Here is a 72,089-nt window from a genome sequence, read left to right as displayed (position 1 = left end):
TCTCTGAGATTTGAAGTCACTTAATGTGGGTTTTCTGGATCCAGGCAGAATCCATCTACCACTGGGTAAGCAGGCAAGTCCTGGGGCCATCATTCTATGAGGATCCCAAAGTCCCTGGCTTAGAACTGGGCTACTACCCAGGGAAACAAACCGTTTTTAACTGCTTATTTCATGTTACTGAAGTTAAAAGATATGCACAGATTCTGTGTTCCTCTTCTTTCTGAAACCCATGCCACAATCACTTCACAATGCATCTGAAGATATATAAAACAACGTGCAAGGTTCATTTACAGAAGACACTATAGTGTTCTTAGCCATTCTTTAATCTTAGATGTTATTTTATAGCTCTTTCTTGTTACAAATTAGTGCTGCCCTAAATTTTTTCTAAGTGGAGACTTTTTTCTCTTTAAATAATTTCTTGTACTGGGTTCCAAGACCTAGGCTCTCTGGGTTGCCAGGGGAGTATGAACATCACTATGGCTCTCAGACCATATGGCCTAAGTGCCCTTCACAGGGATTCTGCTCAATGATTGAGTTTGTCACTTTCCTGCCACTTCCTTAAAATTAAATTAACTCCATTTATTGAGCAGACAACCCTAAGGAAGATGCATATATGTGGCTGGTGTAAGCAGGAATTGAAGAGAGACAGCAGCCTTAGCTGCAAAAATGGTGGACGTAACGTACCAGGAGACAGTCTAAGCAAATAAAAACAAACCTGTACACTTTATGTATTATGTAAAAGCCAAACATAGTCATTCATTCTTACCAACAGTCACTCTAGGAATGTTTCTCTGTGCATGTCACTCAGACATTCCAGAATAGAGAGCACAACAGATGGGGATCTCTTACCACTTAGAGGGTAAAGAAACTCAAAAAGGAGCTTTGCTCATTTCTTAAAAAAATGACTCTCTCCTAACCAGGGGACCTTTTTATTTTATTTTCCCTTCTAGAGAACCACACAGAAAGCATTTTCATGGGAGTGACAACTTTGTCAAAAGTCACAACATAAACCAAGGATGTTGAAAAACTCTTTTTTTCATACATTTTCCTTTGTAGTTACATCTTCATATACCCTCATGATGCCAGTCTCTTTAATGTAAACTCTCAGAAGACGTCAAGCTGGGTAATTTTAGAAACTAAAAGTTAAAGTTCCCTTCAAGAACAACAGTTTTCACCTCCTTAGGCAGAATATTTAATCCACTGGCGGCTGGGAGCAGTGGCTCATGCCTGCAATCCCAACACTTTGGGAGGCCAAGGTGGTTGGATCACTTGAAGTCAGGAGTTCGAGACCAGCCTGGCCAACATGGTGAACGCCATCTCTACTAAAAATACAAAAATTGGCCGTGTTGGTGCTCGCTTGTAGTCCTAGCTACTCAGGAGACTGAAGTGGGAGACTTGCTTGAACCCAGGAGGCAGAGGTTGCAGTGAGCTGAGATCGCACGACTGCACTCCAACCTGGATGACAGAGCAAGACTCCGTCTCAAAAATAAATAAGTAAATAAATATTTAACCTACTGGTAATCTACACCTCAAATTCTTCTGACTATTGTATAGCTGTTGTCCCTTCTAAGTCTTACCGAAAGAGGCCATGATCATAAAAGACATGCATCAATGGAATGCTCTTCACTGGAGGAGATCAGAGGGAAGTGGATGTTTCTATTCAGGAACTGGTGCTTTCAATGTCCAGCTGGGGACATCTAAATCTAAGAAGGTTTTTTTTTTGTTTTTTCTTTTTAAGAGACAGCTCTTAGATAAACCTTGAACAGTGGGAAAGGGTAAGATACTGCAGAGTAAACAAAAGATATTTGGAGCAGGGGACTAGCTTGAATAAAGGCACGAGGAATGAGCAAGCGTAAAGGGCATATAAAGTGGAGTTGAACACCTGGAAACATCCAAAATGCCCATCAGTAGCAGAGATAGTTAATTTTATATGTCAGCTTGACTGGATCACAGGATGCCTAGATGTTCAGTGAAACATTCTGGATGTGTCTGTGAAGGTGCTTCTGGATGAGATTGACATTTTAATCAGCAGACTGAGTAAAGTGGAATGCTCTCCCGAATGTGGGTGGACCTCATTCAGTCAACTGAACACCTGAGTAGAGCAAAAAGGGCTAAATAGGAGGGAAACTTCTCCTGCCTCAGTCTTGAGCTGGGGCATCAGTCTTCCCAGGACCTTGGATTGGAACTTACACCATTGGCTTTCCTTGTTTGGCTTTCCTGTTTCCAGCTTGCTAACTGCAGATCTTGGGACTTTTCAACTTCCATAGTTACATGAGCCAATTCTTTATTATGAATCTATACATACCTACATCTATATCTTTATGATAATATAAATAAAGACATAGATGTAGGTATGTATAGATTTATAATAAAGAATTATCTTTCTTCTATTGCTTTTTTTTTTTTTTTTTTTGAGACAGAGTCTCGCTCTGTTGCCCAGGCTGGAGTGCAGTGGCGCAATCTCGGCTCACTGCAAGCTCCGCCTCCTGGGTTCATGCCATTCTCCTGCCTCAGCCTCCCGAGTAGCTGGGACTACAGGCACCCACCACTATGCCCAGCTAATTTTTTGTATTTTTTTTTTAGTAGATATGGGGTTTCATCATGTTGGTTGGGCTGGTCTTGAACTTCTGACCTCGTGATTTGCCTGCCTCAGCCTCCCAGAGTGCTGGGATTACAGGCATGAGCCACCATGCCCAGCCCCTTTTCTGTTTTTTGTATCAGGTTATGTTGATTGAAGAGTACAGATGTGTGCAGTGACAGGTTTGACTGGTACAGCAGTTATAGCTCGTGTTCCAGCTTTGCATCCTAGAATCAGTAAATAACATAAGACAAACATGAATATAATCAATATTATTCTTTTTCCAATCAAGGAGACTTGGCACCTCAGTCCAATGTGTGCCATTACTGAGGGACCCCACCTGGGGTATGTCAATCCCTGCCAGCCAATCAGTCACGTTATTAGAGGCTTGGAAGGGGATGTCTGCCCAAGTAACAGGGTGGAAAAAAAGGCAGATCTAGAAGATGGGCCAAACAGAGTATAGCAGGTACAGGTAGCAGGCAAAGTGAGAGAATGAAAAAGGTTAATACCTACAAGAGTTGCAATGTACAACAGAAAGCATAGCAAGGAACAAATTATCTCGAGTGAATGGCCTCTGCGTCTGGAGCAGGATTCACTTGGCCTCCTGAGTTGTCTTCTTCAGCATCCCCTAGGTGATGTCTGGGGCCTGTGTCACCTGAGAAAGCCACATCTTCCAGGGTTGCGGGTCCTGCAGGGTAATTTTCTTCATGAGCCAGTGGTTCTGGCAGTGAGTTGTGGGCCTGAATGTGTGTGATAAAAACAGGATGTGTTCAATGATCAAGCAATTGCAGAAGTTGAAGGAAAAGGGTGCACAGGGTGGGCTCAAGAGTGGACTTAATGAGAGCTGTTTCAAGGTTTCACAACAAATAAACAGAGTAAGCAGAGTCACTAACAATATTGATGGGCTGAACAGAAAAGGTTTCCAGGGCCAATATTAGGGCTCCAACCTCAGCTCTCTGAGTACTAGTAAATTCAGATCAAGTGAGGGAGTTACGCAGTTCCCACCAGATAGCTGCTTTTCCATTTTTTACCAAAGCCATCAGTGAAAAGCGTTAAAGTGTTAGATATGGTGGAGTGAACTACCTTTATAGGCATAACTGCAGGAGTATGAGATAAGAACTAAAGTAGTTTGTCAGCAGGAAGGGCATATATGGCCTGCATAATCAGAGAGTGCTATCTTTAGGTCTAGAGATAAAGGGAAGGCCTTTTTCAAATTGTTTTTTACTCAAAGGAATTCTCATGATAAAAGGATCATAACTTTGCAATTGATTGCATTGTTTTCAGCCTATATAGATAACTACCAATTAGCTCGACATAGGGGGATGGTGTTTTATTCCCAATATGTGAGCAAAAAACCCATTCTAGGAAGTGCAGCCCTTGGGCTATCTGTCCTATTAATCCTGTTGGGGAATGTTGAGTAGGAAATACAAATAATTGGACTGAATATAGTGGGTCTATGCGATCTAGTTGCCTCTGAGAAATAGCTTGCTCTATTTCCTCAATTTCCCTTTTTGCAGTGGGGGTTAAATACCTGGGGGAGTCCAGAGCTGCATTGCCCTTTAGGATAGAGAACACGTTCTGTAATTTATCAGTAGTTATGCCCAAGGTGGGGCAAAGCCAGTTAATATCATACAGTAATTTTTGATAGCCATTTAAGATGTGTAAGTTGTTAGTATTCAATTAAACCTTTTGAGATCTTACTGACCAGGAAGTTAGTATGTATCTAAGATATTTCCAAGTGGAGGACTTCCGTACCTTTTCAGGTGCTATGATTAAACCTTTTAACTGTGTATTCCTTTTGACAGAGGAATATGAACTCAAAAGTATTGGCTCCGTTGGGGCTGCCAGTAAGATGTTATTCACATAATGGATGATCTTGCAATTAGGAAATTCTTTTCTACTGGGGAGCAAAGACTGATTTACCTGATACTGACACATGGTAGGACTGTTCAGCATTCCTTGAGGAAGGACTTTCCAATGAAATTGGTGAGCTGGCCTTTCATTATTGATAACTGGTATTGTGAACACAAATTTTTCTCTGTCCTGTTCTGCAATGGGAATCGTATAAAAGCAGCCTTTTAAGTTAATAATGACTATAGGCCAACCTCAAAGAATCACTGCAGGAGAAGGGAACCCCTGTTGAGGGGGCCCCATAGGTTGCAAATTAGCATTCATAGCACGTAAGTCATGCAAAAGTCTCCAGTTACCAGACTTTTGGGGAATGACGAAAATCGGAGAATTCCAGGGGATATTTGATGGTTCTGTATGGCCGGCTTTTAACTGTTCTTCAACTAATTCATGGGCTCTTTGTAATTTATCTCCCTTTAAAGGCCACTGTTCTACCCAAATTGGATCTTGAGAGTGCCATGTCAGGGGTAGGGGAGGAATTACAACAGTGGCTATTATTAGAAAGGGGTATGCAGGGTGATCCCCCCTTGGGCTAATAGGTCCCATCCCCAAAGATTAACAGGAATGGGCATAATTACAGGTTGTATAACTGTTTTTCTTTCCTCTGAATCACGAAATGTTAGGCGTGCACGCTTGGCTTGGCTGCGTGTGTGCTTCCCTGATGCTGATAATTTTTCGTTTCAGAGTGACCCAATGTCAAGTTTCTGGCCAGTTTTGATCACTAATGATTGAAATGTCTGCCCCTGTGTCCAACAGGCCACTAAAATTTTTATTTTCAATTTTTGAGGTAATCATGGGTCTCTGATTAGTGATTAATTGGTTCCAATATACTCCTGTGGCTCCTGTGCTTCCAAAACCTCCTTGTCCCCTTTCCTTTCCCTGGGCATTGGGGATCCAGTATGGTAAAAGCAGTAACTGAGCTCTCTTTGATCCAGGGGGAAGAATATGCAGAAACTTACATTCCATCATAACTAATATCTCATCTTGATAATCACTATCAATTATCCCACTGAACACATTCATTCTCTTACTGGATAGGCTTGATTGCCCTAGGACCAGTCCCACTGTTCCGGGAGGCAGTGGGCTCCAGATCCCTGTTGCAACCTTTCTAGGGTCTTCTCCTTCTTTTAGCAGTAATTTGTTGGGGCAGAGTAAGTCCAGTCCTGTGCTTCCAGAGGAAGCTGCTCTGAGAGGGAGGACTGTGGGCTTTCCATATGACCAAGGAAAGCCACTGGCATTGCTCCAGTTTGGAATGGGGCCTGGGGCCGACCCCTCATGAAGTTTCCTGCCTGATTACTTAGGGGGTTGACATTTTTATCAAAATTGGACTTGCATTGATTTGCCCAATTTTTCCCCCTTTTTGTATCGGGCATATAAAGGGAATTCTTTTCCAGAGTTACTTTGGTGTTTACTATTGGGGCATTCCCACTTCATATGACCTGGCTGTCCACATAGAAAACAATTTGGGCTTTTCCCCTTTTTCACTTTAGGAGGCTTTAATGCCATAGCCAATATTCTGGCTTTGTGTGTTTCAGTCCCCACCAACGGACACGCTCGTATAGGCTGCCTTTCTTCTGATTGCCTGCTGGCAGTCTACGTTAGTATTTTCATAAGCCAACTGCAACAATAAGATACCAGCAGCCTGGAAATGACTAATTTGTCTCTTAATTGCCTGTGTTAACCAATTGATAAATTCAGCAAATGACTCCTGAGGCCCTTGTTGAACATTTACAAAAGATCCCTGTTGAACTTCACCTTCAGGAATTTGGTCACAAGCCCTGCAGGTGCATAAGGACACTTGTGCATAGGCTTGGGGGATAAAATTTAGTTGTTGTTGTACATTGACATAGGGACCCCTCCCCTGGAACATAACAGCTGTTATATTTTGCCCGGCCAATTGATTCTGGTTGGCTTGTTTTTTGTACAACTCATCATATTCTGCCCTCCAGAGAAGGTGTTAACTTGCCTCTAAAGTTGTTTTAGCTAGCACTGACCAGTGCCATGGGGTCATATGGAAGTTATCTGCTATGGCCTAAATTAATCTTTTTGTAAATGGGCTAACAGCTCCATTTTCTCTAATGCTTTTTCTTATTTCTTTGTAAGTGTTGAAAGTAATCGGTTCATGTACGTGATTGCCTCATCGATCTTGTATTACTGGGCAGGCCAAGAGCTCCCCTTCTAATTCCACTTGTCTAAGACACGGTCCCATAATTGTAGTGTATTCCTTGTCTTTTTTCCAATTCACTGGGGGAGGGGGCTCAGGGAAAATCTTTGTCTCCTCTGTGGCACCTTTACCTGGTAATGGCAGGGCTGAGGGAGGAGGAGGAGGTGGTAAGGTAGATGATGTTTCTTCCTCCCTTCCCTTTTTAGGCTTTTCTATGTAGAGTGGTTAAAGATGTTACTGGGACCCATTGCCCTTGTGCATGATGTTGTTTAAGATTTCTTCCCACTTGTTCTCGGAGCTCTGTCTAGTGTGCCTTCTTCTGGGAACCATGGGTTATGGAAAACAACAGTTTGAATTAGGTCCCTTAATTGAGCCTCCAAGTCCGAGGTTCCAGTAGCTTTAAGCAGCTGTTTCAATATTTTTATATGCTGTTGCTGTTGAGCTGATAACTGTTGTCCCATGATAGAACCCTAGCTTGAAAATCCCCTTGAACTTGGAAATCCCCAGGGGGCACCAATTACTTACTGCACAGTCACTTCACTTACATTTTTTAGGGTTCCATTGTGTCCATTGCAGTGTTCCTCACATGAGGCACCACTTGCTGGGTCTGTCCGGCATACCCTGGCCAACCGATGGATGAAATAAGTACTTAGACACAGGTATGCAATGTAAGAGCAGGTAGGTGACTGCCTGGCTCAAGTGGCCAGAGTGCAGCCCTGAGAAGCTGGAGCTGCTTGCTTGTATTCAGTGCAGGCACAATGCTGAAAGCCTGGAGCAAACACAGTCTGTAGGAGATTAACTTTTATTGTTCCCCTTTCACAGGAGTTCTAGACCAGACTGACCAACATGGTTAAATCTCATCTCTACTAAAAATACAAAAAATAGCTTGGGTGCAGTAGCACATGCCTGTAATCCCAGCTACCTGGGAGGCTGAAACAGGAGAATCGCTGGAACCTGAGAGATAGAAGCTGCAGTGAGCCAAGATCATGCCACTGCACTGCAGCCTGGGTGACAGCACAAAACTGTGTCTCAAAAAGAAAAAGAAAAAGAAAAAGAAAAATGTCCTAACCTGTTGCAACCTGAAAGATTATCTCTCCTGTTCCCCCTCAACAGACTCTTGTATGAGACAATTATCTAAACTTTATAGAGTTCAGGCATTCTGAAGTAATGCTATAATCGGAATGTTTGTGTTTCCTCCAAAATTCATGTTGAAACTTAATCCTCAATGCAACAGTATTAAGAGATAGAATCTTTAAGAAGTAATTAGGCCACAAGGACTTCCACCCTTATGGATGCGATTTGTGACTGAAGGAAAAAGGACTGGAGGAAATTAGCTGGGCTCCTTTTGGCTCTTCTGTCTTTCTGCCATGTGAGGACACAGTGCTCATCCCCTACAAAGAACACAGCAATAATATGCCACTTTGGAAGCAGGGACTGGATTCTCACCAGACACCAAATCTGCTGGCACCATGCTTTTAGACTTCCTGCCTCCAGAACTGTGATAAATAAATTTGTAATTATTTTATGATTATTTTAAATACATAATTTCAGACACTGTTATTTATAAATTACACAGTCTCAGGTATTTTGTTACAGCAGGAACAAACTAAGATTAGTAATGTGCTGAGGTTAATTGGACAAGCAGGTATTCATGCTGTCTTCTCTCCCTTCAACTCCTATCTCTCCTCAATAAACAATCACATCCCTGGGTCAAGGTGCTCCCACCTTCCCCTTTTCATACACTCATTCCTTTCATGCTCTTACCATGATGAACCACTTAGCTTGAACAAACACAATAAAAATTGTATACAATCAAACACAAAACTTTCTTTATTATTTAAGAGTTGTGGTGGGTTTCGGAAGCTCATCCTTAGAAATAACATTGGATCTTTTTTCCTATAATAGGAGCTGGGAGAGGATAGGATATCATCAGTTGGTATTTCTTCTAGTAACATTCCCTGCTATATCATGTATACTGTATTTAGCCTAATATCCCATATATATTTGTGTCTAGTATATTTAATGTACCTATAAAGTAGCAATAACAGGAGAGGATAATCTCTAAAGACCTATTAAGGAGAGTCCACTTGTTGATCACAAGGGAAAGACTTTAGAAAGGGAAAGAAATAAATCACAGTGCTCAGAAAATACTATTCACCTTTTCCTAGCTCCCAGAAAAACTGGCAAGGGTCTTGCAACTGAGGAACCAGGGATTCCAGGAGAAATAATTTGGAGCAATATGCATCTGATGAAGTGTCATAGAGGTCCTGGAAATGTGGGGAGCTAAATTGCATCGGTTAAATGTAAGAGGACCTGGGCCTCCTTCGCACTGAGAAACCTGTGAATGCAGGGACCATGGCAATCCTGTTGAACATCACACTGCTTCCCCAGAGCCCAAACAGTGCCCACTCCTTTACTGCTGATTACAATTTATTCTTTCTTTTTATCCACCATCCACTCCTCCAATTACATGCCCAGACCTGCCCAACACTGTCTTATGTTCAAGATTGGCATCACAGAGGCACACAGTTCCACTGGTTCCAGCTTCTGGGAATGGGAACATGTTGCAGTTGGTAACTCATTTTTTGCATAGCTTCATTGCTGTAGTCTACATGAGAATAGACAGGAAAGCCAAGTTTGGCCAAATTCTGGGCGTGGTGATAGATGACATAAGTCACAAGACCCTGGAACCGGTATTCAGGCAACGTGCCTGCCATTCTCATCTCTCCAGTGTGGTCCATTAGATTCCAGCACACAGGGGTTCCCTCAGGCCCCAAGAGACAGCTGGTGGGAAAGGTCTGAATGCAGCGCTCGATGAATCTCTGGCTCCTCTCATTACCACCAAAATACCAGAATTTATTCACCAAGTGAGCATAGTTAACATCCATGGATGAGAGTTTAAACATCTCTTGGTTGCTATAGAGGGTCCAAGAAGAAAACAAAATCCATTAGTATAAAGGTTTGTATTTGCTGTGACCTCTATTGTCTTGAGAGACAGAGTAGACAGAAGAAATAACAAATGTGAAGTCTTGGAATATAGATGAGCTTGTGATGAAAGAGGAACAGAGTGAAGGTCAGAGTTGTTGGAGAAAGAAAGCAGGAAGGGCAATAAATGTCCAAGTGGTAGCCAGAGACCTGATTTATTCTAGATGAGAAGGGAGATGGTGGAGTCTTTTAAGCAGGGGAGAAACATGTTCTGAGTTAAATTTTTTAAAAATATAATTCTGATTTCTTTGTACAACATTGATTGTAGGAAGGCCAGAGTGAATGCAGGGAGAGAAGTTGGGAGGTTGCTTGAGAGCTGTGAGTGGTATACAGTGGATTTTATCAAACTCACATGGCCTTGGGTTTGCCACCACTGGGAGATGATGTCTTTGATTCCAGCAGGAAAGGAGCCAGCTCCTTGGCTGTTTCGGATGCCATATAGAGAATGCATTGTGTGTGTTTGACTTTGAAGGACTTAATGGCTGCAAGATTTTGTATAGTCTCATTCAGGCTAGGCTGTGAACCTAGACGGTAGGATAAACAGAGATGTAATGGCTTAGGTATATTCTAGAGTGAAGTTCTGCAGTGGAGTAAGAAGTGTCTGGGATTTAGTATTATAAAATCTTGGTTCTGGGCTTGGTGCTACCACTATGACCCATGTCACATAGTAATGTAAAAAGTGAAGATTCCTCTTCAAAAAGACTTCCCTCCCCATCTAAGAATAAATAGTAACTTCTCTTAGAAGCAAACTTTATTCAAAGACCTGTGCTAGCATTCTTAGATATCTGCCAGAAGATAATAAAGAAATCAATGTACTTTGTGTTCTTAGCTCCCACAGTTTAGCCTAAATATTTACCCTGGCATGCTTATACTGGTCCAAGCAAGCATTAGGTCATAGCCTGTTCCTCTTCCTTATTTGGAGATGTTTTTACCTTTCTCAGCATTCCACAGGTTACTTTCTGCTTCCTTCGTTCTCCTCTACCTTTACCTCTTTTAAAAGGTTTTAAGTTGCTAGCCAATTGGGACAAATGCAGAATGTGAGGTCCCATTCCAGCCAATGGAAACCAGACACAGCAGTAGGGTGGACATGTCAGATTATAAATAACCCTGTCTCCTTTGTTCAGTGTACTCTCATGGCAAAATTGCTGGTGAGTGTACCCTTTCTGCAGAAAGTAAAAATGACCTTGCTGAGGAAATTAAATTTATGTTCAAGTGCTATTTATTTACAGCACCAGGGAACAAGCATTTCAAACAGTAAGGATTTGTGTAATTTTTTCTGTTTTACCTAAGTGAAAACATGCTTAGGGATGGATTCAATTACGATTGTGTTATTAACAGCAGTATCTGCACTGGAACCACATTTTTTGGGCTGTGTAATTGTGTAGTTTTGATAATCCTACTAGATAAATTTTAAAAATGGTAGCTAACATCTACTAAGCTACATTCCTAGTGTAATAATATGAGGCAATGACCCATGATTTGCCCATATCTCCTGATATCTATTCCCCAGGATAGTCCCCTCCTCCACTGCAACTTACCTTGGCCACATTGACTGACTTTCATCGATAGAAAGAGCAAATTTAATGCAAGGAGAGGCTTAAAAGTGCCTGCCCCATTGGGGCTTTCCCTTTGTTTTTGCTCCTGGTAAAGACCAATTACATTAAGACCAATACCATTAAGATAGGCCTGGGCCAGTCTGCTAAAGATACATGCTGCCATCATGCTATCACCACAGTCACCAGCTGTCATGAACTGACAACAGAACTCTCATTCAGGCATGTGAGTGAGGCCACGTAAGAGCAATCAGCCATGGTCCACCCATCGACTACAGCTACACAAGTAAACCCAGATGAGACCAGTGGAAGAACTGCCTTGCAAAGTTCAGCCCAATGGTTGATTCACAGAATTATTAGTTTTGCCATGCAGTAAACGTTACTAACATGTCCAAGTATTGTGCTAAGCATTTCCTAGTCACCTTCATTGAATCTTTTCAGTGCCTTGTGTGTTAGGTAACATTATTATCCTCATTTTTATATATGACGAACATAATCTCAGAGGGGTTAAATCACTTAACTAAGATTACACTGCAAGTAACAGTCAAATGCCATCCTAGGGAATGTCCAGAGAGCATAGTTGGAACCATGACAGTTGTTCTTGGTGACCTGGGAAGTATTCTATGGCCAAATAAGCTGTCATTCTTATTACCAGAATAGAAGGCCAGAGGGAAGGCTCTTCTTCAGCATCCAATCACCCTAAAAGGTCTGGATACAGCTGCAAAATATGTCATAAATCCTTGGTACCAAGGAATTATACTATGGTTCCCTTTATGAAGCCCATTCTTTGCAAATTTTAGGGTTTCCCACACTGTTCACCACCATTTACAGGTATAGTTACCACACAGTAACAAAATTGACAGCAGGCTGGGAGTCTGGAGCTTGGAGGAAGGAGGTATAAGTCACATGAAAACTTGCTCAGGACACATAGGTGAGTCAGCACACATCCCATTCCTCTTACTTACTTTGAATCTGTAAATGCTGTTTCCAATTGATGAGTTCTGGTGATCCAAGGAATTCCTGACAGTTTTGGAGGTCTTTGGAGTAGATTTGGTAAGTATTGGTATAGTGATCAAGGTCATCTGTCATATCCTGTTATCATTAGGAAAAAGGAAATAAAACACATCCTTATATTTTATGATTACATATAATTTTATACTGTGATATTTCTAAGTAATAAAATATTGGTAATTTTATTGGTGCATCACAATTATTTCTTTTTTATTGATACATAATATTTGTAAAAATGTATGGGGTATGTGTAATATTCTGTTATGTGAATAGAATGTTTAATGATCAAGTCACAGTTTTCATCACCCAGAATATTTATTATTTCCATGTGTTGAGAACATTTCAAGTCCTCCTTCAATCTACTTTGAAATATACAATACATTGCTGTTAACTATAGTCACCCTATGTCAAACATTAGAACTTATTTCCTTTATCTAACTATGGGTTTATATGCATATAATTATTTCTGAATTATTTAAATAATGAGATAAAGATCAAAGATTCAACTATTCAGTTTATATTGGAAAATTCCAGAACAATACTATTCATTATCCATATAACACGTTAAAATTTCAAATAAAAGACATAATCATTTAGAAAACATTCCTCTTACCACCATCATCCTCAACAGGAAGAAGAGAGAGGCAATTGACAAGGGAAAGCTTATGTTGAAAGAATAAATTTTACTACAGTTCAAATACTTGCAGAATACACAAACTATGACGATGGCAGTATGAATCTTGATATTGATACCAAAGAAGATTAAAAACCAATTCGAAATGCCTTCTTTGAAAAATATAACGGTTAAACCAATTGCAGTTCCAGAGAAACAAACAATCCACTTACTCAGAAAGAGCTCCTCAAATTAGTAAATGACAGATACAATTATTTACAGGAAGAAGGCAGATGAAAATATTACCACAACTAGTATGGAATTAAAAAACTTTTTTAAAAGTTGGAAAATGTTGCACAGAAAACATACTCACAAGTCAGCAGTGATACCACTGACACATTTTGTTGCTTAAGACTACATTTAAAATATCAAATAATTTTATTTTGGTTTAGTTTTCATACCATAAATTTATTCATTTCATATACTATTTATTTTTAAATTTTGATTGGCAAATAAAAGTATATATTTATGAACAATATGTTGTGTTGAAATATGTATACATTTTGAAATGGCTAAGTCAGGGTAATTAGCATATGTATTGCTTCACATATGTTGAAGCTGGAGGACATTATACTAAGTGAAATAAGCCAAACACAGAAAGGCAGGTACCTCAGATCTCCTTTGTATGTAGAATGTAAAAAAGTTGAACTCATAGAAGTAGAGAGTAGAATGGTAGTTATCAGCAGGTAAGGTGGGGGAAAGTAGAGGAATTGGGAAATTGTTAGTCAAAAGATATGAAATTTCAGTTATAATAGGAGGAATCAGTTCAAGAGATATATTGTACAACTCGGTAACTCTAGTTAATAACAATGTATTGTATTCTTTAAAATTGCTAAGAAAGTAGATTTTAAGTGTTCCCACAACAAAGTGATTTTTAAATAACTTTATTAGTATTAAAAGTATATTTGTGTTTTCTGATGTTTTGAAATAAGCTTATGCATTTTTATCTTGAAATGTGTTCAATTGTTTAGTTTCAATAATTTTTAAGTGTTTCCTCAAATGTGTATAGAAGTTCTAGCATTATAGTTTTGCTTTTTATAGTCGATAGGGTTTGGCTGTGTCCCCACCCAAACCTCAACTTTAATTATAGTTCTTATAATCCCCACATGTAATTGGAGGGACCAGATGGAGATAATTGAATCATGGGGGTGGTTTCCCCCATCCTGTCTTTGTGATAGTAAGTTTTCATGAGATCTGATGGTTTTATAAGGGGCTTCACCATTTTCTCAGCTGTCATTCTTTCTCCTGCCACCATGTGAAGAAGGTCGTGTTTGCTTCCCCTTCTGTCAGGACTGTAAGTTTCCTGAGGCCTTCCCAGACATGCTGTACCGTGAGTCAATTAAATCTCTTTCCTTTATAAATTACCCTGTCTCTGATATGCCTTTATTAGTAGCATGAGAACGGACTAATACAATAGTCACTCTAACTCACTGCCCTTTTTTACAACTTCATGTCTGTGCCCTTGCTGTTTTCTCTGGTTAGAATGTCCACTTTTCCTTGTAATCCTGACAAAAAACATATTTTTCCTACAAAATCCAGTTCAGATGACATCTCCACCAAGAAGTCTGTTGAACTTATCTGGTAGCCCCATCTTTGACTTCCATAATTTAATCAGGTTTTACTTGGCCTATTTCTGTATCCTGTTTATCTTCTGTTTTTGTATAGTTCACACTGAATTTTAATTTTTCTGTTGATCTATCTTGTCTTCCAGACTCTGAGCTTCTTGAGGATGGGGACTTGTTGACTATCACTATGATTTACTTCTGTATGCCCTGCCTTTACCATATTGCTAAGAATGTAATAGGCACACAGCTAATATAAATGTAGAAGAATATTCATACATGAAACCTTACCTGCTCCTGAGGGCAGACAACCACTGTATTAAAATCAGGCCACTTGTCCACCACAGCCTTCAGATTGAACGGATTTCCATGGTTTATGTGAAAGACGGTTCCATAAACCTGTGGGATCCCAAGAAATTGAGAGGGTTGGTTTATTAGAAAAAGACAGCAAAGTTTCTTGCTTGATTAGGACAATAATTATTTCTATAAAATCATGACATTTTATGATACAAAGTAGCCAAATGGAGAATCTAGGTCAAACAGTCTCTGTGTGCTATTTTTTAATCTGTACACACAGAGGGCAGACAACCACTGTATTAAAATCAGGACACTTGTCCACCAGAGCCTTTAGATTAAACATATTTTTGTTCAATAATAAAATTACTGATATTTGCTATTTTTCATCACTGAACATATTGCATACCTATTTCTCTATTCAGAAACATACTGTTTTCAACTTTTCACTTAAATAAATAATTCTTTATAGAATGTTCTTTCACAGGAATCTTTGCATGCATACCTAACATTTTCTTAAAATATCCAGAAGAGTAATTGCTGGTTTAAAGGCTATATACATGTTTAAAACTCTTTAGCATTGTTTCCATATAACTCTCTGGAGAGCTTAACTGAATTCTCATCAGTCAGCAGAGACTATAGCCTATTGCTCAAGAGAATAAGCTTGGGGAACCCTAGCCTGGATCCAGTCTTAGATCCCCACCCCTGCCCTGTTGGACAAACTAATGAGAGAGAGGGGTGCAAGAGAGGGTAGGATGTGAGAATGAGTGAGAGTAAACCCCACAGACAGTAAGTGTCCTTATGATTTTGGGGTTGTGGTATGCAGTAGTGGATGTCAGCATAGATCTCATGACCATTGTGAACATGAAGCTTCAGCTGATACCAGCATGGAAATACACCAAAAAGGTGCTGTGCACTTGAATGCTTTCCATCAAGGATAGATGATAGAACTATACCAGTATATTTCCCTCCTGCTGCCCCCTATCCCACATGAAATACTGATGTCAGACTAGAGAATGAAGGTGAAAACATTTCTAAATTGACTAAGTCTGAGTTTATCTGAATTAATTCTGTTTTCAGCTATGGGTGGAGGCTTAATATAGAAATTTAGTACAGTTTTGGCAAAATATAATGGTTACATTTTTACACATTTGTACCTGGGGCCTGTTAAAATGTATTTACACTACAATATTATCCATTGCAAAATATGAAAATATGTGAAACTGTTATTTTTTTCTTATTGTTGTGGCCTAATTTATTAAAACTCCTTTGTAGTCCTACTGAACCCCAATCCTAGTGTGAACCCAGACAATCTAAGACAAGTCTCAGTTAATTTAGAAAGTTTATTTTGCCAAGATTGAGTACACACCCGTGAAACAGCCTTGGGAAGTCCTGATGACACATGCCCAAGGTGACTGGGGCACAGCTTGGTTTTATACATTTTAGGGAGGTATGATACCTCCATCATTATATATAAGAAATACACTGGTTCAGTTTGGAAAAGTGGGACATCTTGAAGCAAGGACACGAATACTTGAAACAGGGAAGAAGCTTTCAGGTCACAGATAGGTGAGACACAAATGTTGCATTCTTTTGAGTTCCTGATTAGCCTTTCCAAAGGAGGCAATTAGATATGCATCTATCTTAGTAACTTTGAATAGAATGGGAGACAAGTTTGCCCTAAGCAGTTTCCAGGTTGGGTTTTCTTTAGGGGTTGGGGGGCCCAAGATATTTTCCTTTCATATCCCCCCACCCTTTTTTTGTAAAGTCTTTTGGAGAAAGCATTTTACAATAAAATGAGCCTCTGGTCTCAGCTTTCATTTAATGTCTTATGGCTAGGACAGTTTATTTCTAGATGGGTAGGTCCCAAAAGCTCATTTTTAGCAGATTGTGAAGTCTCATGTCCTGTGAAGAGAAAATAGCAGTGAAAGGGAGAAAAAACAACAACAAACAAAAGAACAATTCTGGAAAAATAGATATAGGCCACATTACTCTAAAATTCATACATTAATAGGCATCTTTGAAAGTGGCTTATGTATGTAAATAGGTTGCTGTTATTTTTTTCTGAAGTTTAAGTTGTTTGGCTTCAGTTTGCAGGGTTTTAAGAAAGCACAGCTTAGTTTTCAGTGACTTCAAATTAGTAGAAATGAAAAAAAAAAGAAGAAAAATAAATTTAAAACATTATTTTGAAGACTTGTAGCCAAGAAAAATAGAATTCATTTCAAATTGTAGAAAATAATAAAAATTGAAAAATAATATTAGGCAAAACTAGAATCTAACAACAGGTGTACTATAGTTTTGAAATATAGATTTTTTTCTGTCTCCAGTTTCCCGTTTTTACTTAAAAAAAATTATGGTAGGACTAGTTTGCTTTATTATAATTGGCCTAATTATTTGTGTACAGTGCAGCAAGAATAATTATTTTTATATAGGTTTTTAAATTGGCTTTGATGAAACTTTGTTCCATAGGAGGAATCTCAGATCAGACTTTTTTAAAGCAAAGCCTAGTCGTGAATTTGTGCCATCAAATACCTATGAGCTGAATGAATTTCCTCTCCTCTTGAGGTTCCACATTAAACCTAGGGCTTCTGTGCCTGTCAGAAAGTGACATTCTTTACTTACCACACTCAGAAACCCTGTATAGGGACTGCGTTCACAAAATATAAGGCCATTTTTTTCTCAAGGGCTTTATTAACTCCATAAGTCAAGTTTGATTTTTTAAAGGAAAGCAGTTAAAGCCTTCATAAAATAACCAATTTCTCCAATTGTTTCCTGTTAGAAATGAAAACAGATTTATTGCACTTATGCAAATAAATGTATTGCCATAAGTTAAGAATACTCACAATTTCCAAATTCTGGAGAAATCTGGTAGCGAGAAACAAATATGCTCCAAAGTTTGTTCATAGAAGTATACTAAATTGTTAAAAGCTGTCAATAGCTCAAAAGAAAAGTTTTAAGACTCTGATAAACAAAGGATCAGCAAACATTTTAAATAAAATGTTAAAAAGATTGGTTCAGTCCATGTAGTTAATTCCTATTTTGTTTGATACTCATTAACATTTTATCTCTCTATGAGTCCTGAAAGTTTTTTCTCTATTCTGATGTTGCAATCTCCAAAGTTATCAGAAACCTGCATTTAAGAGCACCTGTTGGAGTTTTATAGCTGATTATAAAACTACCTTCTAAAGAGCACCAAAACAAGATAACAGTTTTCCATGGATAAAAAAAGACATAGTCAAAAGACACAACTGACAAGAAAATTTGCTACCCCTGTGGCACACAATATGATTGTTACTGATAATGTATACTAAATTATATTATAATTACAGGAGTTTCCCATAATTTTGGAACACATACCAATAACATATTTGTACAAATACAACCCAAAGAAAACCAAACACCATTTCATATTTGGCAATGCCTTCTGTATAATTTTTAAACCAAATAAGCCAAATTGTGTCATTTTTGGACTTAGGGGAACCTACTATCTTAAAGAATTAGGTCAGAAAAAGACATAATTTATAATTCAATTTTGGAAAGTTTGTCAAATATAAGTTTAAAACACTTGAAATTACAAAATAGGATTACAGGTCATTGTAAAGTCATTTATTTAACCAAAGTGAAAGTCAAAGACTTCAAAAAACAGTGAAAACCTTCATGTTTTGAGATAAGAAATTTAATTTTCTTAATAAGACGCCCTAATGAAAACAGCATGAAGCCAATTACATTTGTTTTTCAAAATCTGTAAACAGTCTATAAAATTTAATCTGGATTATAAAATGTAACTTCCTTGAACCTCTTATAACCTTTATTAAGGAGTCAGTTAATGCTTCAAGAAAACCTTGTTAATCTGACACAGGGGTCCATATACTGGTTTTTCATCAATGTTCCTTTGACATTAATGATTAATTTATACAGAAACTAAACTTATATATAAACTTATTTTGTCTTTCAAAATCAGCCATTACACTCTTACATGCCCAACTCCTCCACAATAGTCCCTGGGCCTTGAGGAGTTGAATAGCTTTAATTTATTGCCCAGTGTCTCAGGAATGCAGTTTATTTTGATTGGCATTTTCTACAGGGCCTGAAGATGATGCTTTAATCGCTATCAGTGTTTAAAATTTAGCAGGACTTGGTATTCTTAATAGACACAGGAGTTAAAATTCTGTGATTCAATGTTACAAGGACTTTAAAAGCATATACAGGGAGATACGTGGATGTAATAATCTTAATTTAAAAAATTTTATCTCACTTTTTTTCTAAGCAAATGAAAACTTAATAATATGACAACTTGATTATATAAATTTTTTTTTTTTTTTTTTGAGACAGAGTCTCGCTCTGTCGCCCAGGCTGGAGTGCAGTGGCCGGATCTCAGCTCACTGCAAGCTCCGCCTCCCGGGTTCACACCATTCTCCTGCCTCAGCCTCCCGAGTAGCTGGGACTACAGGCGCCCACCACCTCGCCCGGCTAGTTTTTTGTATTGTTTAGTAGAGACGGGGTTTCACCGTGTTAGCCAGGATGGTCTCGATCTCCTGACCTCGTGATCCGCCCGTCTTGGCCTCCCAAAGTGCTGGGATTACAGGCTTGAGCCACCACGCCTGGCCTGATTATATAAACTTTTTAAATACATAAATCCGCTTATTGTGACTTACACCGATTGTTCATGACATGCTTGGACTTTCTGGTTTGTCCTGAACATCCCTCCTTTTTAAACAACTACTTATTTTATTTTAGGATTAAATTTACCACACAAGATTCTGTCTTACATAAAATTATCTCTCTTTAAGCTTTTTTTTTTTACCTAAAAAAAACCTTCTTTTAAAAATAGCTTTTTTATATCTTTTTTTAGTCCTAGTCCCTTTTACCTTGTTTTATATATAAACTTTAAATAACCTTTGAATTGGAAAAAACTTGTTCACCTCTTAAAAAAAAAAGGCACTTTTTTTTGTTTGATTTTAGCAAGAATATTTTCCTACAATATACTTTTATGGGAAGATGCCCAACTAAGGAAATGTCTATTATTTAATTTAATATAATTTCATATGCTAAATTATGACAGTTTGCTTACAAATATTTATCCCATTACATTACCCCAATTATTTTAATTATTTTCCTGGATTATTTATGAAAACTGTGATATTCATGATTTAAAGTTATAAAACTACCATTGCAAAATCATAACTGAGACAGTGAAAACAGATTTGACCTAATTGACTCCATCTTGCTTTTAACCTCCAAGCTGTCCTCATTCATTCCTGGACGTAGGCCTAATTAACTTTGGGAGAAACTTGGTTTATAGTTTAGCTTTGAAACAAAGAGAATAACAGTCTTTTCCCCAAACAAACCTCCTTATTGACTGTGGACCAGACTGCCTAAACCCACAGGATTAGAAGTTATGGTAATCTTACTAAATTAAAGATGCAGCTATTTTCATTAAACCCATATCAATGTCTTATTTATTAAAAATTATGCAAGCAATGATAATCCTGTTTGAGTCTGGGTTCATAGTTATGTAACCTCTATGCCAAACATTGACACCTTACAGTATTTGGCAGGGATAAGTATGAAATTTGCTTGATTAATAAATGTAAACAAAATTTATGCTGGGAATTCTTAAGACATTTCTACTATTACTTTACCAAAAATTTTAAAGCTAGCTTATTTATTAAAGATTTTTATTTAAGTTACATAAACTTGAAAAAGCATTTGACTAGTCTTTTCTCTTTTAGTATCTAATTTAAGCACTTTTATTTTTTCTTTAAGTTGATTAATTAGAGCTCTTTTATATATTTTCAGTAGTGAAATATTTTGTACACAACACATAAATACATATAAAGATGAATTAGACATGCTGATGGAAGTACATTTTATAGATTTATAAAGACCCCCACCCCCCCCTTTTTTTTTTTTTTTTGAATTTCAGATTCTTGGCAACCTGTTTCAAAACCCTAGGAAGCTGTCAGATAAACAGCCTTAAATTTGCACATTAAAGGAAACAACTCAGGTGAAAATCAAATAGTAAAATTTACATCATAAGGTTCAGAGAGAAAAAGTCTGGTGATGCTAGAAGAAGTTGTTTTTATTTTTCTTTTAGCTAAATTAAAAATAAAATTAAACTTCATTTTTTTTCTTTTTTTTTTTTTTTTTTTTTTTTTTTGAGACGGAGTCTCGCTCTGTCGCCCAGGCTGGAGTGCAGTGGCCGGATCTCAGCTCACTGCAAGCTCCACCTCCCAGGTTTACGCCATTCTCCTGCCTCAGCCTCCTGAGTAGCTGGGACTACAGGCGCCCGCCACCTCGCCCGGCTAGTTTTTTGTATTTTTAGTAGAGACGGGGTTTCACCGTGTTAGCCAGGATGGTCTCGATCTCCTGACCTCGTGATCCGCCCGTCTCGGCCTCCCAAAGTGCTGGGATTACAGGCTTGAGCCACCGCGCCCGGCCTCATTTTTTTTCTTAAATACCCAAGTAGCCTTTGTTGCAATAACTATTTTAGTTTAAAAAAATCAGGTGAAAACAGAATTCAGTCAACGGAGAAGAAAAAAAAAAAATCAGGTGAAAACAGAATTCAGTCAACTGAGAAGAAAAAAAAAAAACTTTTGCACAAAAATAGACAAGGTCTTAGGAGAGAAAAATAAACAAAAAATAAAAGCATGTGAAGGCCTTCCAAATACAAACATGCACACATGAACACATACACACATACATCTTGGATGTTAGCTTTTTAATTAAGCTGACTTTTAACAATTGAGCTCCTTAACTTTTTAAAAAAAATCTTATTACAATATTTCAGTTAAGACAAAATGCTGCTTTTTCAGAAGTATAGCCATTGCTCTTTCAGTTTGGTCTGGCTGGCAAAAAGGTGGCCTTATAATGTAAATAAAGCTGCTTTAATAGTTAAAATTCAAAATCTTTTTTTTTTCTTTTGCTAGCCATTTTCCTCCCACATCAGAGGTCTTATTCCTCATAATTTAGGGTTCTCCTTTCGATTTGACCAAGAAAAATACAAAGAACAAAAATGTTAAGCAAAACTAACAATGATCACACAAATTATATGATTTCTGAGCACTGTAAGTGTAAGCAGAAATTAACACTAGGTAGTTGTTAAATGCTAACTTTAGTTGTGTAAAAAGTAAAGTAGAGGTTCCTCTTCAAAGAGACCTTCCTCCCCATCTAATTAGGAATAAATAAACTTTATAATTTTACCAGATCAGGGGAGATAAGGGATTCTCTGGAGGGGGTGCTTGCAGACCTCAGCAAATTGGCCTATTAGTTTGAGCCATAAAGGTAGCCATACTGGTACCAAGGACCGATAGGAGATTTGTCAAAGGTCAGGGCATCTCCACTCAGAATCTTCCCCATGGTTACCAAAATCTGAACCCCGAAAACCAGTGACAGGTCTCAGTTAATTTGGAAAGTTTATTTTGCCAAGGTTGAGGATGTGCCCCTGACACAGCCTCAGGAAGTCCTGATGACATGTGCCCAAGGAGGTCAGGGCACAACTTGGTTTTATATATTTTAGGGAGATATGAGACCTCAATCAATACACGTAAGAAGTACATTGGTTCAGTTTGGAAAGGTGAGACATATTGAAACAAGGGACATTTTGAAGCAATGGCAGGAAGACTTGAACCAGGGAGGAAGCTTTCAGGTCACAGATAATATGAGGCACAAACAGTTCATTCTTTTGAGTTTCTGATTAGCCTTTCCAGAGAGGCAATCAGATATGCATCTATCTTAGCAACTTTGAATAAATAGAATGGGAGGCAAGTTTGCCCTAAGCAGTTTCCAGCTTGAGTTTTCTTTTGTGATTTTGGTGGCCCAAGATATTTTCCTTTCACACTAGTGAACAGAACATAGTGAGGCAGCTGTTATCAGTTGAATCAGTTGTAGTGGACATCTTTATGCATTTTATATCTAACACTCAGAAGAATGGATGGACATTTTCTTAACTAGGCCTCAATTAATTGTTGAGTAATAGTGAATTCTTGGTTATACACCCTCATCAAAAGCAAGGGGTATAAAAAATTTTAGAGTTCCATTAGGGGAAAGTGTATGTCTTTTAGTATGCAACCAAAGAGGAGGAATGCTATTTCCTCTGAGGGTTTCCTTATCTCACCACAGAGGGGCTCCAAGAAGGAATCACTGGGAAACATCTAGAGTTTTCTCAAAATGTTTAGGATCCACTTAACACAAGGAATAAGGAGAAATTTAAGGCGGAAAATTCTACATCACAGAGTATTGAAAAAAATGTTTAGCCTAGAGAATTTTTAAAAGTAGCCACTAATCATAAAAATACCTCAAGTAAGTATACATACAGTGTCTAACTAATATGCCTTCCAAGAAAAATGTTCTGTCTCTCTGGGAGTTGTTTGGATCGTAAAGATCGTTGTGTGAAGGCACTTAAATATTAGGTAATTTTGATTAATGTTAGTAGGAGCTGAAAGGTGGGTAACTTTAGATTTGGATTAGTTTACTTGAAGCCATATTGTGTTGTTAATAAATAAAGAATAAAGCTTGTTGTCTCATTAATTCATCTCTAATGAATGAAAATAAAACTATATAATCACAAATAAAAGAATGCTAATATTTTCTCCTTTATACTGAAAGAAGGGAATAGCAAATCATTTAGGGAATGGGTAATTTGAATGTATTTATCTGAAATGTATGCACTATATAGGAATGTCTTCCAAAACAATACAAATGTAAAAATAATTGTCCACTAAAGAGATACACACACACATACACATGAACAATTGTACTGGAGTTCCATTGGAGTGAGCCATATCCATTTGGTTGCTAAATATATATATATATACAGACAAGAATCTGACTCTGTCATTGGAACTGCTCTTGCATACTTCTGGATGTAGGCATTTACATATATATAAAAAATATATATATGTAAAACATAATATAAAACATATATAAGATATATATGTAAAGCATATATATATATAACATATATATGTGTGTTTTATTTAATTCTGAGACCTCTAATAATTATTATTATTATTTTTTTAAATTTATTTATTATTATTATACTTTAAGTTGTAGGGTACATGTGCATAACGTGCAGGTTTGTTACATATGTATACTTGTGCCATGTTGGTGTGCTGCACCCATCAACTCGTCATTTACATCAGGTATAACTCCCAATGCAATCCCTCCCCCCTCCCCCCTCCCCATGATAGGCCCCGGTGTGTGATGTTCCCCTTCCTGAGTCCAAGTGATCTCATTGTTCAGGAGACCTCTAATTATTAATACCAGTTAAGAGAGATACTGGGAGCTAGCCCTAAAGTAACTCGACATGCCTTAAATTCAGAGCAATTGGGAAATACATTAAAATATAAATTGATCTGTTATTAATTTCAAAGAAGACTCATTCTGGTTAACCTCTCACTGGCAAGTGTCCTTTTGTAATAAACAAGTTAAACATTAATATGCAGCCTCAGCCAACTTTGTAGAACTCTGGGCAAATTTCAAGTGTTATTATAAAATGCTTCTTGGAAAGGAGCAAGGAAGTAATTTTTTGAGTCAGCACAGAGCAAAAGGTAGTGTTTAGACTAAGGCATAACTATGTTCATATCATAGCATTGCAACTCAGTATTTGTGGTATACTGAGAAAATGAATTAACTGAGTCTTCATTTTCTTATCAGCAACATGGACATGATAGTAAACATCTTATAGAGAGGTAAGGCAAACTAAATGAGAGAAAACATGAAATGTGCCTGGCTCAAAATAGGTGCATCATAAATGTCAATCCCTTTCCCTCCTGTTTCACAGCAAGTTTGTCTTCTTTACTCAGAATTTTCCATTATCACCTTTAAGGATGCTGGGAGGCTCTTCCTCAAGGATTTCTCCAGCATCTGCAGCATCTGGGCACCTTGTAATGGTAACATCATGGAGGATACCTTAGCCTAGAAAGACAACCAAGAAACATACAGGAGTGAGAAGAGCTAGAGGAGATTCTGAAACAAGAGTAGCAAGTTCTGTATTAATGACCAGGTTTTCCTTTAGTGCCTTTTAACTGTGGTCCTCAGCAAATCCAAGAGAAGATGAGACTGGTGGAAAACTCAAGAATCTTTCTCTGAGTTATTCAGGTCTTTTTTCTTACCCTTTGATGAATTCTAGCCGTTAGTTTCATTTTAGGTTAAAAAGCACATTTTTAAATACACATAATATCTTTTGAATTGTAGTTGCTATCAGTGATTCTCCTGACTCCTCTGAGAATGTGTTGTGTAAACTTGGGAAAGTTATTTAGTCTCTCTGTACTTTGGTTTCCTCAAAGGTAGATGGGATAATAGCACTATATCAGAATTTTTGTGAGGATTAAAGGAATGAATACCTGCAATGTGCTTAGTAGAGTGTCGGTCTTACAGTAAGCACTGAACATTTGTTATTTATTCGATTACTACCACCACTCCTCTTTTCCTCCTCTTCCTTTTCTTCTTTCTCTCCACTTCAACCAAAGTCCTATATATTGCATGATGTTTTTATATGGGCATTTTAATAAAGGGCATTCTGACATGGTCTAAATATAAACAATGAACCTTTCAAAAATTATTACTGGGTCATATTCAAAACTTGTACTCTCACCAAGCCTCACACTTTGAAGCTAATTCCATCTCTAAGCCTTCAACTAGGATCTGTGGTACATTTTGTAGAAATTACTAGGTAATATAAAAATAGCATTTTTACATATTTGACTAGCTGCGTCAAATTGGGATTACCTAGATATTCCAGAACATCACAACTACCTGAAAAATGAAGAAAGATGCTGTGTCACTGTGTTCTGTTTTAGAACTGCGATATTTGGAAGAGAGCAAAGTAAATTCTAAGTGAAGGTAGGGCTATGAGAGGGTGTTGCATTAAAACTGGTCTGGTGCGAGATTCTATAATTAGGTAACCTCATGATTTTAGAACATCAGTGAAAAGACTGCTGCTGTTACTGGTGGTGCATCTGTATAGGTCTGCAGCAACCTCAATTCTTGTCTCCTCAACAGAAAGAATTTGACCGAGGGGCAGAAGGCAGAAAGAGAGACCAAGGCAAGTTTTGGAGCAGGAGTAAATGTTTATTAAAATGCATGAGAGCAGGAAGGAAAATAATTAAAGTGCATTTGGAAGGGGGCCAAGTGGATGACCTGAGAGATCAAGTGTGCAGTTGGACCTTTTGACTGGGTTTTATATGTAGGCATACTTCTGGAGTCTTGTGTCCATTCTCCCCTGATTCTTCCCATGGGGGTGGGCTATGCACATGTGCAGCGGCCTGCTAGCATGTGAAAGGTGAGCATGTGTAGTGTGAGCATGGAGTTGTATGCATACTAACTTGAGACATTCTCCCTTAGCAGTTGAATGTCCCTAGAAGGTCATATCATAGTAAAACTCTGCCATTTTGCCTCTGAGTGCACATGCTTAAGCCCACTTGCCCAACTCCTGAGGTCTTGTCAGGAAGCTGCTGATCACCATTTTCAGGTTTTTTCTATGTATATGGAGACTGACTTTGGCTGGCACTTGCTGTGACCAATTTTTATTTTAGAGAGACAGTTAACAACCACTGGACCATCACCTGATGGTTGCCTGACATATCTGGGTGTGGGGTGTGGAGCTTTCTCCTGCCCTATGTATGCCTGACTAGCTACCTTGTGTAACATTTCCCCCACCATGAGTTCAAGACCCCAATTCTTTGGGGAAAATAGACAAAAGTCAGTCTTCTGTAACTGCTTCCTGCTGACAGAGCGGTAGCAGTGGTTGTTCTGTGGATTTGGCCTCTTGCTAGCCGTCAGGGCAGTAGTATCCAGCCAGGTTCAAGAGGGACAGGGGCAGGATTTCGATTCTGTCATGTCTCACTGATGGGCAGCCTACGGGTCCCCTGTAGAAGGGTGAATCTTTGAATATTGAGAGGACAATATCCTTGCCTCTGGTCCCTGCATTTCTTCTTTTTCTTAGCCCTGTCCTCCTTATTCTATTCTTGGTTATAAAAGACTGAGAAGGCTAATTTGAGAATTTCCTGCATAAGGGCACTGGGTTCCAAGATCGACTTTTGTAATTTTCTCTCATTTCATTTTTAGGCCAAGTATTACAAAGAAAAACTAGTTTTTTTTGTTTTGTTTTGTTTTAAGGTTTTGGGGACTCAGACTTTTCCTAGTTTGGGGGTATATATCTGTGTGTCATAACCTGTTTTATGGAGATATGATTACCCATCTATGAAGAGAAAACAGAGGAGAAAAAGAAAAAGGAAAAGAATGTGTCCCTTCTTACTTTCCTGTCATCCTGAAAGGGGCATCCCCATCATCCTTAAGGTTCCAGATTAACTGGTCTTACCACGTACCCTTACCCTTTGTCCTATCTCATTACGATTGCCCACTTGAGAACACAGGAGATACTGGAGTGAACAGTAGGCCTCCTGTTCATCCTTGGGGTTCCGGAATAAACTGGTGTTACCCTGTACCTCTAACCTTATCTTTATCTCTGTTCTAATAGTAATCTGTTAGCCTGGGACCAACCTTCATCTCTGTCCTATGGGTCTCTTGCACCTGCTGGGCTGGCCTATATCCTTGTCTCCATGACTTTATAGTGATTCTTGCTCAAAGCATTCAAGCAAAAAATAAAAATGGTTATCTCTTTTCTCAGATTCTCATTTTGTATGTTCCTTAAGTAGAAGAGAAGCCTGCTTTTCAGTTAACTGCCATAAGAGGGCTGGACTTCCCTCCCTTTAAATATGACCTTGAAGGTCTTGATGCATATTGAGAAGGGAGTAGGAGTGATTAGAGAAATGGAGACTACAGGAGGAAGTAGGAGGAAGCAAGAAGAACACTCATGAAAAGCCTTCATAGGCTTACAGAAACAGCAACCCTTGGATTTGAGAGGGCAATATTTAGTTGCCCTCAACATAAAGGAAGAACCTCTGGAGGACTTGGGACTTAGGGCAAGAACTTGCAAATGATAAAGGAAGAATTTCCCCTCCCCTAAAGAGGCGCTGACTTAAAAAAAAAAAAAAAAAAAAGGAAATAGGTGAGATCCTTAAAGTGTCAGCCCTATGCAGGAGGGCAAACTGTTTCAAAACACCAGAAAAATTTAGCTCTGGGTTGTAACAGGAACAAAAAGCATATGTTAAGTCATAAGGCACTGGCAGAGCTGGGGTTTCAATTAGTGTCTTTTTTTTTGTGGCAATGTGCCAACAGATAGGGAGTGGGTTGGAGGTCATCTGAGCTCGTAGGATAAAAACGTATAAATTTCAGGGGAGATCTGCAAGAGAGCTCATACCTTTACTGCTGCACAAATGCAGTAAGAGCCATGGGTGCATGAATAACAGGAAGTGTGTGTTTAAGAAGTCATGTGGCATGTGAAGTAAAAGAAGAGGCAGACTTGTCTTCAAGCCAGACAGTTTGGTAGGTGTGCAAGATAATTTCAGATCACACAGAGAAAACAGGAGATAGAGGGTGCAGCTTCTTGTGAAAGAGTCATTTTTAGTTGAAAAAGCAGAGGAAATCCCAGGCATTGCACTTTTAGGCTTTAGCCCTATCACTCCCACAAACCTCCTGTTCAGGAGGTCCATTAGTTCCTTACTTCTACTAAGTGCAGGCCCAAAGGTCCTTCCCACTCCCACGAGCCACCTATCAGGGTGAACCGAGAGATCAATCACGGGGAGCAGAGCCACTTGTGGCTGACAGGAATTGTTCCTGGGATTGGTTGGTAAGCAGGAGAGTGAAAAGGGAGAAGACAATTACGTACAGGGGTTAAATGTCTCATTCCGAAGAAGGCGAGGTGTAGAGGTGTCTTACCACTGGTGAACATATCCAAGTCATGCAGCACCAAAGTATGTTAGCAGCATAATGTATCCAAGTCATGAGGGCTCCACTCACCCCAAGAAATGTCAGGCAACCATCAGATGATGATCAGGTGGTTGTTATTGACTTTCTAAACTAATAATTGGTTACAGCTAGTGCCAGCCAAAGGTAGTCTCTCAATAGACAGAGAACCTAAAACTGGTGATCAGCAGCTTCGATAAGATCTCAGGAGTTAGGCGAGTGGACTCAAGCATGTGCATTCAGGGATAAAATGGTGAAGTTTAATTTGTATGTGACCTTCTAGGGACATTTGATTGGTAAGGGAAGAACACCTTAAGTAAGCACGCATACAATTCCAGTAAACACACTGCACATGCTCACCTCGCAAGTGCTAGCAGGCCACTGCACATGTGGACAACCCACCACATGGGAAGAATCAGGGGAGAATGGACATAAGAGCCCAGAAATATGCCAACATATAAAACCCCAAGGCAAAAGTTGAAACTACTCAGCTGATCTGTCAGGTCACCCACTTTGCCCTCTTCCAAGTGCACTTTAGTTCTTTTCGTTCTTGCTCTAAAGCTTTTTTTTTTTTTTTTTTTTTGAGATGGAGTCTCACTCTGTCATGCATACTGGAGTGCAGTGGTGCAATCTTGGCTCACTGCAACCTCCACCTCCCAGGTTCAAGCAATTTTCCTGCCTCAGACTCCTGAGTAGCTGGGATTACAGGCACGCAACACCACACCCAGCTAATTTTTGTATTTTAGTAGAGATGGGGTGTCACCATGTTTGTCAGGCTGATCTCGAACCCCTGACCTCGCTATCCGCCCACCTTGGCCTCACAAAGTGCTGGGGTTATAGGCATGAGCCACCGCACCCGGCTAAAGCTTTTTAAAAAACGTTCACTCTGACTCTAAAACTTGCCTTAGTCTCTCCTTCCACCTTATGTGCCTCAGTTGAATTCTTTCTTCTAAGGAGAGAATTGAGGTTGCTGCAGACCCATAAGAATTCACTACCAGTAACATTGCTTCCAGCCAAGAGAGGACAACAGAACTTGAATTTACCTGTCCACCTAAAACAATAACAATTTTCATATGTTGAACATCAGGACATGCAGAAAGAACTATGATCTCTGAGAAAAGGAAAACAGAAAAGGTGATTGCTAGAATTGAACCAGCTTATTACCTGATGGCAGTTTTCAGGTTGAAGTTTAGGAGATGGAATCTAATCAGAGCACAAGGACTCTCACTGATTGAGCTTACTGAGGTTTTGGAGCTTAAGGAGGCCAATGTGGAGCTTCATTGAGAGAGTAAACAGATGAGAGAGACAAAGAGAGAGCAAGAAAGAAAAAGAAAAAAAGGAAAGAAAGAGAAAACAAGAAAGAAAAAGGAAGGAAGGAAGGAGAGAAGAAAAGAAAAGAAAGAAAAGAAAAGTCCCTGGAGTCTGGCTAATTACCAATCTGAGCATATATAGAAAGAAACGACCTTAATACCTTAGCCCATGGATTTTCCCTTTACCGTCTGACTCTAGTCTACCCTTCTAGCCTTTTCTGTTGCTACTGTCCACCACATAGGACCACAGTGCATTTCTTCAACACAGTGTCTGCTTAGCTCCTCTGGTCTTTCTACATTTATTCTCAGTTTGAAATTTCCTACTTCAGCTCTGCCTTCTACATTAAGCTTCCACTTACCCCTTCAAGTTTACCTGTACAGCCTATTATCCTTAGTGCTCTTTTCACTGTCTCTTATGTCTGGCTGAATAAGTCACTCCCTTTTCTGTACTCTCATAAGTGTTTATGCATATTTCAATTATATAACTTGTTATTTGGGTTAAAGTTGTCTTCTTTCAATCGACAAATATCGTATATATTTATGCTGTTCAATATGATATTTTAAAGTCAAATTTCATTTTCTTTTCTAGATGTTAAATTCTTCTGAGGCAGGAAGCTCATATTATTCTCTTATCAGTAATTCTTATCACAGTATTTGGCACATAGTAGGCCTTCAATATGTAAGTAACAAATGATTGAATACATGAAATGCTTGTATTAATTTGTCTGTCTAATCACTCCACTTTCCAAAAGTATAGAGACATTAATATATTCATTCAATAAACATATATGTATTAAATGCATAATATATCCTGGAAATGAGAAAAGTTTCCAACTATTTTGTACTACATTATATCTTGAAGAAAACTCCAGACCGTATCTCACATCTAAGGGTCTTAGGATGATAAAAGTATAACATTCCTAAAGGCTAATCTTGTCTTTTCTCTAGAGGCAACTCATAAGGAAGTTATAAAGTAGAGTTAAAATAGGGTTTAATGTCAAGTCTGTGGGGTGTGATATTACAGTATTTTCTGAAGAGTGAAGTTTGGAACCACTCTCTAAGGATGTACTTACAAACTACCAACCAAGTGTGGCTCTCATACTTGGTTGGGGTAAACTGAAGGCTACTGAGGCTGAGGTTCTTCCAGGAAATCTGACACAATCACTGCAGCTGGCAGCACTGGGCAATGAGTAGCATCCCTGGTTGTAAACTCCAGAACCTTTGATCCTGGTTCAATTATTACAGAAGTGGAAATTCATCCAAAGAAAACAATTTAAAAAGAAGAAAACAACTCTAGGCTGAGCATGGTGGCTTATACCTGTAATCCTAGCACTTTCAGAGGCCAAGGAGGGAGGATTAATTGAGGGCAAAAGTTTGAGTCCAGCCTGGTCAACACAGCAAGACCACAATCTCTACAAAAATAAAAATTAGTTGGGTATGGTGGCACACACCTGTAGCCCTTAGCTACTCAGGAGGCTAAGGTGGGAAGATTCTAACAGCTTTCATCACTCCATGGAAGTAATTTGCTGTTTTGTGTAAGTAGGAAAAAAAATGTGTTCTGCAAATCAGACCTCATTCAGATCTTTCCCACTACCTTGCTTTTACTGCAGGTACTTGAATGGGAAGGAGAGTAAGAGAGTATTGCCTACATAATCTGATTGCAGTCTCACAGGGTGAGTTTTGGTACAACTCTTCCAGAAATTTCTGAGTTGTAGCTTGTAATGCAGACTTTGTACTAAGTTGGCAAAAAATTCTGATGTCAGTTCCAGTGGAATCCAACCCTGGACTCAGTTGAGCCCACAGCAATTTCAATGTTACAATGAGTTATGTTCATACCACTGCACTCCAGTCTGGGTAACAGAGTGTCTCTAAATATAAAACAAAACAGAAACTCTAAACAGAATTTTATAAAGTCACACAAACATAAGCAAGTCCTGAACAAAATCTGTATCTGCCTCAATAGGGGAAGATAGCATAGAAGATGATCCAACAGAGTGATGCAACCCTAAGGCATTAACATAATGCATACAGACATAATATATAATACTTATAGATACATGGGAGAGTGTTCAAACAAAATGAGAAAATATAGGACACAAAACAGTTCACATACAACACATAAAGTTCAAATTTAAGAGAGAACAAAGGCAAATAGGAATAAATAAGTAAATGGTGGTAGTACGATTGTAGATTAAATCTTTAAAGTAAAATTTGTTTTCTGTATAATTTAAATAAACAATAAATCTTATCTGTATTCTTGTCTTATTGATCTACTTATTTCCTCTCTCACTTTCAGGGCAGCAACCTTCTTATCAGTAGTGTAAGGAAAACACTGCCTCCCTTATAATGTGACCAGGATTAAATACAGTAATGTTTCCAGTGTCTCCACACACTCAGTATTCTATTCATCCACCTGCTTCCAAGAAGCTCTCAAATCTTTCTTTATTCATTTAGTAGTTCAGAGCACAAACTTCTAAGGATTTTCATGGTAGCTAGCAAACTGCCGTATACAAAATAGGTGTCAGATATGTGTTTCTTAAATGGAAGTTACTCCTTTTCCTTGAGCATAGTTGCCTGCGTATTCTGAACATAGCACAATATGCGCACTTTAATTTGACTCACTTCAGTGAAAGAGGTGTCACAAAGCAATAATTACATTAAAAATAAATTTTACTGTGGATATTTAAGGTATGTAATATGATGTTATGAGAGCATATAGGTAGTGAAAATGTTACCATTGTGAAGCAAATTGATATATCTATTACCTCACATAGTTACTTATTTTTTGTTGTTGTTTTTGTGGCAAGAGCAGCTATAACTCCACTCATGTAGCCTGAATCCCATATACAATGCAGTTCTATTAACTATAGTTCTCATGCTGTACATTAGCTCTCTAGACTTGTTCATCCTATGTACCTGATACTTTGTAATGAGTCCTTACCTGAAAAGCAAGTCTCTGCAGATGTTTCCAGGAAGAAATGATGAGCCGCACGCACCCTTCTGGGAGATGAAATTTCTCCCTGATGCAGTCGGTTCAGCAGAGTCTCGCAGAGTAAGTTTTGATACACCTCCTCCAGAAATTTCTGAGCTTTGGTTTGTAATGTGGACCTTGTACTAGGCTGGCAAAAAAAATCTGGTGTCAATTCTAGTGGAATTCAGCCCTGCACCTCAAAGGCCCATGGTGAAGGAATTGGCTCTGCGTGGTTGAGAAGCTGGCTGTATGCCCCTGAGCTTCTCTTTTTAAAACATACAATGCTTTTTGTCCTCACAGGTCATGGAATTACTATGAAAACCAAAGCTGTGTGAAACCAAAAGGCCAGATACTGGAAGGAGGGTCAGATTATGTAGGCACTATCCTCACCTCTTTCCCATTCAAGTATCTGTAATTGAAGTAAGGCAGTGGGAAAGATATGAATGAGGTCTGATTTGCAGAATGCAATAAAACAGCAAATTACTTGCATGAAGTGATGAAAGCTGTTAGAATCTTCGTTTTGAAAGACAAGCTGTGTCCCCTCCCATGCCCATTTTGAAGCTGCAGCAAAACATTCTGACAATGATTCAATGTGGGCACTTCTTAGTCTTACAGAGAAGGACATTGAGCTCAGCATGGTTGAACTGGTTAGATGTTAAGCCCAGAGCTTTTTCACTCTGAAGTCCTCACTACTATACTTTCCACTTGCTCAGAAAACAAGGGAGGGTTCATAGCAAAGATAATTTGAGTATCAACTCCACTGTGTAAAACAGCCAACATGGGGAGTTTGACACTCTCCAGGTCCTTGTTCTCATCACCTCATTCCCAGGTTAGTCAATATCTTTATTGTAGAGGGAGGAACATACACGCTAATCAGAGGAGCAGGGACACAAGAGGCTAGGTTGAGATAGAGGGACGAAAATCGTGTGTGTTACTTCACTCAATGGATCAGCACAGAGCAAGTTTGCACGTATTTTTCTCTGTACTGTGTAGGAGCCCTGCCACTCTTAGAACATTAATTCTCCATCTTTTCTCCTGGGGTTGAAGTCATTATAGTCTTCCATTACTCTTTCTTCAAGGCCACTGAGATAGTTCTATCATTTATGAACCCAGTGGATCTCTTGACTCCAGTAGGGTTCATGTCTCACAAAGGATATATCTAACTGCAACAAAACACTCCTTTATCCCAAGCCCAGAAACCAGACCCCTCCTATTCTGTCTCCTTTAGCTCCTACACTCACCCAGTCAGGCAATAGACTAGGATTCAATGGTGTCTCTCACCCTCAAATCTTTGACCAGAGTCTCTTAACTTCCCTGGGCTGTTGCCCTAGCTGTAAAAAGTGTGTTGTACTAGGTAACCAAGGATTTTTCTTGCTTTTCTTTGACTCTGGGGTTCTTATTCTTACTATGTTATATGTGATAACAGACATAAACCTCACACACTTTGGGATCAGATACAAGGGAAAAAGTTCGGGAGCTCCAGCATCAGTCTTAGTATTCTAAGTGGTTTTCCTCCGGGGTCTGAATTGAAGTGCTAGCAATGATGACAGAGGTAGCATAGCAGAGTGGCTTGCAGCAAGGATGACTGCTCCAAACTAACAGGCTGACATCTTGACTGTATGATTTACCTATTGTGTGACCTTGATCAAATGATTTCACCTTTTCTTGCCTCCATTTCTATATCAATAAAGGTAATTAAATAATTCCCCTTAGGAATCTTCATAGGGTCTTGAAGAAAAATTAAGTCATCCTCCTGTGTCCTTTCTTACCTAAGCAGGGCCTATACTTAATTGGAATTCAGGATACTTGATTATCCATGCCCTCAGATCCCTAATGAATTTCAGAACATGAATGATTTTGTAGTTTATTCAGATTTTTCTCATCACTAGTGTGGGAGCAATGCTTTTTCCAGCTTTATAAATCCTAAGTAGAATCAGAACTAAGACTGTCTTTTCTTAATTTAGATATGTATAGTTATAATTGCTTAGACAACTTCCCAATACATGGTAAGCACATAGAAATGCTTTATTTAATAAAGAATTATCTAATGCAGTGCATTATGCATATACACATGTGTGCATGAAATACTTAGTAAATATTTTTTCCTTAAGGTTCTAGGTCAAGTCAGTTTTCATAAGACTCACGACACAATGGAGAGAAAAATTTCTATTGCAGAAATATATGTACACTGCCCCACTGCCCCTTGCAAAAAGACTCTTAATAACTCCCTTAATTCATTACATGCCAAAAATCAATTTTGGACTTTTTAGACTGGTTTATTCTATATATTAGTGCACACATACTTGCACCACAGTGTCGGATAAAGTTTGCCTCCATCTGGAACATCTGTCACTCAGAAATTATACCTGATAACACTATATTAAAATATAGTCAAATGAACCAGGCATGGTACGGTGGGACATGCCTGTTAGTCTCAGCTACTCAGTATAGTAGGCAGAAGGATTGCTTGAGCCTGGGAGTTTGAGACCAGGCTGGGCAACATAGCAAGACCCTGTCTGTAAAAATAAAAAATAAACATATAGCCACATAGCCAAATACTAACACATAACTTGATAACTGATCAAAGGAATTGAAGCATATCACCTCCATCTTCTCAGGAGCTGATTTTGGAGTGTAAAAAAGGAACTTCTGTTGTATGGGCCGATAATCAACGTGGAAGTTTCAAGAGATGAGAAAACCCCACCAGACTTACTTCAAAATGTTCAAAAGTTGTACCCCTCTTACACTGGAGAGAAAGAATTCTAAACTGTGAAAATAACAACAATCCCAAAACACATTATTTTTTGAAGACTTGTTGAAGGAAGTGACTACAACTTAGTAACTAAAAGAGAAGCATATTACTTAGTGCTTTTCAGGCTGGTGGTGTGAAAGAAGGGAAAATTCTCTCTTGTCCTGATTAAACAGGCCCTATATGCTTGAGGTGGGTCTTTCTAAGCATCCCTATTTCTCATCCCATTGAAAACCAATCTCAGCCTTGTCTCTATGGCAGATATCACATAATAGTGTGTTATTTACCCATTTACACAATGCTTGTATAACCATTGCCTCTTGAACTAAATAATTTGTTTTTTGTTTCAAAAGTTCACAAATGGAAATAGCTTGCTTTGAATCTCAGATAAGACTTTAGATCTTTAGACTTTAGAGTTGGTTCTGGAACAAGTTAGGACTTTTGGAAACTATTGGGATGGAATGATTATATTTTGCAATGTGAAAAGGACATTTGACTTGGGAGGCCAGAAGAGGAATACTATGGATTAGATACACTTTGTTTGTTCCCTCCAAATCTCACATTGAAATCTGATCCCCAGTGTTGGAGGTGGGGTCTGGTGGGAGGTGTTTGATCGTGGAGCTGATCCTTCATGAATGGCTTGGTGCCATTTTTGTGGTAACAGGTGAGTTCTCACTCTATTAGTTCCCACAGAACTGATTGTTGAAAAGAGCCTGGCACCTCCCCCCTCTCTCTCTTGCTTCCTCACTCCCATGTGATCTCTGCACACACCAGTTCCCTTTCACCTTATGCCATGTGTGGAAGTAGACTGATGCCCTCACCAGAAAAAAGGTGCTCACACCATACTTCTTGTACAGCCTGCATAACCATGAGACAAATAAATATCTTTTATTCCTAAATTATCCAGCCTCCAGCACTCCTTAATAGCAATGCAAATGGTCTAAGACACTACCATACCCCCAGCGGTAGCATACACTTACTAATGTTAGAATAGGATCCTGAGCTGAGGACAATTTCCTGCCCCTATAGAGGTAGAAAACCTTTATTTATTTTACCCATCTCTAACAATACTGGGTGTTTACTTGTGCCTTGAAAGTGGCAGGGTTTGTGGCCCATTCACCAGCAGATTAAGGGTTTTACTTTATAGGAGAAGAGAATCCAGGCAGGAGTTGGACTTCATGTCTTTTCCTCATGACATCCCCTCCAGAACCAAGGGAGGCACTTTCTGGTTTTCTGCTTGTCTCTAATATTTAACGTTGGCACCTGGGGGAAGGTCCATGCAAAAACACATGAGTAGGTGGAATTGCTCTTGTGTCTGAGGCTCCCAGAAGTTCTGTATTGTCATGGTAGCTAAGATTTGGCTTTCAGCAATTGAATAAAATTTTAACTAATTTTTTAAATTAAATTGCATGGAAGCCACCTTCTTCTTGTACTCTACCACAGTTGAGAAAGTACATGTATCTTTTCTTACCTCAGAAATTCCTGCCTTTTTTTTTTTAAATTTAGAAACTTGGTTACCCTGTACCTTCATATCCCTAAAGAGTTTCAGAATATGTGTGGTTTTTGTAGTTTGTCTAGCCTTGTCTTATCATTAGGGTGAAAACAATGCTTTTTCGAGCTTTTAAATCCTAGGAGGAAACAGTATTAAGGCTGTATTTTCTTAATTGAGATATGCATTCTTCCATCTTACTTGTGCCATTAATCCAGGTATGACATGAAGGGTTAGCAACGATTAGAAAATATTGTTCAATTACTCATAACTGGTTGGACTATATAATTTACACTGATTATTCTGATGGGTAAGATGGGTTATGGTCTCAGTTATTTATTTTGTGAACTCAATTAAAGGATAAAATTGCATGACCATCCTACATGGACGCTTTCTATGTGTAGGATCATTCTTTATCATGAATCCATTCTGCTAGGTATACTGCATACCTAAAGGTTTTTCACTTCCGGTTCTTTGTAAGGAGAAAAAAAATCTATTAAGGATATTGAACAGCCAAACCTCAGAATGGTCTGAGATGCTCAGAGGACAAGTAGTCATTATCCATGATTGGCACAGAAGAGCCAGAGTCCCATGATCGTAAAGAAGATCTCAGATGCTTCACAAGAGACTAATCAACTTCAGTGGAGCTGCAAGATCATGTTCTCTGGGTTTTGATATGACAAACACTCTGTTATATCCCAGGAATATTTGTATCTCATTTTCTAGCACAAGGACATTTCATGTACTTATATTGGTTACAAAAGGTACATTGTTGGTAAGGTTAGTGTAATATACTATTGTCATAGTCTGTTCAGGCTGCTATCACAAAAATACTATAAACTGGGTGGCTTAGACAGCAAACTTTTGTTTCTCATAGTTCTGGAAACTGAAAAGCTGAAAATCAAAAGGCCAAAATATTGAGTGTCTGGTAAGGGCTTGCTTCCTGGTTCATAGACTGCCATCCTCTTGATGTGTTCTCCCTTGGCAGAAAGAATGAGAGAGAGAGACCTCTGGGGTCTCTTTAATAAGTCCACTAATTCCATTCACAAGGACTCCACCTTCATGACCTAATTACCTCCTAGAAGTCCCACCTCCTTATACCAACTTATTGGGGTTTAGGATTACAACATATAAATTTTAAGAAAAACAAATATTCAGTCCATAACAGCCATTATTTCATTCTCAGGGTTTTTGTATGCTTAATATGTTTCACTTCTGTTTATTTTGTTAAAAATTATTAATGGTTCATATGTGTGAGTTTCTTCATTATTTGACTTACAGTATCTCTAAAAGAAAATATCATGAAAAACTGATAAAAGGAAAAATTTCTATTGAGGTTGAAGTGATTCATATGATGAGGTCGAGTCATGTAATTTGCATAAATAGAGTTGTAGCAAAATACCCTAGATGTTTATCTCTAGTTATATTAGGGCAATTTTTGATTAGAATATTCTTAATCAAAATTTATTTTAGAAACATTAATGGCAAGTATGGCCATTAATTGTTTTTTCCCATTGTTGTCCTATTGAATAATTTTCTAAATTGGCTGTATTTGCAATAGTTTGGAATGTCTAAATTATACTCTGGTCATATTGAGGTTATTAATATTAGTATGTGTAACATTGTACAAAAAATGAAAATTGTATGACTTCAAATCAGTAAAAAGTTTAAAAAACTCAAAAATTAAAAAAAAAGCAACAACAAAGTATACAAAGGAGAGTGTGACAATCAGTGGTTCTGCACAACTGGGATCATCTGGTTCTGGGTGAAATCTGTCAGTTTCAATGAAGGTGTCTTTCTGTTGTTGGAAATCTTGGGTCTACATAAATTTCTATGAACTATCCTCTTTCAGAGATTCTGTGGAGAACCTTATATTAAGATTTCTAGTTGATGTAACTTTCCAATTATTTTTCATTGAGGATAATGTCATTTTAGTTGAGAAACATGTATTTAGGGATTATTTAATTGCAGTTTAACAGCCATACTTACAGAAAAAATTACCCTGATAAGGCCACTTCCATCAAAGCTCAAGGGCAGTCTTTTTCTAATGCATTTTCCACCTGGTTTCAGGTGATGTCAGGGCTAAATAAATGGTTAACAAGAAAATCCATCTCATACCTGTTGATGTTGGGGCTGAGTATATTGGACTAGTTATCTTACATCAGTTTATGTCATGGGAATTAAGTATGGTTAAAGATATTTCTAGATAAATTGGTTTCTGGCGACTAACTAATAGGTTGATACTATGTGACTTTGTGAAAGAGAGTAATGAAGCGCCATAGAGCTAAAGGTAGTAGTTTAGGTCAAGGAAATTTACAAATGTCTGATAGTTTAATTCCTGTTCTAATATTCGAGAATTCTAAATAAAATAATAATAGACCCCTAGCAACACATGAAATTATTTAATTAATATCAACATACAGATCCCAAGATATCAACAAATCTTCATCAGAATAAACACAAACCTAGAAATATGCTTTAATTGGCATGTTTAATTATTTCTAAAAACCAGAGATAAAAGGAAAATCTTAGTAACAGTCAGAGTTAGCAAGATAGCAGAATAGGATGCCTGTGTCCCCAACCCCATGGGTACCCAATGTTATAACACCCAAATATGTGAAGTAAACACTGACAGAACTAAAGGGAGAAATAAATAGCTGAACAATAATAATGGGGGATTTCAATATCCCACTATCAATAATAAATAGAACATCCAGACAGAAGATTAATAAGAAAATGGAGAACTTCTGAAAACTCCTAGTTCCAAAATTGCAATGTAGAGGCAAGCTGACTTCTCTACCCTACACACACACGCACACACAAATATACAGCACCAGGAACTACACTAGCAACAACCTGGAGCTCAAGTATGAGGATGAGACCGTTCCTGGGGCAACAGAGAAGTAGAAAAACTTTGAGAAGATGCTAGGAGAATCAAACTTGCACATCTACAATGCCCGTCCCCACCGGTCTGCCAGGGATGCAGAAAATCTCCTACCAACTCATGGTTTCAACACTGGAAAGATTAAAACTGAGATGGTAAACCAGCTTCTTGGATTCCCTGGCAGCAGACATGTCCTTCTTGGATTCCCTGGCAGCAGACATGTCCTTGGTTTTAACCAACAAGTGGCACCATAACTTCCTTAAGGGAGAAATATCCATGAGGACAGGCAGAGATGAACAGGGGTTGTCTGGCCCTGGAAACTCTGACCTGTAACTCAGCCAAAGGAGGTGCCAAATCAGAGTGGCTGTAGGAGCTTTTTTCCACAAGTCTCCTGAGAGCGAAGGCCTAGCCAGCCTTCCCATACTGCCAGATAATCCCTTTGGAAGGTCTTCTATTTGGGACAGGCAGTGCTTGGGCCAGTTATTAATTTTAAGGCTGAGGTAAACCTGGACTTAAGGCACTATGTAGAGTTGAAAAGGAGGCAGAGACCTAGTAGTGGAGATTCTCTAAACAAATATATTCAATAAAAACCAAACCAAACTAGACAGAGAAAAACTAACAAATTACTAATCATTCAATGCAAAGACATAGACTTACAGCCACAATAAATGACAGCAAACAAGGAATCATGACTTTCCCAAAAGGGCAGAGCAAAAATCCAGTGACTGACTCTAAGAAAAACAGTGATTTGTGAACTCTTTGACCAAGAATTCAAAAGAGCAGTTTTAAAGAAACTCCGTGATCTCCAGGATAGTGATAGAGGCAGGAGGCAGACAAATGCCTAGGCAGATAAGGAGGGTTGCACAGAGAATCTCCAACCTGCCCCAGAAGTATTTACACAAGATGTTTTTGTGCAGATAAGAGAACCTGCACAGGGTCTTGCCTGAACATTCCCACAAAGGACAGGAGGTCCACATGCAGTGGGGGAATGGGGTGGAGCCATCAGAAATTCACACCTTATGCAGAGGAGGAACCTGGCTCCTTCAGCTGGTGTGTGGTAGCCTGGTATTCAATTTGTGAGGTGGAAACCTGCATACAGGACCCCTCTCTTTGCTGAGAGCTTTCCTTTCACTTAATAAATTCTACCCTCCTCACCTTTCAATGTGTCCACATGCCTAATTTTTCCTAGTCATGAGACAGGAACTTGATTTTAGCTGAACAAATGAGCAAAAATCCTGCAACATTTTTGTGGCCAGTACAGGAACACATCAGAAGGGTGAAAAAAATGCGAACCCAAAAATCTCTTTCACTTTGTTTTCTGAGCTTTCTTGTCATCAGACTTTTTCTGAGGGCAGGAGAAACTGCCCCCACCCCAACCCGTCACTCTCAGGGTTCAGGAATGTTGGCCTCAGTGCAACCTAGTCTTTTCTAGGCATTTTCTTTCTCTTTTTTTCAGGACTTTAATGGCATCTATCTTTTACAATATTGGGAGCGTTCTACCCCAACCCCAATGGCTGCAGATGCACATGGGAAGGACTGGTAAATGGCAGCTTCCTGTCCCACTTCCCTTCTAGCTGGGGCACATGGCCATGTCTGCTGAATGTGCATGCGACATCCATGCCTCATGAGAAAGATGCAGACAATATGGACTACCCCCAAGATATATAGGTAACCCTTCAACCCCAAATTGATATGAACTATTTACTGTGCCAGTGTCTAATTCAGGATCCTGGTTTTAAAAATGCTATGGCATCCAAGCAGTATCATTAGTAAATACTGGGACTTCTCTGTCTCCGCAGGCCACACCTTGATATAAGGGTGGAAAAGGAATATAAGCCCAGTATGTAAATTCTCCAGCTGTTACCTGACAATTTACTATGGCCAGCATAGCCAGGAATAAAGTCAGTGGGGTTTTGAGCTGCCCAGCTTGTTGAACAACCCCTTCAGCTTCTTGAGTTAACTTTTTCAGTTGTGCCCATGTCCGGGGCTCCGCACGTCAAGTTCCGAAGGTGAATGTTCTCTGAGCACTCAGATTTAGCTCCTGGAATTCCTTCAGGAACTCTTCAGATCAGCTCCTCTTCGCCATGTCACTGTTTCAACCGTGGAGGTGGAAACCACTCATCTCCAGCACCTGTATGGACAAGAGCATAGCCTCGGCCCCATTGTAAAACTTTTCCTTTTAAATATTTCCCTTGTAATGAAGGATAATACACCCACAGATTACTGTTTTGCGGCTTTTCTAAAGGCTGTTGAAAATGTTTCACCGCTGCAGACTGCTGTAATTGGCACTAATGGTTGAGAAAATTTAAAGTAAAAAGGGCTTTCAGAATTTGATGCTTCGGGGAATCTCGCCCATCTCCCCCTTTTTGTTTTAACGTAATTTTAAGGTAGCATTGGCTCAGGACTAAGAAACTCAATTAAAACCGCTCAACTACATGGAAACTGAACAACCTGCTCCTGAATGACTACTGGGTACATAACGAAATGAAGGCAGAAATAAAGATGTTCTTTGAAACCAATGAGAACAAAGATACAACATACCAGAATCTCTGGGACACATTTAAAGCAGTGTGTAGAGGGAAATTTATAGCACTAAATGCCCACAAGAGAAAGCAGGAAAGATCTAAAATTGACACTCTAACATCACAATTAAAAGAACTAGAGAAGCAAGAGCAAACACATTCAAAAGCTAGCAGAAGGCACGAAATAACTAAGATCAGAGCAGAACTGAAGGAGATAGAGACACAAAAAACCCTCCAAAAAATCAATGAATCCAGGAGTTGGTTTTTTGAAAAGATCAACAAAATAGATAGACTGCTAGCAAGACTAATAAAGAAGAAAAGAGAGAAGAATCAAATAGACGCAATAAAAAATGATAAAGGGGATATCACCACCGACCCCACAGAAATACAAACTACCATCGGAGAATACTATAAACACCTCTACACAAATAAACTAGAAAATCTAGAAGAAATGGATAATTTCCTGGACACTTACACTCTTCCAAGACTAAACCAGGAAGAAGTTGAATCCCTGAATAGACCAATAGCAGGCTCTGAAATTGAGGCAATAATTAATAGCCTACCAACCAAAAAAAGTCCAGGACCAGATGGATTCACAGCTGAATTCTACCAGAGGTACAAGGAGGAGCTGGTACCATTCCTTCTGAAACTATTCCAATCAATAGAAAAAGAGGGAATCCTCCCTAATTCATTTTATGAGGCCAACATCATCCTGATACCAAAGCCTGGCAGAGACACAGCAAAAAAGGAGAATTTTAGACCAATATCCCTGATGAACATCGATGCAAAAATCCTCAATAAAATACTGGCAAACCGGATTCAGCAGCACATCAAAAAGCTTATCCACCATGATCAAATGGGCTTCATCCCTGGGATGCAAGGCTGGTTCAACATTCGCAAATCAATAAACATAATCCAGCATATAAACAGAACCAAAGACAAGAACCACATGATTATCTCAATAGATGCAGAAAAGGCTTTTGACAAAATTCAACAGCCCTTCATGCTAAAAACGCTCAATAAATTCGGTATTGATGGAACGTACCTCAAAATAATAAGAGCTATTTATGACAAACCCACAGCCAATATCATACTGAATGGGCAAAAACTGGAAAAATTCCCTTTGAAAACTGGCACAAGACAGGGATGCCCTCTCTCACCACTCCTATTCAACATAGTGTTGGAAGTTCTGGCTAGGGCAATCAGGCAAGAGAAAGAAATCAAGGGTATTCAGTTAGGAAAAGAAGAAGTCAAATTGTCCCTGTTTGCAGATGACATGATTGTATATTTAGAAAACCCCATTGTCTCAGCCCAAAATCTCCTTAAGCTGATAAGCAACTTCAGCAAAGTCTCAGGATACAAAATTAATGTGCAAAAATCACAAGCATTCTTATACACCAGTAACAGACAAACAGAGAGCCAAATCATGAATGAACTTCCATTCACAATCGCTTCAAACAGAATAAAATATCTAGGAATCCAACTTACAAGGGATGTAAAGGACCTCTTCAAGGAGAACTACAAACCACTGCTCAGTGAAATAAAAGAGGACACAAACAAATGGAAGAACATACCATGCTCATGGATAGGAAGAATCAATATTGTGAAAATGGCCATACTGCCCAAGGTTATTTATAGATTCAATGCCATCCCCATCAAGCTACCAATGACTTTCTTCACAGAATTGGAAAAAACTGCTTTAAAGTTCATATGTAACCAAAAAAGAGCCTGCATCTCCAAGACAATCCTAAGTCAAAAGAACAAAGCTGGAGGCATCATGCTACCTGACTTCAAACTATACTACAAGGCTACAGTAACCAAAACAGCATGGTACTGGTACCAAAACAGAGATATAGACCAATGGAACAGAACAGAGTCCTCAGAAATAATACCACACATCTACAGCCATCTGATCTTTGACAAACCTGAGAGAAAAAAGAAATGGGGAAAGGATTCCCTATTTAATAAATGATGCTGGGAAAATTGGCTAGCCATAAGTAGAAAGCTGAAACTGGATCCTTTCCTTACTCCTTATACGAAAATTAATTCAAGATGGATTAGAGACTTAAATGTTAGACCTAATACCATAAAAATCCTAGAAGAAAACCTAGGTAGTACCATTCAGGACATAGGCATGGGCAAGGCCTTCATGTCTAAAACACCAAAAGCAATGGCAGCAAAAGCCAAAATTGACAAATGGGATCTAATTAAACTAAAGAGCTTCTGCACAGCAAAAGAAACTACCATCAGAGTGAACAGGCAACCTACAGAATGGGAGAAAATTTTTGCAATCTACTCATCTGACAAAGGGCTAATATCCAGAACCTACAAAGAACTCAAACAAATTTACAAGAAAAAAACAAACAACCCCAGCAAAAAGTGGGCAAAGGATATGAACAGACATTTCTCAAAAGAAGACATTCATACAGCCAACAGACACATGAAAAAATGCTCATCATCACTGGCCATCAGAGAAATGCAAATCAAAACCACAATGAGATACCATCTCACACCAGTTAGAATGGCGATCATTAAAAAGTCAGGAAACAACAGGTGCTGGAGAGGATGTGGAGAAATAGGAACACTTTTACACTGTTGGTGGGATTGTAAACTAGTTCAACCATTATGGAAAACAGTATGGCAATTCCTCAAAGATCTAGAACTCGATGTACCATATGACCCAGCCATCCCATTACTGGGTATATACCCAAAGGATTATAAATCATGCTGCTATAAAGACACATGCACACGTATGCTTATTGCGGCACTATTCACAATAGCAAAGACTTGGAGTCAACCCAAATGTCCATCAGTGACAGATTGGATTAAGAAAATGTGGCACATATACACCATGGAATACTATGCAGCCATCAAAAAGGATGAGTTTGTGTCCTTTGTAGGGACATGGATGCAGCTGGAAACCATCATTCTTAGCAAACTATCACAAGAACAGAAAACCAAACACCGCATGTTCTCACTCATAGGTGGGAACTGAACAATGAGATCACTTGGACTCGGGAAGGGGAACATCACACACCGGGGCCTATCATGGGGAGGGGGGAGGGGGGAGGGATTGCATTGGGAGTTATACCTGATGTAAATGACGAGTTGATGGGTGCTGACGAGTTGATGGGTGCAGCACACCAACATGGCACAAGTATACATATGTAACAAACCTGCACGTTATGCACATGTACCCTAGAACTTAAAGTATAATAATAATAATAATAAAAGATCGACCCCTGACATAACTGGTTATGTTATCTATAGATTCCAGACATTGTATGGGAAAGCACTGTGAAAATCCCTGTCCTGTTCTGTTCTGATCTGATTACCGGTGCATGCAGCCCCCAGTCACGTACCCCCTGCTTGCTCAATCATGACCCTCTCATGCAGACCCCCTTAGAGTTGTGAGCCCTTAAAAGGGACAGGAATTGCCCACTTGGGGAGCTCGGCTCTTGAGACAGGAGTCTTGCCGATGTTCTCGGTTGAATAAACCCCTTCCTTCTTTAACTTGGAGTCTGAGGAGTTTTGTCTGTGGCTCGTCCTGCTACACTTTCAGAAAAGATTTGTCTGTAGTATGTAATGCTGTTTGGTAGCATTTTACCCACAGTAAAACTTCATTCAAAATTTGAATCAGTCCCTTTAACCCTTGCTACTGCTTTATCAAATAGGTTTACATAACATTAGAAATCCCTTGTTATCATTTCAGCAATGTTCACAGAATATTCACCAGGAGTAGTTTCTATTTTAAGAGGTCACTTTCTTTGCTCATCCATAAGAAGTAATTTCTTATTCATTCAGGTTTTATCATGAGATTGTAGCAATTCAGCCAGGTCTTCAGGCTCTTCTTCTAATTTTAGTTCTTTTGTCATTTCCACCACATCTGCAGTTACTTCCTCCATTTAAATCTTGAATGCTTCAAAGTTACCCACAAGGATTGGAATCAAATTCTTCCAAATTCCTGTTGGTGTTGATAGCTTGATCTCCTCCCATGAATCATGAATGTTTTTAATGGTATATGGAATGGAAAATCCTTCCAAGAGATTTTCAATTTACTTTGCCCTGATCCATCAGAGAAATCACAATGTATTGCAGCTATAGCCTTAGAGAATGTATAAATAATAAGACTTGGAAAGTTGAAATTACTCCTTGATCTATGAGCTGCAGAGTGGATGTATGTGAGCAAGCATGAAAAAAAAATTAATGTCCTTGCCATCACAGCTCTTGAATGAATAGGTGTATTGTGAATGAGCAGTAATATTTTTATAAGAATATTTTTTTCCTGAGCAGTAAGTCTCAATTGTAGGCTTAAAATATTCAGTAAACAATTCTGTAAATAGATGGTGCTGTAATCTAGGCTTTGTTCTTCCATTTATAGAGAATAGGGAAAGTATATTTAGCATATTTCTTGAGGGCCCCAGGATTTTTGGAATGGTAAGTGAGCATTGGCTTCAACTTAAAGTCACCAGCTGCATAAACTCCTAATGAGAAAGTCAGCCTGTCCTTTGCAGTTTTGAAGTTAGGCGTTGACTTCCCCTTTCTAGCTGTGAAAGTCCTTGATGGCATCTTCTTCCAATAGAAACCTGTGTCATCTACATGGGGAATTTGTTGTTTGGTGTAGCCACCTTCATCAATTATCTTAGGTAGATCTTCTGGATAACCTGCTACAACTTCTACATCAGCACTTGCTGCTTTCCTTTGGACTTTTATGTTATAAAAATGGGCGGGGTGTGGTGGCTCATGCCTGTAATTCCAGCACTTTGGGAGGCTGAGGTTGGTGGATCATGTGAGATCAGGAGTTTGAGACCAGCCTGACCCATGTGGTAAAACCCCGTCTATACTAAAAATACAAAAGGAAGGAAGGAGGGAGGGAGGGAGGGAGGGATGGACGGACGGACGGACGGACGGACGGACGGACGGACGGACGGACGGAAGGAAGGAAGGAAGGAAGGAAAGGAAGGAAAGGAGGGAGGGAGGGAGGGAGGGAGAAAAGAAGGGAGAAGAGAAAAGAAAGAAATCAGCCAGGTGTGGTAGAGGGTGCCTGTAATCCCAGCTACTTAGGAGGCTGAGGAGGAGAATCGCTTGAGCCCAGGAAGCAGAGGTTGGAGTGAGCCCTGATCACCGCACGACTGCATTCCAGCCTGAGCAACAGAGTGAAACTCTGTCTAAAAGACAAAAAAAAAAAAAAAAAGAAAGAAAAAGAAAAAGAAAATGGCTTCTTTCCTTAAACCTCATGAACCAACCTCAGCTAGCTTCCAACTTTTTTTCTGCAGCTTCCTCACCTCTCTTAGCCTTCAAATAACTTAAAAGAGTTAGAGTCTTATTCAGGACTGAAGTTTGGTTTATGAATGTTGTGGCTAGTTTAATTTTCTATCCAGAGCACTAAAACTTGCTCCAAACAGCAGTAAGGCTATTTTGCTTTCTTATCATTTAAACGTTCACTGGATTAGCACTTTTAATTTCCTTCAAAGATTTTTCCTTGCATTCACAACCTGGCTAACTGTTTGGTGCAAAAGACCTAGCTTTTAGACTATCTTGGATTTTGACCTGCCTTCCTCACTATGCTTAATCATTTTTCACTTTTTGCTTAAAATGAAAGACTCATGACTCTTCCCTTCACATGAATACTTATAGATCATTATATGGTTTATAATTGGCATAATTTAAATGTTGTTGTGTCTCAGGGAATAGGAGGCTGGAGGAGAGGGAGAGAGACTGGGAACGGTCAGTCAGTGATACAGTCAGAACACACAACAGTTATCAATTAAGTCTGCTGTCTTGTATGGGTGCAGTTTGTGGTGCTCCAGAACAGCTAAAATAGCACCACCAAAAATCACTGATCACAGATCACCTTAACAGACACAATAATACAGAAAAAGTCCGAATATTGTGGGAATGACCAAATGGTAACACAGACAGGAAGGGAGCACATTTTTTGGAAAAATGGTGCCAGTAGACTTGCTTCATGCAGGGTTGACACAAACCTTTTGTATTTGTAAAACTACAGTACCTGTGAAGCACGATAAAGTGAAGTGCAATAAAATGAGGTGTGCCTGTACTGATTTCATTTCCTTTAAACATGTATGCAGTAGGGATAGCTGGATCATATGATAGCTCTATTTTTAACTTTTTGAGGAACCTCTGTATTGTTTTGCATAAGGCTGCACTAGTTTACATTCCCACCAACAGTACACAAGGATTCTCATTTCCTCACATCCTCTCTAACAGTTGTTATCTTTCATCTTCTTGATAATAGCAATTTTAAAAGGTGTGCGGTGATATTGTGTTTTTAATTTGCTTTTTCTTGATAATGAGTACTGTTGAGCATTAACAACAACAACAAAAACCCCATTAGTTATTTTTATGTCTTCTTTTGAGAAGTGTCTATTCATGATGGCGGTGGGGAGCTAGCGGCAGCCGGCTGGGGAGGTTCCCTGGGTGAATTCTGGGCCCTGGAACAGCCTCCTCCTCTTCCCACTGCCTAGACCTGGGGAAGCCTTTTCTCATCCTTCTCACTCATCCCCCTGTGGCCGGGCGAGTGGGCTGAGCTGCTCCATGCTTGCGGAGCCCAGAGCTGAAACCCTTACCAGGAGTGCTGCGGAGTGAACTTCACTTCCTTTCCAGGGCGCACGCGTGAGCCACTACCCCAGGTTGTGTTGATGTCTTATTGCTATTTCTCCAAACAGTAATAAGGCCATTTTGCTCTTTCATCATTCATGTTTTCACTGGACTAGCACTTCTAATTTCCTTCCAAGTTTTTTCCTTGCACTAAAATCTGTCTTTGTATTTACATCCTGACTCCAGACTCCCTTTTCCAAATCTAGATAAGCACAGTGACCATTCAGCATAACCAAGATCCCTTTCTCACTGTTGCCTCTCTCCTGACTTATCTGCTGCCCTTATTTAAAAAACAAAACAAAACAAAACAAAAAACAAAAAAACAAGCAAAACAAAAAATACCTTACTCGAGGAATTAGGTAGGAAAGGAATGACGGATCACTTTGGAGTTTGGGCTTAAAAACACACACAAAAAGAAAAAAGTTAAAATGCACTTGTTTTCTCTACAGCGGCTAAGAATATTGCTCTACAGTATAAATTTTAATGTCATGTGTCTGTGTGAATGTAGTTTGGGTTTGAATAGCATTGAATGTGAGTGACTCCACAAGTACCTTCAAGTGCAGCCCCTCAGTTTAAAGAAGAAAGCGGGGGAAAATATTCCACAAAGCTTTCAGTTCCTTGAGTGCTTCCTTTTCCTAATGAGCATGGTTCTAAGAGCTGGAGATGAGCCTGCTTTGGAAACAGCCCCTCTTTCCCCGTGTTGATTCTTAGGGCACCCCTTCATCCACTCCATACCCAATGGTCTCATTCCCAAGTGATGATAAGTTAGCTAGAATTTAACACTTTTCTGTAACTTTAAACTTAGATTAGGCTTTGTTATAAATTTTTACACCGTTCTTCTGTTAAAAATGCAGAATTGGGCTTTTTATAAAAAAATTATTGGATCAGATAAGCCCTTCCCTTTCCACTTGTCTCTGGGCAATGTGAGCTGATGGTTCTTAAGATGTTGAGTTTTGTTTAGTATCCACTGCTCTTTAGCCAGGAATTCTCTGGTAATCTGAAGCAATGTGGCTGAAGACCAATTTTTAAATTATGTGTTGACAAGTTGCCTTATATTTTAAAAGGAGAAAAATTACTTGATTTATATTATGCCAGGTGACAGCAACATGAAGTCCTAATTTATTGTTCTTGGTTCTTTTCCCACCTAATGTGAACTCCTGTGTACCTGAGCCCTCAGGAATGCCTACAGCTTCTGGTGCGATGTCTTCTCCCAAAGTGTTGGCCACCATTTCACCCAAGACCCTCTTTCAATCCTTGCTTTTCTGAATCAGATTTAGAGAGCACCACTGTCTCCCCTTATCCCTTACTTGATCTCCAAACCAGATATTCTTGCTATACTTTTCTTTTCAGTACCTCTGCCTGAATGGTGAGCTGCCATTTTAGGAAATTGGGTCAGATACCAATTTGGGAGCTTTTAAGTCAAAAACCTCTAACCCATTTCTTCCTGTGAAGGGGTGCAAGTCTCTGAAGCTCTCACTCACACCTGTAGTCTGTGTAGAAAATGTACTGTCATCCCCCTGGCCCCGAACTGCCATTGCCTTTGGTGTGAGATGTTCCCTATTTCCTAGTTCAACTTGAGTCCATCTCTCCTCTGCTAGCCAACCCCCATCCAGCAATAAGGATCCAAGCCACAGCCTCCTATTCACACTCCCTGCCTTCATTCCACACTACCCTAGGGAATACCGGGATTCCCCACTCTGTCCACATACTGTAGCATTCATTCCCTATCTCTCTTATCCTCTTACCTGTGGTGGTTTATGGGTGTGATAGAGTTTTTAAGATTATTATAAACTAGTAAAAAGAAAAAAAAAACAGAGAGAGAGAGAGAAAGATCTATTCAGGGTATCTGTACATTTGATAAATAGCAAAGTTATTCTAGTCTTTGTATACTGGCTTTGTCTGGAAAAACCCTTTCCCAGTCATCCAGCAATTCTTGGCAGGGTTTCTGTTGTGGTCTGCAGGTGAACTTATTGCTGAAGTCTTCAGGCAGCCTAGCCTGGTGATTGTGTCAGCAGGTGGTAGGCCTGGTTCCTGGGTCTGTAGAGTTGGGCCTAAATCCTGGATCCACTGGGGTGGATATTTTCACTGGGTATGCAGGCATGAACATAAAGCCCATGTCTACAAGGCAGGCATAGAGCCTGTACCAATAGGGGCTGGACTGAAGTGTGGGTCCACAGGGGCTGACATGGCTCTGATGTGGGCATTGAGCCTCTGTCTGCAGGCACTGGCTAGGTTCTGGAACGGGCCTAGTGTCTGGGTCTACTGGGATAAACATGGAATCTGAGTCCATGGGGACTGGCCTGGTACTGGTGCAGGATTAGAGCCTGAATATGGAGAAATGGACCTAGGATCTTAGTAGATGGAGGCTTACCTAGAGCCTGAGTCTTCAAAGATGGTCCTAGAGCCTTGGTCCATGATGTCCAGCCTAGCATCAGTGAGAGGTGACAATGTGCTAGCAGCCCTCACTCCCAGCGCCTCCTCAGCCTCCGGCCTCGGCGTCCACTCTGGCAGCGCTTGAGGAGCCCTTCAGCCCGCCAGAGCCCCTCTCTGGACTGGCTGAGGCCAGAGCCTCCTCCCTCTGCTTGCGGGGAAGTGTGGAAGGAGAGGGGCGGATGGGAACCGGGGCTGCACTCTGGGGCCAGCGTGAGTTCCGATGGGGGGCGACCTGGGGCTCGGTGGGCCCCGCACACGGAGTGGCCAGCCAGCGCTGCCGGCCCAGGGTAGTGAGGGGCTTAGCACCCAGGCCAGCAGCTGCGGAGGTTGCCCCGGCCCCAGCAGTGCCCACCAGCCGGGGCTGCACTCAAATTCTCACGGGGCCTTAGCTGCCTCCCCGCAGGGCACGGCTTGGGACCTGCAGCCCGCCATGTCCGAGCTCCCTGCCCTGTGGTGGGCTCCTGAGCAGCCTCAGCCTCCCGGACAGGGCGCCACCCCCTGCTCCATGGCGCCTGGTCCCATGGACAGCCCAAGGGCTGAGGAGTGCAGACACGGCTTGGGACTAGCAGGCAACTCTGCCTGCAGCCCCGCTGCAGGATCCACTGGGTGAAGGCAGCTGGGCTCCTGAACTGGATGGGGACTTGGAGAACTTTTATGTCTAGCTGGAGGATTGTATGTGCACCAATCAGCACTCTGTATCTAGCTAACCTAGTGGGTACTTGGAAAACTTTTATGTCTAGCTCAAGGATTGTAAATGCACCAATCAGCACTCTGTCAAAACAGACCAATAAGCTCTCTGTAAAGCGGACCAATCAGCTCTCTGTAAAATGGACCAATCAGCAGGATGTGGGTGGGACCAGATAAGGGAATAAAAGCAGACTGCCTGAACCAGCCAGCGGCAACCCTAGGGTCCGGTTACGCACCGTGGGAGTGTTGTTCTTTTGCTCTTTGCCGTAAATCTTGCTGCTGGTCATTATTTGGGTCCACGCTGCCTTTATGAGCTGTAACACTCACCAGGAAGATCTGCAGCTTCACTCCTGAAGCCAGCAAGACCACTAACCCACCGGGGAGAACAAACAACTCCAGACGCGCTGCCTTTAAGGGGTGTAACACTCACCATGAAGGTCTGCAGCTTCACTCCTGACAGCAAGACCACAAACGCACCAGAAGGAAGAAACTCCAGACACATCTGAACGTCTGAAGGAACAAACTCCAGACACACCATCTTTAAGAACTGTAACGCTCACTGTGAGAGTCCGTGGCTTCATTCTTGAAGTCGGTGAGACCAAGAGCCCAACAATTCCGGATACATCAGGATCTACTGAACTCAGCCTGTACACTGGGTTTGCACAGCTGGGCCCTGAGCTTATTGGATCCTGGGACACAAAAACCAGCTTGAAGCCTGAAGCTGGCCTAGGACTGGGGTAGGGTGGGGCCAGTGTAGAGCCTGAGACCACGATTTTGAACCACAGACTAGATACTTCAGAGAAGCGGACTTGGCGAATCCCCTGCTGGAGTCCTGCAGAGTAACCACTCTGTCAGATGGCATGTGTTTCTGGGAGGAAAGCATAGGGGTCTAGTTCCAGCCTTACCCCATTGCATCCCATAGGCACAGGCTGACTTTTAGAGACACTCCAGAGCTGGTCTGAAAGGCTGATGCAAAGAAGTCGCCTTGGGAACTGAAGTGGTCGAAGAAGCTCAACAAGCTCAGCAAACCCTACATATGGGAGAGGAGCCCACAGATGGTAGAGGAAGCTATTCTTCTGGCCAAAGTCCTGATACAGAGTTTGTCAGAAACATAGGCGGACTGGAGGCAGATTGCAGCTAGCACTGGCGCTGGAATTGAAACCTCCCATGTAGTCCCATAGATAGATTTTTGTATAAACATAGAAATTGGCCCTCTGGTCTTAAAGCTTGAAACTTTCATTTGTTTTATATTAATTTCATTCTTAGTAAAGGACCCCTAGGTACCTCAAAAAGTATCAAAGAACTGAAACTCACCAGATGAGCCCATCCACACAATGGACCCCAGGCTTCTCATAAATCATGATTGCTTCCTTAGGTCTACTGAGTTCCTGTTTTTCTACACATTGTTACATTTCTTCCCTGCTATGTAAACTCATAATTTAGTTGGTCAGGCAGATGGATTTGAGACTGAGCTTGCATCTCCTATGCTACAGCATCCAATTCGGCCTTCCTCCTTGGCAATAATTGATGATATTGATTGGTTTTCTGTGCAGTGAACAGCAGGACCTAGACCACACCCCTGGTGTTTAGTAATGGATTTTTGTTCCCCGACCCGGAACCCTTTGGATTGGCAGCCATGGGCCTGGAGTCCCAAAGCCCTCCTAAGCAGCTGCTTACCCAATTTTGACTGGAGATGAGTTCTCTCTCTTTGGGGCCAGCCGCAGCTGGCCTCAACCATGTTCTTGATTACCTTGGAAGAACTACTTTTGAAATTTGACATCTGCATCCAGATAGGTGACTGTCTTTTGTGGACCCAGAAAGAAGGATCTGCTCCTCTCAATTTGGGAAATTTTTAAAGGAATTTGCATTTGCAGGTTGAACAAGCCCAACTGATGAAAAGAGGGAAGTACCCTGATTATTCCAGTATGGACACTCCTGGGAGCTTGTTTGTCATTGTGTGTGTGTCCAGGCAATTGAGTATCTTTTGTGGTTACCAGAGAGTGGGATCAGCTCCTCTCCTTTGGAGAAATTCTGAAGGAATTTTCATTTGCAGATTGATTGAACCCAACCAATGGAGAGAGGAATCACCCCAACTCGTTCAGTTTGTAGACTTTTGGGGCTTGTTTGATCCTGCAGCAGTTGGATTGTTTTAGTGACTGTTTGCATGTGTCTGATGTAGTCATGGGAAATTAGAATTTAATAAACTGACACTCTTTTATAACACTGTTTGACCCCAGTATAGTTTGGAATCTGGTATTTGCTCTTGAGTGGGAAAGTGGGTTGGATTTCCATGTATCCAGGCTTTTGTGCTGCTGTTGGGCCAAGTTAATATGTGATGTTCTCCTGTGGTGCTGTTTGACCCCAGTGTTCTTTGGAGTCTGGAGAGGTTTGGACTTTAAAAATTAAACTGCCACGGAAACTGTTTTACCGAAAATTTTGGTTCACAGCCTTCACTGGATTATTGATCAAGGCTAACAAAGTTCAGCCATGTGAAGTTTGCAGACTGGTGAGTTTGTATTTCAATAGCTAGACTTCCAAGGTAAACGCTATTGGATCTTTTTGTGTATGTATGTCTAGATGTGTTTATGTGTAGGCATTTGTATTACTTTAAATGTTGTGACTATCCAATTGGCTTATAAATAAAAGAATGCTCATAGATAAAGTAAATAAGTCCAAAGTATTTTTCATGTTCATGTTAAGTAAATCTTTAGCAAGCTAGTATTAAAATCTTGTAAAATAAAAATAGAAATGTCATCATAATTGTCAGCATACATTTTCGTCTGGGTTTTACATTTGTCTCTGCTAGGTATTTTGAGGTATCAGAGTTTGACACAGAAGTTTATAAAATTGTAACCGGAGTTTGAGATGAACCTGGGAAACAAAGACCCGCTCCCCCCATCTCTATAAAATAAAAATAAAAAATTAACCAAGCACAGTGATTCATACTTGTAGTCCCAGCTATGCAAGAGACTGAGGTTGGAGGATTGCTTGAGCCTGAAAGATCAAGGCTGCAGTGCGTCTTGATCCTGCCACTGCACTCCAACCTAGGTGAAAGAGCGAGACCCTTCAAAAAAACAAATAGAGACAGAGAATAACAATGGGGCACATAAACATTGCAGAGTGACTAGGGGAGGAGTTGTAATTTTTAATAGGATGGCCAAAGGAGGCCTTATTGAGCAGGTGGCTTTTAGGTGGAGACTTAAAAAAGGTATTAGAGTCTTCTATACGTCTAGTGAGAAAACAGAATACAGGCAGAAGAAAAAGGACAGCCAAGTGCCTGAAGCAGAGAGGCCAAAAGAGTGAGGTCTAGGACCTGACTGGACAGATATCCGGGAGGTAACTGGACTCTAACTTAGAGAACTGTTATAAGCAATTTGTATCTCTTTCTCTAAATGAGATTGAGAGTTACTGCAGGAGTTGCACAAAGGAATGACAAAATCTGGCTTTTGTTTTAAAAGGGGCATCCAGGTTTGTTATTGATGGAAGACTAAAGACATTCTCCATCCAGAAAAGACTGCTAAGAACTGTGAAGCATATAAAAGTTAACCCTACTTGGGGCAAAGTTTCATGAATGCTGGCAGATGACACAAGCTTCTTAGGTCAAAGACAGGGTTTTATGACTCACTCAACAGGGAGAATGATTTTTGTGTTTGTGTCAGTCATCCTTGCTCCACAAGTCCTGCACAGGAAATACAGAAAGGCAGTTTAATGTTGCAAATGCAACAGATGTGTGTTGCGGCCAAGCAACCCTGAATTTAGGGAACCTGGATGTTTTATAATGAACTGCAAGCAAACCTGTCTGAACTTTGCTCCAGAGGGAGACATTATCTTTCTTATCCTCATCAGTAAGCAGACCTGCCCTCTGCTTCAGAAGAAAGCAATATATCTAGCTTCCAAGATGTCGTCTTTACAAACATCCTTGAAAAGATAGGAGTGAAGGCTATCGATGTCTCTGCTCATAAGACATACAGAAATGTGAGAGGTCATGAAGAATTTTCTCCCAACCAGAATTAGCAGGATGTCATAATGAATTGGATGTACAGTGGGAGCAGAAAAGATACTTAAGAATAACTCCAAAAAGTTTTATTTGAACAGGGGAAAAAATGGAGTTGCCATCAACTAAGTTGAGAAGGACTACAGGTGAAGTAGGCTGGGTGGAGAGGGTGGATAAGGAGTTCGATCTGAGACATAATGAGTCTGAGATGGCTATTGGATGGAATCCAAGAAATGTCAAACAGGCCATTAGATACATATGTCTTGAGTTTGGAAAAAAGTTTGAGTAATAATTTAAATGTATTAGTCATTGGCAGGTACATTTATTTTAAAGCCATGAGACCAGATGGGATCACCAGGAACTTTGAAGTGATCCAAAATTAAGAAATTGGGGAGAATATAAGGGTCCACCGAGGAGACTGAGAAGAAGTAACCTTTAGTAAAGTTAAAGGAAAACCGAGAGTGTGTTGTCTTGGAAACCAAGTGACAGAAGTTCATTAAAGGATGATCTATTAAGATGAGAAGCAATAATTGACCATTGGATTTAATAACATAGAGATCACTGACGGCATTAAAAAGTGTTTCAGTAGAATGGTAGCAGCAAAAACCCAATTACATAAGATTAGGAGGGGGATTAGAGATAGCATGTGTAGATAATCCTTTCAATAAATTTTGCCACAAAGTGTTAAAACAAACTAATTATGGCCTGAGAAGGACTCTGTACTTCTACATTTGAGTCCTGTGGGTGAACTGTTACTTACTTTAATAGTCAGACAAAATTGAAAACCTTATTTAGTAGTGTGCACCTGTAACAATACTTGAGTGTTGGCCAATCCCAGCAGCCATACTTCAATCACTCATAGACTGCTGAATGTTCAAACTGTGTTCAAATAAGGCAAACCCCCAGTTGTAACCAATCTCACTGTTTCTGTACCTCATTTCCGGTTCTTGTACTTCACTTTACCTTTTTTTGTCTATAAATTCGTTTTGACCACGAGGCACCCCCGGAGCCTCTGTGAATCTGTTGTGATTCTGAAGGCTACCGGATTCACAGATTGTTTATTGCTTAATTAAACTCCTTTAAATTTAATTCAGCTGAAGTTTTTATTTTATCAGATGGTGTCAGAAGCAGGATCTGAAGTGGAGCCTCTAGTATCCCCAGGAGCACTAAGTGAACACAGAAAGTACCTGCAGGATCCAATTGCGTCCACTGATCTCTCAGAGAGACTGAGGATAATACGTAAGCTCCCTCTTGCATTTTGGAGGTTCATGCATTTGTGTTTTGAGCTCTTTGAGTTGCTTGGAGCAAATTTCTGATCCAAACTGGGTTTGGAGTCATAACAGGAAATAGACTGGGTCTGGGAACAGATTTGATCTTGGAATTGATGGACTTGGATCCAGTTAGAGGCCTCTTACATCTCACTGCGTCAGAAAGGAACTGATATTAAGCAGTAACGTTGCAGGAGTTATAAAATTTGGCTTTTGAAAATTCACAGGGATATTTGTGTTCTACCCCTTTCTTTCTTTCTTTCTTTCTTTCTTTCTTTCTTTCTTTCTTTCTTTCTTTCTTTCTTTCTTTCTTTCTTTCTTTTGTGCGCCTAGGTAGGAAAAAATTCATTGGCTTATCAAGAGAACCAAAGAGTAAAGCCAATATTTTAGGTAAAAATTGGATCCTTAATTTCTGGAAAACTGAGTTCCTTCTGGCTTATACATTAGGACTGGGAGGCAGCTAAGTCTTACAGAAATGGCAAAATGTTACTAAAGATAACTTAGAGTGGAACATTCCAAATGAACGGCAATGCCAATGCATTTAAACAATGCCAAGTACATTTAAAAATGAGAGCTCTCAGGAAAGTACCTTTTGACTAAAAACAGTTTTGGCACTATGGGATGTCAACTGCTATTCTCTTTGGAATAATCTGCCTTGCACTCTTTGTTGACAGCTGTGGGTGACAGGATGAGGCATGTACAGAATCGTGGGACCTGGGGAGCTTTTTCCTTCTCCCTACAAAAAAAGACACTTGATAGCTGATGGGACTGTGGGGAAAAAAGACAAAAATATATAGCGTTTATTCTGTTTCCATAATTCTCATCTTTAACTATGGTTCAAGTGCCTTCCATGTTTTTTTCAATCTAGCCTAAAAATAAAAACATGTCAATGGTAGAAAATAAAATTCTTAAGTAAGAAATAAATCACACATACTTTCATCACCCAAAAACAATTTTCATGTTTATTTATTCCCTTCAAGTCCTTGTCCACATGCAAACATAATTTGGGTACATATGTAAAAGTTATATATTTTGATTTTTTTTACCCATTATTCATTATAATTGCTTTTTTATAGTCTTCACAGTGACCACTGACTGTGTGCTACTCATATTTACTAACTGTCATTCACAAATTTATAATTTCTCTTTAGTGGACATTAAACTTATTTTTGTATATTATGAAAAATTATTTTAGTTAAGGAATGAAATTCTGATACATAATACAACATAGGTGAACCTTGAAAACATTATGCTAAGTGAAATAAGCCAGACCCAGATGGACCAATATCATAGGATACATAGGAGCCAGGGACTAGGGAGACAGGGAATGAGTAATTGTGGTTTAATGGGTATAGTTGCCATTTAGGATGACAAAAACGTTCTGGAAATGGATAAGCATTATGAATGTACATAATGCTGCTGCATTCTATGCTTAAAAATGGTTAAATGGTTAAGTTCTGTGTTATGTGTACTTTACAACAATTTTTTAAAGAAGGTGGGGAGGGGTCTCTCCAGGTTTTTAGCAGCTTCCTGATTTAGAAAAGAAATGTTAATGGTAGGAATACAGGTAGAGAACACTTTTATTTGGGTAGATGTTAGAAGCTGAGGCCAGCTTGGGGTCATAAGAGCAATATTAAGTATGAGGTGGAGGAGGCCCTCAACTAAGGTCATTGCAAGGGGATGGAGCAGGGAATGGATAGGAGAGGTATTTTGGACAAAGATGTGGCAGCTGATAGGTGTGGGGATTGTTCTCATGTATCAGCCCAGGCTATAGTGTTCCCGGGGCAAACGGAACACAAGTTTTTTTTTTTTTTGCGGGGAGTGATACAGCATGGTAGATCTTGAGTTAAAACTTTAAAATCTTGACCAAAAGCTCAAAGGAGAACACAATAGTGAAACACATAGGTATGGGCAATTTTAGTTAAATCAGGTGAGAAACGGAGCAAAGAAATCGCTAGGAGATGGAAAAAAACACCAGTGTTTTTTGACAGCTACAAGAACAGCAGAGTCAGACAGGGGATAGGCTTATGCCAGAGATCCAGTTTTATTTACTAAAAGTTCCTTGAGTATTCAAACATTCCGAAATTCTGAGATCTTGCACAAGGATGCCTTTGTTTAAACATTGCTTCATCTAGCTACAGAACATAGTTTAACTTTGAGGCCTTTGACCCCAGACAAGACAAAATATGTTCCACCTTGCCTATTACTTAACACATATTTGTTAACTATTTAACCTTCATGGATAAAAAATTTCAAACATGTGTATTAACTAATTTGCAAATGATTGTTTCAAATATCTGATCCATGGGTTTCTTCTCTTACATTCATTAAGCTTGTCATAAGTTCTTTACATTTTTAATTATTGTTATATTATTTGATATAATTGCTGAATCTCTATGTGACATGTTGATTAATATAAAGTCAATTAAAAAAACCAACATGTTAAATATTGTTCTTACTTTATTCCAGGTATAATACTATGCATTTTATATGTATTGCATTGTGTAATCTCAATCCTCTGGAAAACATGCATTCTAATTTCCATTTCCAAAGTGTTGAGAAAACACATTGAGATTCTGATTGGTTAAGCAACTTAACAAAGAAGTAGGAGACAGAACTAAAATTTGAAAGCAGCCTAAGCTTTGAACGTATCAGTTGTGATGAGAACTTTCTCCAAGTTATTGGTAAATTACTGGCACATTTCTGAGAATTCTGAATGACCTTTCAACAGAAGTTTACAGATATGTGTCAAAATTTTTCTATCTTTTTTAAATTTTTGTAATGAAACTGGGACAAGTTCCAAAATGGCCATAGGTCTGAAATATTTGGCCCTGAGAAACTAAAGAAAATCTGTGCCAACTCCTGCTCGAAGTTTTTTAGTCATACTTGTTCTTAGAGGGCTGATATTTTCTATTCCAGATGAAAGAAGAATTCTCAGGCATCTGATGACCAAAATATGGGAAAAAAGTTGTGATGGTGGTGATGTGTCTGCTACATGCATTTGGGAAGCTCACAGAACTCTAAATATTCACTTTTAATTCATTCCACCAGGGAGGAAGGGCCTGGGTTTCAGAGCCATTCATATATGGTTTCAAAATCCGACTTTGGCATTTATCTCTGTAAGAACTTGAGAAATTTACTTAGTCTCTCTGAGCTTTGGTGTATTCAGAATGAAGATGATACTAACAGTACGTACATCATGAATGTTACTTGAATGGAGATGTATAAAGTGCATTTTAAATTCATTTGGTTTCTTAACATGTTCCGGTCACTTCTTATCTTTTCAGAGTTTCTTCTTGAAGGTCTCAAGGTCTGAAGCATCCTACAGAATGATCCTACTGAATAACTCCCATAAGCTACTGGCCCTATACAAATCCTTGGCCAGGAGCATCCCTGAGTCCCTGAAGGTGAGGGAACCGTGGGAGGTCAGGGTATGGGAGTAGGGGTGTTGAGGATGAGAAAATAGCAAGCTTGTGATTCTGGTCCTTCCTGACTTTTTGCAAAGGGTTCGAGCTGGGAAACAGGATGGGGTTGGGGGCACAAGAGGCATATCAAGAGCTGCTGCTTCTCTTCGGGAAGAGGCAGCTAGGCCCGCTCAGCAGGTTTTGTCGCTCATTGGAGAGGCGGTGGAGAATGGTTGCTACGAACATGGTTTGGAGCCAGTCCGAATGGATACGCATTCCAAGGCTGCCATTTTCAGTCGTATGGCTTTGTGGATGTTTCTTTCCCTTTCTCTGACTTTATGTTTGGTCTTTTCTTCAATGAAATAGGAATACGATTAGCACCTACCTCTTAAAGTTGCTGTGGGCACTGAATAAATCTGTACAATATAAGTGCTAAGAGCATTGCCAAGTGCCCAGCTAGTGCACAGTAGCTCTTTGGTATCACAAGGACACCTGCCTGTGAGTTCTGCCTGCTTGCTGGTATCTTCACATCCATCAATATGGTCCTGGAGATGCTGCTCATCTCACCATCACTGATGTGGTCCCAGTACCTTCTCTTAACCTCCATTTTTCTCTTCCTCTTCACATCCAGATCCCCATCTCTGGGGATCTCCACCTCGCCTAGTCCCTTTCATTCCTCCTTCAGGTTTACGGCTCTGTGTATCACATCAATCACGGGAACCCCTTCAACATGGAGGTGTTGGTGGACTCCTGGCCCGAATATCAGATGGTTATTATCCGACCTCAAAAACAGGTAGGCACACAGCCAGGGACTGGTGGATCCAGGCAGGTCCAGAGGACCTGAGGAACTGACCAGTTCAGACACCAGGGCTGCTTTTATAGGGTGAAAGGAAAAAGGAGTATTTTAAAACACTCCTTCAGTACTTGGCACCTTGCATAAGTGCCACGTGTTCCCACCCTTTCTGTAAAGCCTAAGACTCTTCTGGGAAAGGGGTGGAGGGTGGAGGTGAGGAAAAGGAGAAGGCTGACATTCACAGATTAAGGGCCCTTTGAGGTGGCAGGGGTCACCTGCAGGGGCTGAAAAGAGGCCAATTTACAGGGAAGGTTGGGTGTCTGAGATATCAGAACAGTGACTTAGAAACAAAAACCAAAGCAGAAGTCTACCGGTAAAATTACCTCTCAGGGCCAGGCATGGTGTCTTCTACCTGTAATCCCAGCACTTTGGGAGGCCAAGGCAAGAGTATCACTTAAGCCCAGGAGTTTGAGACCAGCCTGTGCAGCATAGTGAGACCTCATCTCTACAGAAAATAAACAAAATTAGCAGGGCATGTGGTGCATGTTTATACTTCTAGCTACTCAGGAGGCTGAGGTGGGAGGATGGCTTGAGCCCCAGAAGGTGGAGGCTGCAGTGAGCCAAGATCACACTACTGTACTGAAGCCTGGGCAATAGAGTGAGACCCTGTTGTTTTTGTTTGGTTTTGTTTGGTTTTTAAAAAGTTACTTCTTAGGAGCCAGGGAAGGGGCTCATAATTACTGTGTGTCAACTATGTGAATGCATATCTTTTGTTAGTGAATGTTATCATCAGAACAATCTTATGAAGTGAGCATTAATATCTCCAATTTAGAGATAAGGAAACGACACTGAGAAATATTAAGTTATGCAACTGCTGGATTCCTGATGTTAAGGCATTGCCCAATCTGAATTCAAGTTCAGCGGACTCTGCCACTTTTACTCGCTATATAACCATAGGCCCTTCTCTGAGTTTCATTATCTGTTAAAATGGGGAAAATAAGAGGACCTTCTTCAGAGGATTACACAAGGTTTAAATGAGATACTGTATGTCAAACACTTAGTACATGGCACATAAATGTAAATAGTGTTTACCATAATTAGCTGTTATTGGTAAAAATACACCTAGGTTTAGTGAGGACACGCAAGGAATAAATGATTGAGCTGAAGTAATAATACAAACCTAGGTGTAATTTTTTCCTAAATACTTCCCCTTTGTGTATGTGTGTTTCATACACATCTGGTTAGTGAACTGAAGCCTTATTGCCAGCCCAGCTTCATGTGGGCATAAACCCTGGGGCCCCAAATAATAATAAGCCACACCAGGGCAAGACTAGTTTGCAAACTGGGTCAGGATTGGGATGCAGGAAGTGACAAAGTGACCCTAGCTTGAGGAACAAAGGGGTAAAGGGGATGGGAGGCTGAGCCTAACACCTTCCTTAGGGATGTTCTTTTGATCTCCTGGCTTCCTGACAATTTGGGATCAAAGATTAATGTTTAGTTTATTTAATCCATGGTCCAGTTTCTTCAAAGTGTGATATGCTAAATAACCTAAATAACAGTAGGAAGTCAAATAGTTCTTTTTACTTCAGTAACTTTGTAGTTATTATATGTATTTTAGCAATGCAACAATAGCATCAAGTCATAACTTCACATATGCGTTGCTTTGAATAAAGATAGATTTATAAAATGAGTCAATGAACAAAAATATGAAAATATAAAAGATCCACATCACACATATATGACCAAGAAAAAAAAAAAAAAAGGAAAGAATGAAATATGCTGCAATTTACTTGGAAATACATTCACCTAGTCTGATTCCATAGCATGCCACGTTTCTTTCAGTATTGAAAGTCAATCTGATTTTGAATAATAGCTTTTCAGGGTGGGATGCAGGAGAATTTATCTAGAAAAAAATTAATTTTTTCATTGCCGGTTTTTAATCACAAAGAAAATCTATGCTGATTATACAAGTAGAAAAATCCCACATGATTTTAAAAAGTTAATAACCTCTCACCTCCCCTTCTGTCCTCTTCTCCTTTCCTACCCCTTGGTGTAATCAGTGTCCTTGCCCATATTAATACACAGAGGGCTATTCACTGATGATCTCTTTTGTCATCACTTTTTAATTTGTCTTTAACATATGGACATCACTTTGGGTGAATTAATACAGCACTAACGTATTCGTTTTAACAACTGTGGCATTTCATACAGTCAATGCAATGGTATTTAGTCAATCATTCTCATGCTTTTGGGTTCAAATTGTTCATACTTCTTTGCCACTACAAACAAGCTTCAATAAACATCTTCATATACATATCTTTACATCCTGGAAATTTTTCTCAATACAATTGATTTCCAAAAGGGATATCTCCAAGTTAGAGTTTATCTTATTCTAAGCAGGCAATGCCAGATTACCTTCCCAAAGGATTCCAGAATTTTATTTTTATTAGCAATGTGTGGAAGAATTGTTTCCTCACATTCTCACCAGCACTGAATGTCATCCCTCTTTTTATGTATCCCAAACTAGTGAGTGAAAAATGGCATCTTATTGTAGATTTAATTTGCATTTCCCTAACTAGTGATATTGAACAAATTATATTTTCATGTTTGTCAGTCATTTGGTATTTACTCTTTACTTGTTTATATTCTTTGACCATTTTTACACGGGGGTTTTGTGTCATTCTTAAAATTTTGTAGGTGTTTTAGATACTAGGGATACTAAAAAAAGGTATATGCTACAAATTTGTTGCCCAATTTAGAATTGACTATAAGAAATTTTTTATTTTTGGCCGAGTGTGGTAGCTCATGCCTGTAATCCCAGCACTTTGGGAGGCCGAGGCAGGTGGATCATGAGGTCAGGAGATCAAGCCCATCCTGGCTAACACAGTGAAACCCCGTCTCTACTAAAAATACAAAAAATTAGCTGGGCGTGATGGCAGGCACCTGTAGTCCCAGCTACTCGGGAGGCTGAGGCAGGAGAATGGCATGAACCCGGGAGGTGGAGCTTGCAGTGAGCCAAGATCGCGCCACTGCACTCCAGTCTGGGAGACACAGCGAGACTCCGTCTCAAAGAAAAAAAAAGAAAAAAAAAAAGAAATTTTTTATTTTCATGTAATCAAATATATTATCTTTTTCAGCATGACTTCTGAGGTTTTGGGTTTTTTAAGTTAATAATTAGGAAGATTTTTCCTACTCCAAGATCATGCAAATACTTTCTTATTTTGTCTTGCAGTGAGTTAATTTTTACTTTTGACATTGCAAACTTCATTCTATTTGGAATATATTTTTGAATAGCATGAATTAACATTCTTATATATTAATCTTCCTTCTGGCTGGCTGATTATGTTAGTACTATTTATTAAATAAGTCATTCCCTCCTGAAACATGAATGTCTGTTTTGTTGTATAACATGTTATATATTTTTGTATCTGTTTCTGTATTTTTTCTAGTCTTTTCTCATGCTATTTCATTGTTTTTTGGATAAATTTTAATACCTAATAAAGCAAATCACCCTTCACCAGTCTTTTTTTGCTTTCCTATTTCTTATAAACTTAATAGCTATATGAACATAAACTAATTTTTCCAGTTCCCCGCCAACTACCCCAAATAACTATTGCAATTGTGATTGGTATTGGAGGAGCATTTTTCGACAATTTTGGAAGGATTAATAATTTCGTGATACTAAATTTTTTCATCAGGAAATATGGTCTTTTGTCACTTTTTTCAGTTTGTGTTCTATGCCATCTGGTAAAATGTTAGTGTTTTCCAGTGGAAAACTAAGTGATTTTTCCACTAAGTTTACCCTTAGGTATTTTATAGTATTTGTTAAGATTATCAAATTATTTTTCCTGTTATATTTCTGAGCATTATTATTTTGTTATTTCTTTGTTTTTGTATTCTTGATTTCCAAATATGTCACACTATTCTTTAAAACCCTGTTTGTGTGGGGCATTATTTGTTTTGTTTTTTGTCGAAGTCTCTTGGATTTTCTAAATGTGTAATACTCTGATCTACAAACAAAGTAATTTGCTACTTCTTTGCCAATATTTGTATGGGTTTTTAGTTTCTTGCCTTATTGCATAATATACAACCTAAGAAAACAATTCCAACTAACAATAATAGTATTTCTATACTTGTCTCATTCCTGATTTTAATGAAATAGCTATAAAAGCTTACATTTGGAATTACATTTGATTCTGTATTTACAGGTTTAGAGCATTTTTCTGTTGTTCCTACTTTCATAGAACTTATATTTAGAGTGGAGGGTAAATTTTATGTTATTTAATTTTTGTCTTTTCTATTTGGCAATATATGCACTCATGTAATTTTTTCTCCTTTAATTTATTACACTAAAAGATCTTCCAATTAAAGCCATTCTGGCCTTTCTAAAACCAACTGCTCATGTTCACATTCTTTTGTATATGCTATTGAATATTTTCTTCCTAATTTTTTAGAGAATATGGTCATAACTCTCTTTTTGTTATTTCCTTGCCAGATTTGGCATTAGGATCTTTTCATCTGTTACCAAAGTCTACTATTAAAATCATGTGTTTGTTTTTGACTTATGTAGAACTTAAATGTAAAATAATCTGATTTTGGCTACATTTTATTTTTTAATTTCAACATTCTTTTTAGATACAGGGGATACATGTGCAGATTTGTTACATGGGAATAATGCATGATGCTGAGTCTTAGAATACTGACAGATCCCATCACCCTGATATTGAGCATAGTACCCAATAGGCAGTTTTCTAACTCAGCCCCTTTTCCTTCACCCTCTAGTAGTCCACAGTGCTATTGTTCGTACATTTATGTCCCTGTATGATCAATGCTTAGCTCCCAGTTATGAATGAGAGCATGTGATATTTGATTTTCTGTTACAGCAATAATATGCTTAGAATTATTGCACTGTGGAAAGCAGTCTGGAAATTTCTTAGAGAACTTGAAACAGAGTTGCCATTCGACCCAGCAACACCTTTACTGGGTAAATACCCAAAAGAAAATGAATCATCCTACCAACATGACACATGCACTTGTATGTTCATTGCTACGCTGTTCACAATAGCAAAGACATGGAATCAACCCAGGTGCTCATCAAAGGTAGATTGTATGAAAAAAACTTGGTACATATATTTTTATGGAATACTACACAGCAATAGAAAAGAATAAATTCATGTCCTTTGTAGCAACATGGATGGCACTGGAGGCTGTAACTCTTGTCTACTTTTTAAAAGGTAGATGTTTAATTTAATTTTTGATATTTTCTATTAGTTTGTTGAGGATTTCTATTTTTATGAAAGTCAATTTTGATAGCTTATTCTTGAAGGATAACATCCATTTCTTTTATCAGTAAATATGTTGCCCTGGGGTAGTATGTAATCTTCTATTAGAAGTCTTTTGTTCTTTTCTCTGTTTCTTCTGTTTCTATTCTCATAGCTTATAGTCTATTTTTTTCTTTTTTCTATTTCTTTTGTATTTCTTTTAATAAATGCCTTACCAGAAGTTTCTCTCTCTCTTTCTTCTTTCTTTTTGCCATTTAAAAATGAGCTTTTGACATATATATCCTTTGCACTATGTCTTGTTCTCCATTTCATTATTTATAGCTTTCATTTTTATAAATTCTTCTGTTTGTTATTTTCTAATTTACTTGGATGTTCTTTTATATAATTCCTTGAATATTTACTTAGCTGTTTTTGGTCATTCTTTGAAAATCAGGTCTTTAAAACATCTACTCTTTTAAATTCACTGAAGTGTTGGTTTTGGCCATATTCAGGAACTTGCATTTATAAAAGCACTCTCAGATTCTTGATGGTTTCTTTAAATTAGTTACACTATTTTCTCTTTCACTCTTTAACAATACAATTTCCAACATAATGTTAATACATTCACTGCTAAAACTCTCACACTTATTGTTTATATTTTCCCTGAGAAACAGATCCTCGTCTTCAAATGAAGTTTGTGGCTAGCCAGAGTGGGACCACAAGTCTCTTTCTTTCAAACCCTTGAGTCTAACACCACATAAATTACCCAGAGAGCTACCAAAAATTCAGTTACTTCATTCTATTTGGTGGACTTCTTGATGTAAAGCCAGTGTCACTCTTTGAATAGGCTGATATCCTGTAGCCTTGGGAAAAGGCAATGTTCCATTAATGTTTATATTCACTAAAGTATCTTGCTCAAGCCCTGGACACTGTAGTTCTAGGACACTATAGATTCTAGGTGTCTAGTGAAACAGTAGACACTAAAACTTAGAGAAATCACAGTTAAATTTATTTAGAGTCAAGTTTAAGGACTTAATTCTAACAACACAGACTCAGTACAACCCAGAACGTGTCCCACAGGAGGTTATGTGGGGGCACAGCATATATAACAGGAGTATCCGTTTGGCACAGGTGGTAAGAGAAGCAATTGTTGCATTTTTTTTATTCTGTTGGGTGCTCGGTGATGCCATATATAAAATAAGGTAGTGTGTAGTTGAGCGGGTAGGGAGAAAGGTGAGGCATCTTAAGGCCTGCTGGAGAGTGATTTTGTCCTGTCTTTGTTCTGTATGTGATAAGGAGGTTTCTCACCAATACTTGTCAGTGTTTAAATATTTCCGGTTACACAGGTAAGAGGTCAGTAGTAGCTTATAGGCCTAGGTTTTATTATCCGTGTGCCCAACTGCAGCCATCATGGGCCACTGTTAAAATTTTCTTTTGAATTTTCATTTTTCTGAATTGCAATCAGTGAGAGGTGAAGAAAAAGTTCAAGGAAATGACCTGAACTTACACCGTCCTATACAGGAGATGACTGACGACATGGACTCATACACAAACGTGTATCATATGTTCTCCAAAGAGCCTCAAAAATCACAAGAAGTTTTGAAAAATTGTGAGATCATCAACTGGAAACAGAGATTCCAAATCCAAGGTAACAAGTCTGAAGAAATGGGCAACCAGCAGTGCTTCTCAAATTGAGTGTTCAACTAACAGCATTAGCATCACCTGAGAGCTCATTAGAAATGTAAATTCATAGAAACTCTGGGAGCTGGGAGACGTAGAGCAATCTGTGGTGTGACAAGGACTCCATCTGATTGTAGTGTAAACTCAAGTCTGAGAACTACTAAGCACTGAGCTATTAATCAGGTGAGAGCAGTGTAAGTAGAGAACTCCATGTCTGACAAGATTGCTTTCTTGCCTTTCTTCCCAGGTCTTCAGGAAAGTTTAGGTGAGGGGATAAGAGCGGCTGCATTTTCAAAGTCAGTGAAGGTAGAGCATTCGACAGCAGTCCTCTTGGTTACGGAAGATATTCTGAAGCTCAATGCCTCCAATGAAAGCAAGTTTCGAAGCTGTGCTGAGACAGGCCACCCAGATGATGACTTTGAAAGGTACAAAAACATATGCTAATCATTTATAATTGCTAGTCCTTATACATTTTTGTAATTCACAGAAATCAGGTTTGGAAAGAAGAGAGGATGAATTCATTCCTTCGGATGAATAAAGGTTGTCAAAGGTCAAAATATGCAACTTTGCAATGGTGTGTCTTTAGACAAGAAGAGGGCCTGGCATCTCTAGATTGGGATGACACCCAGAAATTACAGGGGTGAGGATGAAAGTTGTTATCTTTCTTTTTGTTTTCTACAGTGAAACTCCCAACTTTAAGTATGCCCAGCTGGCTGTCTCTTATTCCGGGCTGGTAAATGACAACTGGAAGCGAGGGGGGAATGAGAGGAGCCTGCGTTTCATCAAGCGCTGCATACAAGACCTGCCAGCAGCCTGTATGCTCGGCCCAGAGGGAGTCCCAGTCTCATGGGTAACCATGGACCCTTCTTGTGAAGTAGGAATGGCCTACAGCATGGAAAAATACCGAAGGACAGGCAACATGGCACGAGTGATGGTGCGATACATGAAATATCTGCATCAGAAGAATATTCCATTTTACCTCTCTGTGCGGGAAGAAAATGAACGCTCCCGCAGATTTGTGCAGCAGTTAGGTTTCTTTGAGGCCTCCTGTGAGTGGCACCAATGGATTTGCTATCCACAGAATCTAGTTCCATTTTAGACAATGAAGCTGCTTAGTAACCTCTAGCAAGCCATCTCTTAATATTAAAGCAGACACCACAGAATAGCTTTCTTCACTTACAAACGCACATTGTGCATTTATGATATGGCAGGAACTCTTCTCACATGGAGCCTTGATGTTAAAAGACACAGCCGTGCTCTTGAGGAGCTCACAGTCCAGGCTGGAGGCAGGGGAGGGTATAGTCTTTATGCTTAAGCGTTGTAGGGAAGGACAGGGTTACCAGTAAACATGTCACTAGAAAGCCAGGCTCAGTTCTTACCTCTGGGAATCAGAACTCTTTATGAAACTTGGTTAATAGAATCTACTATCTGGAAGATATATGAAGGATTTTAATAAAATCGTCAATAGAATATACCTAATCTATATGGATACTTTATTGGAAATGAATAGCCCTGCTATGTATGGATTTATGAGGCAATGGTACACTAAAGAACGGAATCTGTCTCTTAGTTCGGTGAGCAGAAATGCATCAAAGGTGAAGCCTGAGAGGAACAGCTTTCCCAGGCTATCTTTCATCATTGTTATGCAGAAAAAGAAACCAGAGAATCAAGTGGGCTGGCCTTGGGCCCTCTGCTAGGGAAACGACATTTGTTGTGTCTCCTTTCTCCTACTCTTTCTCATATCCTCATCATGATTGAAGCGTGGCACAGGGCAAGGTGTTGCCTGTGAGTCTGGTTATAAGTTCATTCTTTGGTGTTTGCAGCACTGCTATCATAAGGGGTCGGGGCATTCCGGGGAGCAGTGACCACTAAGGTGAGGATTGCAGAGTGAGTAGGAGTGAGCCAGACAAAAAAAGCAGAAAATGCAGATGATGGAAAGGACACGTGCCATGCGCTATCATAAGAACTTCCTAATTGAACACTGATATTACAATTCTGAATCCCTGATCTTAAAAAAAAATTACACTTCATGATCAAAACTTGGTCTCTTTTGGTTCCACTCTGCCACACTGCCATTGGAACTTGGATTACTGTGAACACTGCAGCTATAGCAAAAAAAAGAAAAAAGAAAAAAAAAAGGCATTTTCATTCTTTCTGATAGTCTAGATTTAAAACAGAAAAGATATGTTAATAGAATTGGCTTTGGGAGTAAAGTCTGCCAGTATTAACAAACACCTATTCTCATCCCTCCATAAAAAAGAAAACCTCCACAAAATTGAATGTTTATATTTGATGTGATTTTAAAGTGCACAATTCCAGCAATTAAAGAATTGTGTAGGTCATGGAGCTTTTTAAAAAAACTTCATCTTAGAAGGCTGTGGTACATATGTTACAGGTTAGTGTGAATCAATCCAATCAGATTTCTAAACACCTAAGACCAGGCTGATTTGTTACATTGACTGAAATGAAAGCATGGTCTGAGAAAGAGAGGAAATGTACCATTTGGGATTCTTACATAAAAAATAAACTCGGGAACTTGGGGTAATATGAAAACAGCTATATTTTTCACTCAAGAAGCAAAAGCTAATACAGATGACGAAAGAAGACAAAGCAAATAAAATTTGCCTATTTCAAAATGGTGCCTTGGGCAGGTCCTGTATCTAGAAGAGGATGTTCATCCAGCAGGATCTGGGGCTCAGGTCATCTTAGCACAGCCCAGCTGGCAGCTTCCCTCCTCTGCCCCTTCCCTGAATGCAAGCCAGCTTCTCTTATCTAGCCCGTCATGGTCCTGTTAAGATAGTGATTCCTAAACCTTATCATGCACTTGGATTAAAAAAACAAGAAAGCATGGGAAAGAAGAAGGAGGATTTCTTAAATATGGCACAAATAAGTTCAAAATTATCAGTAAACACAATACAAATGAATGGGGTAATTTTTTAATTAAAACATATGTTTTTCATATTGAATTAAAAATAAAGTCCAAGAAGCATGCATTAATCTGCTCTGGCTGCCATAACAGAATTTCATAGACTGAATGGCTTACACAACAGAAATTGATTTCTCACTCTTTTGGAAACTGGGAAGGGATATGACAAGGTTCTGGTGAGGTAGGTTTCATTCTCAGTCCTCTTCTCTCAGCTTGTTGATGGCTGCTATCTCTCTGTGCCCTCACATGGTGTAGAGCAGGGCTCAGACTCTCTTCCTTTCCTTAGAATGACTTAATTTCATCATTGGGGCTCCACCCTCATGACATCATCTAAACTCAATTACTTCTGAAAGGCCTACCTCCAAATACTTTGGGAGTTGGGACTTCAACATATGAATTTGGGGCTCACTGTCAGTACATAATAAAGCACATCTGAAATAAAAACACAAGGGTTAAAAGAAAGGAAAAAGATGTACTAAATGAATTTGAAACTGAAAAAGCAAAGTAATGACATCAATACTAGGCAAAATATAACTTAAGATGAAAATCTGCTAAATACA

At 39.3% G+C, this 72,089-nt stretch overlaps 2 protein-coding genes across 5 annotated transcripts; one reads left to right on the top strand and one right to left on the bottom strand.

The window, feature by feature from the left end:
- Nucleotides 1-8,459: 8,459 nt before the first annotated feature.
- On the bottom strand, nt 8,460-32,881 carry GLYAT (glycine-N-acyltransferase). Of its 3 annotated transcripts, none has more exons than XM_077960529.1 (6): nt 30,921-31,522; nt 24,551-24,646; nt 14,726-14,833; nt 12,154-12,280; nt 9,988-10,159; nt 8,460-9,566 (listed from the first exon to the last, which is right to left on the bottom strand). In XM_077960529.1, exons 2-6 carry the CDS (start codon nt 24,629-24,631, stop codon nt 9,164-9,166), a joined length of 891 nt encoding a protein of 296 aa, XP_077816655.1. In that variant the 5' UTR covers nt 24,632-24,646; nt 30,921-31,522; the 3' UTR covers nt 8,460-9,163. The 3 variants fall into 3 exon arrangements, with proteins under 3 accessions (XP_077816655.1, XP_014969584.2, NP_001244199.1); NM_001257270.1 differs by lacking the exon at nt 30,921-31,522 and adding an exon at nt 32,789-32,881 and having other exon boundaries at nt 9,164-9,566; XM_015114098.3 differs by lacking the exons at nt 24,551-24,646; nt 30,921-31,522 and adding an exon at nt 16,098-17,500.
- A 21,443-nt stretch (nt 32,882-54,324) lies between these two features.
- On the top strand, nt 54,325-70,077 carry LOC701547 (glycine N-acyltransferase-like protein 1). Of its 2 annotated transcripts, XM_015114141.3 has the most exons (7): nt 54,325-54,709; nt 57,313-57,436; nt 60,753-60,775; nt 61,555-61,662; nt 68,445-68,571; nt 68,851-69,028; nt 69,285-70,077. In XM_015114141.3, the coding sequence occupies exons 2-7, from the start codon at nt 57,313-57,315 to the stop codon at nt 69,700-69,702; spliced, it is 978 nt and encodes a 325-aa protein (XP_014969627.3). In that variant the 5' UTR covers nt 54,325-54,709; the 3' UTR covers nt 69,703-70,077. The 2 variants fall into 2 exon arrangements, with proteins under 2 accessions (XP_014969627.3, XP_001092197.1); XM_001092197.5 differs by lacking the exon at nt 54,325-54,709 and having other exon boundaries at nt 60,753-60,872.
- Nucleotides 70,078-72,089: the final 2,012 nt, after the last annotated feature.

This window comes from Macaca mulatta, chromosome 14 (assembly GCF_049350105.2).
Source record: "Macaca mulatta isolate MMU2019108-1 chromosome 14, T2T-MMU8v2.0, whole genome shotgun sequence".
Lineage (NCBI taxonomy): Eukaryota > Metazoa > Chordata > Mammalia > Primates > Cercopithecidae > Macaca > Macaca mulatta.
Note: the sequence above shows the minus strand (reverse complement) of the source record. Positions and strands in the feature narration are given on the sequence as shown.

Bases quoted from the DNA above. Each gene is read 5' to 3' on its own strand.
- GLYAT (XM_015114098.3), bottom strand. From the start codon at position 16,196: ATGATGGAGGTATCATACCTCCCTAAAATGTATAAAACCAAGCTGTGC. The intron at 10,160-12,153 runs GTAAGTAAGAGG...CCTACCGTCTAG, and splicing joins ACAGCATTTACAGATTCAAA to GTTCACAGCCTAGCCTGAAT. The intron at 9,567-9,987 runs GTGAGTTTGATA...GACCCTCTATAG, and splicing joins GGTGGCAAACCCAAGGCCAT to CAACCAAGAGATGTTTAAAC.
- LOC701547 (XM_015114141.3), top strand. From the start codon at position 57,313: ATGGTGTCAGAAGCAGGATCTGAAGTGGAGCCTCTAGTATCCCCAGGA. The intron at 61,663-68,444 runs GTAGGCACACAG...CGTCCTATACAG, and splicing joins TTATCCGACCTCAAAAACAG to GAGATGACTGACGACATGGA. The intron at 69,029-69,284 runs GTACAAAAACAT...TGTTTTCTACAG, and splicing joins CCAGATGATGACTTTGAAAG to TGAAACTCCCAACTTTAAGT.